General features: G+C 35.0%; 1 protein-coding gene and 2 long non-coding RNA genes across 4 annotated transcripts; 1 reads left to right on the top strand and 2 right to left on the bottom strand.

Annotated features, from left to right (window-relative positions):
- Positions 1-29,180: 29,180 nt before the first annotated feature.
- LOC128033749 (uncharacterized) lies at positions 29,181-31,385 on the bottom strand. Its single transcript, XR_008189778.1, has 3 exons — positions 31,102-31,385; positions 29,340-30,051; positions 29,181-29,264 (listed from the first exon to the last, which is right to left on the bottom strand). It is a non-coding gene; the product is annotated as an uncharacterized LOC128033749 (long non-coding RNA).
- Positions 31,386-50,269: 18,884 nt separating this feature from the next.
- LOC128033747 (uncharacterized) lies at positions 50,270-51,788 on the bottom strand. The gene is made up of 3 exons (XR_008189777.1): positions 51,629-51,788; positions 51,471-51,554; positions 50,270-51,372 (listed from the first exon to the last, which is right to left on the bottom strand). It is a non-coding gene; the product is annotated as an uncharacterized LOC128033747 (long non-coding RNA).
- Positions 51,789-66,657: 14,869 nt separating this feature from the next.
- Positions 66,658-71,921, top strand: LOC105776820 (protein IQ-DOMAIN 13). Of its 2 annotated transcripts, none has more exons than XM_012599731.2 (7): positions 66,658-66,770; positions 67,362-67,402; positions 68,578-68,752; positions 69,217-69,630; positions 70,112-70,351; positions 70,516-70,644; positions 71,008-71,921. In XM_012599731.2, exons 3-7 carry the CDS (start codon positions 68,678-68,680, stop codon positions 71,719-71,721), a joined length of 1,572 nt encoding a protein of 523 aa, XP_012455185.1. In that variant the 5' UTR covers positions 66,658-66,770; positions 67,362-67,402; positions 68,578-68,677; the 3' UTR covers positions 71,722-71,921. The 2 variants fall into 2 exon arrangements, with proteins under 2 accessions (XP_012455185.1, XP_052478551.1); XM_052622591.1 differs by having other exon boundaries at positions 66,665-66,770; positions 67,373-67,402.
- Positions 71,922-72,089: the final 168 nt, after the last annotated feature.

Below are 72,089 nucleotides of genomic sequence, written 5' to 3'. Positions count from 1 at the left end.
CTTTCTTAGCATGGAAGTAATCCAGACTCAACATGCCATTTTTATAAGCCAACAAGCATTTTCCTTGAAGATTTTGAGCATGTTCTGTATGGAAAATTGTAAACCAGCTAGCACCCAATGGCATAAGGTGAGAAGCTTTCTAGCAAAGGTAATTATGAGAAAGTGGATGAAAAGGGGTATAGAAGCCTTATTTGGTAGCATCGAGGCCTGAAATTATGTTCGTAGTCAACTTTCTATTAAGGTTTATGAATTTCTTTATTGTAGCTCACTTTAAAATAACTAAGAGGGTCCTAAGATATGTCAAAGGAACTCTTAGTTATGGGGTGAAATTGTGAAATCTGAAAAGCTCAAGCTAGTTGGGTATTTAAACAGTGACTAGGCTGGTTCAGTTGATGATATAAAGAGTACTTCAGGGTATTTTTTTCACTCTAGGCTCATGAGTTTTTTGTTGGAGGTCGAAGAAGCAACAAATAGTGGCACAATCAACAACTGAAGCATAGTACATTACAGTTGCTGTAGCTGTTAATCAAGCCAATTGGCTAAGAAAACTTTTGAATGATTTGAACTTGAGACAAATGGAAGCAATAGAAATCAAGGTTGATAATCGGTCTGTTGTTGCAATTGCAAAGAATTTGGTGTTTCATGGCAAAACAAAAAACATTTCAAATTAAATTTCACTTTGTAGGGGAAGATGAGCAATTAAAGGAAGTCAATTTGATTCATTGCAATTTAGAAGATTAGTTTGTTGATATTTAAGCTAAGCCCATTAGATCTGCTAGGTCCGAAAGTTTGAGAAAGAATATTGGTGTCTGTTGCATAAATACCAAGAAGAAGTGTTGAATGTTAGCCAGCATTGCAGCAACAAGGTCTTTTGGTGCACAACCATGAAACTGAAACTTTTGCTATAAGCAAACTAGTCTAGTTCAGTTGTAATTTGTTTTGTTGATGTATAAAGGCTAGTTAGATGATTTGTTTATGTTTAGGTATTGATTTGTCTAATAAGTTAGCATGTTTATGTGTACAGGTAATGTTTTGTAAGTTTTAATGTTGTTAGTGGAAATTGTTATGTATTTGGTAAAGTTTGAAACTTAAAAGTTACAATTCCTTTGGAATGGATGATAAGAATAATATTTTCAGCTTCTTCTTTTTTTAGTTTCTCATTTTTTCTTTGCTCTTTGTTGTTGATAACCTCAACAAATGTTCTTTTTAAATCGATTCATTATTGTTTGAACCTATTTTTTATTGTTTGAATCGATTCATTGTGGTTTAAATAGATTCTTTTTGGATTAACTCAATTTAAAAAACCTATAGAACCAATATATGGAATCAATTCCACAATATGAGGCTATACAAATTAAAGATTCTGATGACTTTAATATTCTACTCCTTCCAATCAACACACATACATAATATAATGCGTATGAGCAGATGCTTAAAAAGTAACATGAATAACTTGAAAAGTTGTTGATGAAGCTTTCAAGTATATAGCTTCCCGAAAGCTAGCATTTTCAATCTAAAGCCTTTAGAGAAGTATGGGTGCAGTTAGTGATAAGATTTATTGGGTTACCAAATATGGAGATTTGTTTCGCTAATGCAAGGTTGGAGCTTGAAGATGATCCCTAAAAAGCTAAGTCAAGTTGAATGGGTTCTTATAGTGCTTATAGTGCTTATGTTTACAGATGCTATAATTATTGTAAAGGATAATAGAGAGGAGTATATGGTTGAATTTGCGTTGTTTATTGAAAGTAAATTTATCAATAATCTACCAAACTTGGTTGATTTAGATATTACCATAACTACAAACCATGATGATATCTATGTGTTGGATTGGTTGAATGGAATTCCCTTTCTTGAACTTGAAGAAGTTATTGAATTTGATAATAGCTCAAGAGGACTACCATTGAAGGACCTTGCTAAGAAAGGCCCTTGAGAGGAAAAGTAATTTAAGAATTGTATGAACATTGTCGAAATATAAGGCGTAAGTTCAAGCATGGTGATAAGGTAGATTCCAATAGGGATATGAATATTTGATGGAGAAATTTGTCGGTAAGTGTTACAATAACTGAGGAAAATGAAAATGAAGATATATGTGCTTGTGAAGATGAAGGTAGAAATATCTTAGCAGTAGAACAAAGTGAGATTTTGAATAAAGAATAGAATAAAAAGGTGGGAGCAAATGCTAGTGTTAAAATAAGGAATTACTGAGGTGGAAGCAAATATGAACGTAATGACAATTGCAAATGAGAGCAAAAAGCATGAAAGCATAAATAAGATAGAAGAAGATGAAGAAGACATGGTAGAATTGGTATCCTAATCTCATTCGAGGAGAATGATACATTTTTTTTTGGATATTAATCGAAATTTGCAGGTTCTTGCTATTGCTAATGAGGATGAGAATACTTAAGTTGATTTGGATGTTGATGAATATGTAGGTTTGCCTAATGTTAATCATGCTCTTCTTAATTCCCTAAGTTTGTTTATGCATGTGTTAATTAATGTTGAGGGTAACCTTGTAAATGATGATACTAGCATGGGTAACTTAGAGGGTAGTGGTGTTAGAGGTTATGTTAATCTAATGGGTTTGTTTGTAAATAAGAGGGTAAAGATATGGTTAAATCTATCGTTGATGACACTATTGAACATGGATTCAGATAGGCTATCCTTGATTGGCCTCTTGATTAGTAATGATTGTTTTAAGCTAGAATGTTAAGAGTTAGCATTATATCAATGCTAATAGTTGACCTAAAGATTTAATGTTTATTGTTGTTTTCTCATGGAAAAAAAGATTAGAGTGGAGGAATGTAAAAGATTAGCTGCTAAGTGGGATTTTAATCATTTTGTCGGGTCAAATTATGTTAGGAAAAGTGTTGGTATTATCTTTTTATGAGAAAAATATATGTATTGTGAAGTTATTTATAATGATAAAAGATTCATTCTTGTATATTGTAACACCCTTTACCCGACTCATTAATAGATATAGAGAAAGAATGTGACATTAAAATTTTCAATTTCAATATCTAACCCTTGTTTACTTTTCTAACATTATATGGACTCCAAAAGATATTAAATCTCATTCTAAAATTTTATATTAGTTTTATATTATTAAAATTTTAATTAGAGAATCCTAAATCCCTTTTCCGAGTATTTTTAGGCAAATTTATGATTTTAATAACAAAGATATCGGTACCTCATTCATAGTATCCAAACCTATACAAGATTACTAATCATTTTAGCTTTGAAGTATTCATGTATCAAAACTTTAAAACACATGTATAGGAACTATATTTAAACCTTTTCATTAGCCTATGCGAACCATTGTAAGATTTCTTTGCATTATCTTGATAATTTATGGATTAAAATATTAAATTTATTACACATATTAATCTTTAAATATACGCCGCTAAATAGAACAAGTTCAAATATTTCTCTACAAAAGAATGTTTTGTTGATTTGAATTTCGAATACAACATAGATATTGTTGTTGTTTAAATTAAATGCAAATAATTATATTAGAACAATGGCCAAATACTAAATACTTTTAGATTCGTATAAATGAATTTGAATATTTAGAAAATTACAAATAACCAATATCGGTCATTGGCTTTTTTACAGTAATAATATAAAAATAATAATTATATACCAAATTGGTATGTCAACCAGATTATATACCAAAATGGTATATCCATGGCAATGGAGGGTGGTCTATAGGCGGCACCACCCTAAGTTCTGATAGCCAAATTTAAAAAAGTATATATATTTTAATAGGACATGACATGTAGATAGGTGGCACCAAGGAAATATGGGTTTCAGTTTTAGTATATACTTGTGTAGATATACCAGAATGCTATAAGGGGTGGTGTCATATCAATAGGCGGCACCAGTGACCCCTATCTGATAGGTGGCACCGGTGAAGCAGATGTAGGGGGTCCTTTTAATGGTTCTGGGTGAAGAAGAGAAGTAGTTTAACAAAAAAAAAAGATATCAGAAGAGAAGAAAGAAGAGAGGGAGAAGAAAGAAAGAATGGAGAAGAAAAAAGAAGGATTATGATGAGGATAAATTATTTTGTTAGTATTGTGTAGCTTGTTTATTGTTATTTTTATATTGTTTTTAAGTTATTTTAAAGTTATTTTGTTAGTAACTATTATAAATTGCTTGTTTAGTTTAATGTTGATGAAGATTTGTTAGGTTATGAATGTAAATTTTATAAATTTTAATTTATTTTAAAGTCATTTTGTTATTAATTTTGTGACTCGGTTAATTGTTTGTTTGGTTTAATGTTTATGGTGATCTCGTTAGGTTATGAATGTAATCTTTTATTATTTTTTAATTTATTTTAAAGTTATTTTGTTAGTAACTATTATAAATTAATTATTAGTTAGTGATGACATTAGAGAAAAATAGATAAAGACTGAAATTCAAAAAAAAATTATTTTTTGTCATAGATATTGATAGAAATGGCAATAAATCTGATACTTGATAAGATAAGAACTTCAGCACAAAGGGAGAAAGTTGATAAGATGATGAGAGAATTGCAAGATTATAGAATGAAACAAAAAAAGACATCGTTCAACACCTTATTACCGTAAATCAAAGGATGCAATAAGTGTTATGGAAGGGTTATGAACTGATTAGAAAGAATAAAGTGCAATACTTGACCCTTAGAGGGACATTAATAGAATGGGAGCATCAAATCATTTTAGACCAACTTTGGAAGACATTGGTACTACGAACCTATTGGAATATAGTTATATACTTCATGAAGTTTATAACCTCTTACGGAGCAAGGAAAATAGCGAGACAAAGTGTAGATTCGTGAAAGTTGACTGGGAAGAAAAATGTCTTTGACATGCCATGGATGGATAAATTAGTTGTTCAGAAATTACCAAGAGAATTTATAAATTCAATACCCGTTATAAAGAATGAAGAGGAAGACGATCCTGAGGAATTTCCAAATTGGATTGTAGAAGATGAATTTGAAGAAAATTCATAATTTAATATAGAGAATTTCCTGGAGGAAGATACAGAATCGGAGATGGAAGAAAACGTAGAAATGAGTTTAACTGGTTAAATGTAAAGATAAAGTAAACATTAGAGAGTAGAGAATTTTGTACATTTACGAAATGAGAACTGAAAAAGTCTGAGCTTATGAATAAAAAGTTTTGCATATTGATATAATGTTGGTTTTTTTTCATTAAATTTTTTATTTAAGTAATTTTTTTGCTGTTCGAAATTTTATTGAAAATTTTTATTTCTTTTTTAACATATTTAGTATTGAAGATGGATAATCAGGTTTTTTATGCGTTTATTTCGATGAAGTAATTTTGACAACAACAGTTGGATGTATATTTGAATGTCGCCAACAAATAGCAATGAGATTTAATAAAAATGTCTCGTTTGATGATATGAAGGAAATGATTAGTGCAAAAATTATTAAACATTGTGGGAGAAGAATCTCAAAACTTTTCTACAAATTTTCAGTTTCGACAGATCCCATCAAATTCACCATGATGGAACTTGTAGACGATGAAGACGTGGAGGCAATGGTCACTCTTTATGAATCTAAATGACCAAAATGCACCGATTTAGTTATTTGTTGAGTTAGCTGGTGTGGAGCCAATTAAAGATTCCACTCCATTAGGTGAAGAATATGGAGCTCAAGAACTGTGTATGGTGGTTTCAATATTGTACGTTGATAGTCAATCAACTATAGGCAAGACCGACATTGATCTTAATGCTGCACCCGAAAGTGAAGTGGTTGGTGATGATGGATATGATAGTAGTGATCCTTCTAATCACAAGGTTGATAGTGATAGTGATCCCGATGTGGATGAGGTCCCGGATGATATTGACGAAAAAGGCGTGAATGACGATGAAAATGTTAACACATCTTCAGTTGGGAACCAGATTCAACGAATTTAGATACACAATAATCATTGGGCACACATGTCGCTTATAGACCCTGATGTGGCGTATGCAGCTAAGTTCTTGGAGTACTTTGATATGCTACTTGCTCACCGTTTGGCCGTAGATTACGATCCTAAGGAGTTGTTCGTGGGCCAGATATTCGAAAGAAAGGAAGAGTGCATATTTGCCATTAAGTGATATAATATGAATGTTGTCGAAACCACCTTTTTTTTAGTTTGAAAATGGGGATCGACTTTTAAAAAAGGAAATGGGAACCGCCACCGATCCTTTATTGAGGTGTGATCGGCTCACCTTGAAAATGATTTTGGTCTGCGCAATTTTAAGAAAATAGGTTCGGGAGTCAGTTACGCACGAGGGAGGGTTAGCTCCCTCGTAATGCCCAAAATTGGTACCGAATTGATTGTTTAATGTCATAGTGTCAAAAACTTGAAAAGATTTTAGAATACGACCCTTTAAACCTGAATAAAATGGATTGTATGATGAGACTCACTTATTTCAAAGAAATAAATTGTCACACTCAGTAAGTTAGAGTGCAACATTTTAAATCCTTAAAATTAAGTTTATCTTTTGACTTTTAAAACCTATGCATTTGAGAAGGATATCTGATTATTTGGGTCAAATGAGGAAATCAAAACCCAGTAAGTTAGGGTTCGATTTCACAAAATTCCTAAATATCGAATATTACCTTTATTTTTATTCATTATTTAGAAAAATCCTCGTCTCGAGAGAACAACATGTTATGTCCAATGCGTTAGGACATAACGTATCGAATTCCCGAGAATGAGCTTTTTATTTATGTTTTAATTAAAAAGGGTATTCGGTTTCTTAGATCCTGAGGAAGATTGGAATCCAGTAAGTTAGGACACAATCTTTTCGACGATCCCAAATTCCGAGTATCGCGTTATTTTGAAAGTTTTTGAATGAAATAACTTTGTAATTTGTAATCTTTTGAATGAATAAAAAACGATTGTATAATAATGTACAACTCGCAATGATAATTCATAGACTAAAGCGTGCACTAAGGAACAATGAATAATCAATGAATACAACAAACAAACATAACAACAATGATCTCTATTGTACATCATGCCAATATCAATATCAACATTCAAAAACTAATAAAAACGAACCAATTAATGCAAATGCAAACCAAATGTATAAGTTTTGAAATAACTAAAACAAATGATATGAAAGAAATGGAAATTGTAAATCAATAAAGCATGTACAAGGATTTAAAATAAATAATATACTAGAAAGTGAAATAACCAAAATAGATAATACTATATATATGATGTAGTAGGTGTAAAAAGTTGAAATAAGTAAAATAAAAAATAGACAATTTGAAAGAAATAATATATATATAGAAAAATAAGTGAAATATAAAACTTGTAGTCTATAGAATATTGTATATGCATGTACGATAATGAAAATAATTTAATATAAACATTGAATATGTACAAAATAACGTTGTATAAGAATATTATTACTTAATGTTTACATGCGAATATATAAAAATGGATTTTAAAAGAATATTATAAAATAAAAGTTGCTAAAAATATATATACTATATTGGACTAATGTGAAGAAAATGAAACAATATTCATTGTAAAACTAAATAAGGATATGAGATAAAAAACAGTTTGAAATGATGATAAATAATAAGGTAATAATTATATATAGAATAAGTAAGTAGAAATATAATCAAATATAATAATATTAATAATACAAAGCGGTAATAATAATAGTAACAATAATAATATTAATAGAAAACAATCAGAAGGACCAATTCGCAATAAAGACTGAAATGTAAGAGCAAATTCGAAAATAAATACAAGGGGTGCGAACCACATTGAACACGCGAATAACTAAGGGGGTCAAAAGGGAAATTAATCCCTGCCCTTAAAAACACTGCGTTACATAAGGACCGAAATGAAATTTGCAGGAAATTATGCGGCCCAATTTAAAGAAACAAAAGAAACCAAATTAAAATGAAGTGCAAAGATGGAGGACTTAGGGTGCAAATATCCTACCAAAGTGAAAACACGCGGATCCTCCCCGGGTCGGGTCACCGCGCGGGTCTCCATCTTATACGAAGTTGTTCCGACTCTTATGATTCATTGTTAAAACGACGTCGTATCAATGTACCATTTAAACTAAGTTTCTGTTAAAAAAACATTTGCATCAACAAAAAAATAAAAAGGGCTTAAACTCTCTGCTAGGGTTTCTGACCCTAGCTTTCGCGCCGATCGGGGGCTCCTTCAGTCCTCGCCCCACCATTCTTGCTCGAGATCCGATCACGACGAAGCGAACGAGGACCACATCGGCATCGGTGTGAAGGTAAATCCCTCCATTCCTTTCTCTTTTATTTATTGTTATTAAAAATAATATAGGAAACAAAGATAAAAACTGAAAGAAGAAGAAGAAAAAAAAACAATCGCCTTTAGAAACTATTTTTTTCTATTACTTTTCAAAATTTTTTCTTTTATACAATATTCGTGTCTATAACCCCCCTCTTACAGATATTTAAATGGGCCTTTATAGCCAAAAATGAAAAAAAATAAGATAAAACAAAAAATCAAAAGAAATCTGTCCTTTGTCTTTTATTTGCTGTCGATTTCTGCTCTTTTTGCTTGCTTGTCCTTCTTGAAGGTACGACGTACGGAGGGTGGACGTGGCACAGCGCGTGGAGGCATGGTACGGTTGCTGCGGCGCTGGGAGCCGAATGTTGCTAGGGTTCTTTGCTCCTGTTTTGTGTTTTGGGCTCATTGGGCTAAAGGTTTTTTAGGCTAGTGGGTTTGATGTAATTTGGGTTATCAGGCTTAATGTATTTAGGTAATTTAGGTTAGATTAATTGGGCTATCAGTTTGTAAATGGACTATTTTATGGGACATTTATTCTATTTATTTGGTTTTTGTAATGTATGTGGGTCGGGCATAAATTGGGTATTACAGCTGCCCCTCTTTTCTCGTTATCATGTAACGGGAACAGAGCAAAGACTTTAAAAATGGCCAATTTCTGCCCGGTCGCGCTGGATCTTCGTGCTCTTCTTCTTCAAGTAGCCTCATTCCAACCTACTGCATCTTCAGAGGTATAGGAATTGGTACCGCAACGTCGGGGAGATAGGATTTGTGGCTTCAATCTACTCCACCGTAACCTCAGGGAGGTAAAATCTGCCGTCTTCAGTTTGCCCCACTGCAAATTCAGGGAGATAAGACCTGCTTAATCAGTCTGCTCCGCTGTAACCTCAGGGAGATAAGAACTGATGCGATCTACTCTACTGCAACTTCAGAGAGATAAGATCTATTATTTTAATCCACTCCACTGCAACTTCAGGGAGATAGGATTACTGTCTTCAATCTGTTTAACTGCAATGTCGGGGAAACAAGATTCGCCGTTGTAACTTTAATCTGTTTCCACTGCACTGCCAGGAAATAATATTTGTTGTTGTAGCTTTAATATTTTTAACTGCAATGTCGGGGAAGCAAGATTCACCGTTGTAGCTTTAATCTGTTCCATTGTACTTCCAGGAAATAATATTCGCTGTTGTAGCTTTAACTGCAATGTTGGGGAAGCAAGATTCACCGTTGTGGCTTTAATCTGTTCCATTGCACTGCCAGGAAATAAGATTCGCTGTTGTAGCTTTAATCTTTAACTGCAATGTCGGGGAAGCAAGATTCACCTTTGTGGCTTTAATCTGTTCCACTGCACTGCCAGGAAATAAGATTCGCTGTTGTAGCTTTAATCTTTAACTGCAATATCGAGGAAGCAAGATTCGCCGTTGTGGCTTTAATCTGTTCCACTACACTACCAGGAAATAAGATTCGCTGTTGTAGCTTTAATCTTTAACTGCAATGTCGGGAAAGCAAGATTCACCCTTGTGGCTTTAATCTGTTCCACTACACCACCTGAGAGGTAAGATTCGCTGTTGTAGCTTTAATCTTTTTAACTGCATTGTCAGGGAAGCAAAATTTGCCGTTGTAGCTTCAATCTGTTCAACTGCACTGCCAGGGAAGTAAGATTTGTCATCTTCGATCTATTCCACTACTGTTTAGGGAGACATGATCTACAATCTTCAACCTATTCCACTGCTGTCCAGGGAGATAGGACTTACAATCTTTAACCTATTCCGCTGCTGTCCAGAGAGATAGGGCTTACAATCTTCATCCTATTCCACTGTTGTCCAGGGAGATAGGGCTTATAATCTTCAACCTATTCCACTGCTGTCCAGGGAGATAGGACTTACAATCTTCAACCTATTCCACTGCTGTCCAGGGAGATAGGACTTACAATATTCAACCTATTCCACTACTGCCTAGGGAGATATAATTGGTATCTTTGATTTGTTTCACTGTCTATGTAGGAAGGCAAGATCTGCTATCTTCAACCTGCTCCACTGCAACCGAGGGAGGCAAGGCTGGTATCCTCGATCTGTTACGTTGTCAGTGCAGGAAGGCAAGATCGACTATCTTCATTGATCTGTTCTCTGGGGAACATGACCTATATAATGAACCTAATTATGCCTAATAATTAGGATGGCATGATCCAAATGAATCAAATGCTCCTAACTAGACATGTGTGAATGGTGTTTGCATGAATGCATAAATTTTTCCGAGAATGATCCTTCTTTATCCCTTAGGTTATCATTGCTCGAAGTTTATTAAGGCTTTATCACTGAAGTGCTATAACACCTTCCTTCTCGGCTGGCATTTTCTGAAGAAACATTTAGTCAGGTTGCCCCCACTCTAAACCTCAAAGTTCAATCCATTGGGGCGCAGAATTTGTACCATCATTCTCCCACTGTAAGCCAAGGGTAGAAATATGTGGCTTTTCCTCAATCCTTTCCTATCACAATTCAAGGATACCGGATTTAAATCTTTCTGGTCCCTTACACCATTCCCAGGGTGTCGCACCAAAGTCTCATGCTCAAATGAAGGCTTTCTTGTCCGAGGAAACCTCTTTCTATTGCCTGGTAATCATTGCTTGCTTGTTTATTTAAGCTTTGTCATCAACACAACATCTTGTCATTTTGTTCAATCAATGTTTTTGACAACAAAATCCAAAGATAAAGTCCAAATTTAGACTCTTCCTTCTCAAATTTCCAACCTTTAAATTTAGTGCGTTCTAAACAATAGTCCTGTTTCAAGTTTCTGTATTATTTAGAAACTTTTCAGAGTAATATGCAAAACTTCCTTTGTGAAAGTTTTATTAGTCCATTAATCATTATTCCAATGCAACATGCTTGCAAAAAGGGTCATATCAATGGATAAGAATAAAGTTGGCTCTGAGCATAGCTCGAAAGGAATAAATTATCAAAAATAGTAAAGAAGGATAACAAAGAAAGTGATTGGGAATGTGTATCTTGAAAATGAATGAAGTATTCCAAGAACAACAAATTTAATATAAATAGTAAGCAAATTGGGTGCCCCAGATATTGCAACTTGAACTTCTCTGTACAAACTTTCTAAAGATCATTCTGAGTTTGACATGTGTTTAGGAGATCTACAGTACTTTGTCGATGCCCCAAGATGTCGCCTACCCTTTCTTGTTGGTTCAAGTATAGCAAGATCATCATATGCCCCAATCTGATCAAAATTCAAGTTGCTTTGATCACCTCATGCCCCATTCCGATCAATATTTGAGCCGCCCTTTTCGGGTTTTCAACTCAAATCCACTTTGCTCTCAAAGCGCCTCTCCATTTTCTTTTCTTTTTTTGTTTTTGATTTATTTTTATTTTTTGGACTCAAAGTGCCCTTTGCGGGTTTTCACCTTGGCCTCTCCATTTTCTTTTCTTTTTTTGTTTTTGATTTATTTTTATTTTTTGGACTCAAAGTGCCCTTTGTAGGTTTTCACCTTGGTCTCTTTTTTTTTTTTAGGAATCAAAGTGCTCTTTGCGGGTTTTCACCTTGATCCCTTCTCCTTCTTTAGTTAAAGTAATTCTTGACTAAATCTGAGTTTACAGGATCTGGCAATTTTTACCATCCATCCTACTCAAGATCAGAGCTCCTCAGAAAAGGCTTTTGGCATCCATTTTCCTCTAAAATATTTTTTTGTAGGAAAGATCTTTCTCAACATTAGGTTCCCCTTATATAATTCTCTGAGAGGAACCTTTTTTGTTGTTGGCTCACATCATTCACCTTTGATACATCTGACTGTACTGAATAACTTTTAGCTTTTTCCTTCTGATCAGATTATATTCATTCATCCAACTCTTAGCTTAACTAATACCCAGAGAAAAGGGGTTTCTACTTCAATAGGTAGAACTACTTCCGTACTATAAACCAGAGAGAAAGGTGTTGCCCGGGTGAAAGTCTTGATAGATTTTGACAAGTAAGGAGGGCAAATGGTAATTTCTCATGCCAACCCTTGTAAGTCTTAATAATTTTTACGCAATTCATTTTTGGACAATACAATGATGAACTGTAGTGTCTAATTTTGAATTGATTACAAACCTCAGCTATCGCGCTATCATTCAAATTCAATGCATGTTCCAATGCCATCATCTCTGGAATTCAATATAAGCATATGATGACATTGACATATGAAGCAGCCTCTATCCGTTTGATGAAGTAATTAATAATCTCAAAAAATGAAGCCATGCCCATTAGAAGCCTTCGATGATGATGACGTCCAGGCCCCATTTTGCTCAAAATTTGAGTCGCCCTTTTCGGGTTTTCAACTCAAATCTGCCTTTGGTCACAAAGTGCCCTTTGCGGGTTTTCTCTTTGGCCTTTCCTTTTCTTTTCTTTTTCTTTTTTCATTTTGATTTTGATTTTTTTCTTTTTTTCTTTTTTATTTCTTTTTTTTATTTTCATTTTTTTATTTTATTTTTTTTATTGATTGATTTTTTTTTATATTTTGATTTTTTATTGAATCTGAACTCATAGGATTAGGCAAGTCCTTGTTATCCCTTTCGATCAGAACCAATGTTTTTATAGATAAAGTCTTCCACCTAAGATCTTCCACTTTCATCCTGTATGAGAAAAATCTTCTTTGGTATCAGATTTCTTTCATAGAGCCTTTTAGGACGCAACTACGATAGAAAACTTTGGATCTTCCTCTTTAATCAAGATAAAATCCAACAGAAACTTGAAGAGATAGAAACTCGACTTCAAACAGGCAAAGCTATGATGAGTCAACGAGAAAGGCATTGCCCCAGTAAAGAATTACATCGTTTATACTGGAAATTTCTGACATCTTGCTGTTGTGCAGATTTCATTATCAGCGTTTAACCCGGGTATATCCGGGTAGGATCAAATGAAGACATCTTTGAACTCTAGAGGTAACTCAACAAGATCTTGCGTTGTCTTTGCAGTCATGTCAATTCTAATCTTCACCAAGCTCACAATTTCTGATGATTCCTTGTGATGTAGAATCTGTCTATCCTCTTGTTCTACTATCCTCAATAGGTCCGAAGATAAGCTATGATCTATGTCATTTTCAAAGTCATGAGGTCCCTCTAAACATATGCCTCGCTCAAAAGGAAAATCTGCGTCTGTAGCAACGTCATTCATGTAATTGATATCTAGGGACCCATAATAAGTACCAAAAAATATACAAAAGAATGTATAAATTTATGAATAACTATTTGAAGAAAATCCAAAAGAATGAAAGAATAATTATTCAAAAAGAATAAAATAATATTGGCTCAAAAATGAATGCAAAGATGCATTTTATTAGAATAATGACGTTCAGACATGAGCCTATTTCACAAAGGAATTTCTATCAATTTTAGGCTAAAAACAAAAAAAATGTTCTGAACATTACTCTAAATAAGCTCTAAAAACTGCAGGGATTTCTTCTGCAGTCCAATTGCTCAGAACACTCCCAAATTTATAAGGGCGGATATTTAACAAGGTCCCCTTTCATTTGTGTCTTCACATATGTCATTGATGTGAACACTTCCCAACACCTCTTCATATATTGCATTCACCCCATTTGTCAATCATGATTGGGTAGAGGGTTTTTTGCACTAGAGTCATCAAACTTGACAACACCAATGTTAATGAGCCTTTCAACAAGCTTTTTAAAGACGGTGCAATTTTCTATCGAATGTCCCACAATTCCCGCATGATAATCACACTATGAATTTGCATCATACCATTTGGGGTACGGAGGTTGCAAGGGCTTTGAGTAGAAAGGGGAAACAATGTGCGCATTGAATAAGCGTTGATACAGCTCCTAATACAACATCGGAATTGGTGTGAACTGGAGCTTCAAGACTGGTTTCACCTGCATTCTTGTCTCAATGAACCTTGTTGACTAGCGACCCCTTTACCTGGATGACTTACTGACCTTGAGTAACCTATGTTATTCATCTCATCTTCCTTTCTCTTTGAGACTGACTTTTTGTTGCTCTCTCCACCGTCTATTCTTCCACTTCTGATGGCATTTTCAATCATTTCACCATTCATGATTATATCTGAGAAACTCTTTGAAGCACTTCCCAACATGTGTGTGATGAACGGGGCTTTCAGTGTGTTGATGAAGAGCATCGTCATTTTTTCTCTAAGAGTGGCGACTGAACTTGGACTGCAACCTCTCTCCACCTCTGTGCATACTGTCTAAAGCTTTCATTAGATTTCTTTTCCAAAATTTGCAAGGTGATTCTATCAGGAGTCATTTCTGATACATGACTGTACTGTCTCATAAAAGCCTACGCCAAATCTCTCCAAGTACCAATTTTGGTTCGGCTCAACTGATTGTACCATTTCGACGCTGCTCCAATGAGGCTATCCTGAAAACAATGTATTAATAGCTGATCATTGTTAATATACCCAGTCATTCTCCTATAGCACATGGTAATATGGGCTTCAGGGCAACTGGTCCCACTATATTTCTCAAATTCGGGCATCTTGAACTTATAAGGAAGCACCAAATCTGGGACCAAACTTAGATCTTTTGCATCTATTCCACGATAGCTTTCAATGCTCTCCATTGCCCTAAATTTCTCTTCAATCCATTTCCATTTCTCTTCAAACTATTTTGGCAATTCTTCATTTACTTTATCCTTCTCAGCTATTTCATCAAAATTCGGGACAACAAGATTAATCGGATTATCACCGGGGGTTAGAGCTTGATCTAGCCTGGAAGTTCATAGGTATTGAAACACCAGCTTGAAACTACTGAGGCCTAATTGAAACAGAGGATCTGCGCGGATGCACCTCGGTCTAAACTTGTGCATGCGAAGGCTTAAAGCCTGGAGGATATAGAGGTTCATCCTTGTCTTCTTCTTCATCATTAACCATAGGGCATTTCCCCTTATTTACTCCTTTAGTCAGTAATTACGTCAGCTCAGTCATCATGACCTTTTGAGACTCCAACATCCTTTCTGTCATGTCATGTTGAATTTTTTCCAACTGCTCCTTCATTTGCATCTGTAGCCGTTCCTGCATTTCTTTTTGCATTTGCTCCAGTTTCTCTAATCTTTGACCTATTTCTTTAGTTTTACGACGAGTACCGTAAGGGTGTTTGGTTGGTTGGTTTTCCAAATTAGCTGAAATAAATTTACCTAATTAGACTCTTTTAATGGATTTTATGATGTCATGTAATGCAAATGCATGAAATGAATGCCTAGAAAGACGTTGATTTTGATTCAATTACATTTAAAAACTTTACTAGAAAGAAAATTTCTTTACATAAAGCGAATATATATACGACCTCGCCCTCATATTCCAAGAGACAACATCGATCCCTTCCTTCATCCGTGTGCTAAGATAAACCTCGTGAATTCTTCAAAAGGGGTGCCTCATCTATCTCTTTTTGCTTGATCTTGGTCGCAATCTGTTGTCTGCCTATCCTCATAATGCTGATTAGCTCCTTTTTAGAATGTCGATGGCTCTTAGATAATCATCTTGAATCTTTGGGCCATGAGGTAAAGTCACGAACTTTTCAATCACCCTTCTTGTGTTTCTCAGAATATATTCAGGAAGCCGTATTATTTTCCAATTTATCAAGAAATCCGTATTTCATGACAAGCTTTCTAATTTAGTAATCGAACTCGAATCAACATCTCTTTCCTAAGATGCAAATGCAATGCAATCATAGTCAAATCAACACAAAACGGGTTAGTACAGACTACAAGCAAACAAAAGAATACCTAGTCAGGAAACTACTAGGGGTTTGGAGTAGTTCTACCTAAGGTGGGCTCCTAAGGTCTTTTACATGCGGTTTAGATCTAAAGTCAAGGTATCCGGACCAGCAGATTCCTCGATCTTCACCCATTATAGGCTCATACAGACTGAGTTCGGTTCAGGGGAATACATTTCCTATGGTTGCACGAAGATGAAAACCTCATGAAGACATAGGTACGAATGTATTCCAAAGTGATCCACTATCTCGCACGGAGGTGAAAACCTCACAAAGAAGTAACTTTTCACTCTCACTTAAAAGGGTAAGACTAAATGACCTTTATGCAATATGATGCCAAGATATAAAACTCAATCCATAATATACAAACAAATGCGACAAGAGGATCGTAATTTTTCAAATCAAATTTTCAATTTTCGACAATAAGATGAAAAACAATCAATTTTACTGACTTGACTCTCTAAGTATCCCTAATGAGTCGCCAAGTCATCGAAACCACCTTTTTATTGGTTTGAAAATGAGAATCGACTTTTAAAATGGAAATGAGAGTCGCCACCGATCCTTTATTGAGGTGTGATCGGCTCACATTGAAAACGAATTTGGTTTATGTAATTTTAAAATGGAAATGAGAGTCGCTCCTCGTAACGCTTAAAATTGGTACCAATTGACTGCTTAATGTCTTAGTGTCAAAAATTTGAAAAGATTTTAGAATACGATCCTTTAAACTTGAATAAAATGGATTGGATGATGAGACTCACTTATTTCAAATAAATAAATTGTCACACTCAAGAAGTTAGAGTGCAACATTTTAAATCCTTAAAATTAAGTTTATCTTTTGACTTTTAAAACCTATGCATTTGAGAAGGATATCTGATTATTTGGGTCAAATGAGGAAATCAAAACCCAGTAAGTTAGGGTTCGATTTCACAAAATTCCTAAATATCGAATATTACCTTTATTTTTATTCATTATTTAGAAAATCCTCGCCTCGAGAGAACAACATGTTATGTCCAATGCGTTAGGACATAACGATCGAATTCCGAGAATGAGCTTTTATTTATGTTTTAATTAAAAGGGTATTCGGTTTCTTAGATCCCGAGGAAGATTGGAATCCAAAGAAGTTAGGACACATTCTTTTCGAGGATCCCAAATTCGAGTATCGCGTTATTTTGAAAGTTTTTGAATGAAATAACTTTGTAATTTGTAATCTTTTGAATGAATAAAAACGATTGTATAATAATGTACAACTCGCAATGATAATTCATAGACTAAAGCGTGCACTAAGGAACAATGAATAATCAATGAATACAACAAACAAACATAACAACAATGATCTCTATTGTACATCATGCCAATATCAATATCAACATTCAAAAACTAATAAAAAAGAACCAATTAATGCAAATGCAAACCAAATGTATAAGTTTTGAAATAACTAAAACAAATGATATGAAAGAAATGGAAATTGTAAATCAATAAAGTATGTACAAGAATTTAAAATAAATAATATACTAGAAAGTGAAATAACCAAAATAGATAATACTATATATATGATGTAGTAGGTGTAAAAAGTTGAAATAAGTAAAATAAAAAAATAGACAATTTGAAAGAAATAATATATATATATAGAAAAATAAGTGAAATATAAAACTTGTAGTCCATCGAATATTGTATAGGCATGTATGTATAATGAAAATAATTTAATATAAAATTGAATATGTACAAAAATAACGTTGTATAAGAATATTATTACTTAATGTTTACATGCGTAATATAAAAAATGGATTTTAAAAAATATTATAAAATAAAAGTTGCTAAAGATATATATATTATATTGGACTAATGTGAAGAAAATGAAACAATAGTCATTATAAAACTAAATAAGGATATGAGATAAAAGAACAGTTTGAAATGATGATAAATAATAAGGTAATAATTATACACGAATAAGTAAGTAGAAATATAATCAAATATAATAATATTAATAATACAAAGTCAGTAATAATAATAGTAACAATAATAATAATAATAATAATAATAATAATAATAATAAACAATCAAGGACCAATTAGCAATCAAGACCGAAATGTAAGAGCAAATTCAAAATAAATATAAGGTGCGAACCACATTAACACGCGAATAACTAAGAGGGTCAAAAGGAAATTAATCCATGCCCTTAAAAACACAGTGTTACATAAGGACCGAAATGAAATTTGTAGGAAATTATGCGGCCCAATTTAAAGAAACAAAAGAAACCAAATTAAAATGAAGTGCAAAGATGGAGGACTTAGGGCGCAAATATCCCACCAAAGTGAAAACACGCGGATCCTCCCCGGGTCGGGTCACCGCACGGGTCTCCATCTTATACAGCGTTGTTCCGACGCTTATGATTCATTGTTAAAACGGCGTCGTATCAATGTACCATTTAAACTAAGTTTTTGTTTAAAAAAAACATTTGCATCAACAAAAAATAAAAGGGCTTAAACTCTGCTAGGGTTTCGACCCTAGCTTTCAGCGCCCTTCGGGGATCCGCTGGCCCTCGCCCCACCGTCCTCGCCGAGCTCCGATCACAATGAAGCTTAACGAGGACCACATCGGCATCGGCGTGAAGGTAAATCCTCCTTCATTTCTCTTTTATTTATTGTTATTAAAATAATATATGAAACAAATTTAAAACCGAAAGGAGAAAAACAAAAAAAATAATCACCTTTAGAAACTGTTTTTTCTATTACTTTTCAAAAATTTTCTTTTATACAATATTCGTGTTCAGAATCACCCCTCTTACAGATTTTTAAATCGCCTTTATAGCCAAAATGAAAAAAGAAGATAAAACAAAAATCGAAAGAAATCATCCTTTTTCTTTTATTTGTCAATTTCTGCAGTTTTTGTTTGCTTGTCCTTCTTGCAGGTACGACATACGGAGGGTGAACGTGGCGCAGCACGTGGAGGCGTGGTACGGTTGCTGCGACGCCGGAGTCGAATGTTGCTAGGGTTCTTTGCCCTGCTTTTGCGTTTTGGGCTCGTTGGGCTAAAGGTTTTTAGGCTAGTGGGTTTGATGTAATTTGGGTTATCGTGCTTAATGTATTTAGGTAATTTAGGTTAGATTAATTGGGCTATCAGTTTGTAAATGGACTATTTTATGGGACATTTATTCTATTTATTTTGTTTTTGCAATGTATATGGGCTGGGCATAAATTGGGTATTACAAATGTGTTACTGGACTACAAAGTCACCGTGTCTAAACCGACATTATATATTAGAGAGTGTTGGAGGTCGATAGAAGGCTACAATTGGTGGGTACGATTTGCATTGATCTAGAAGTCGAAGATGTGGGAGATACGAAAATTTGTTGGGCCTCACATATGATAGAAGATTAGCAAAAACTTGATTTCAAAAATATCTGTACGTGTATTATGCCAATGGTGAAAGACATGTCGACCATTAAAGTTTCGGTACTGATTGCCAAAATGCTGACATAATTCCAGTATCGAGTATCATACCAGAAGGCATAGATAGTTAAAAAGATGGCAATTGAGCAATTGTACGGAGATTTTGATGTGTCATACAATGAGCTACAAGGATTGATAGCCACTATGCGAGAGTACGTGCCAGGGACTGTAATTGAGTTATAGACAGGACCTTATTACGGTTTGAATAACCAACTACAAGTAAGAAAAAAGTTTCCAACGGATGTTTTGGACTTTTGATCCATGCGTACGCGTATTTTCTCACTGCAAGCCGTTTGTGCAAGTAGATGAGACCTAGTTATATGGTAAATATATGTAGATCCTATTTCTCACGGTTGCTGAAGACAGGAACAAGAACGTGCTTCCGATAGCATTTGCCATTATGGATAAGGAGAACATGAAATCTTGGAATTCTTCCTTACGAACCTGCGGAGGCATGTTAGTAGTAACGATAATATTTGCATCATCTCCGATAGAGGGAAAAGATTAATTGTCGCATTAAGCATTCGTTGTACCATGGAGATCCGCTTATCGCATCCGCACATCGCATTAACTTTCACTAAGATTATAAGAACGCAGATTGGCGGAGACAAGTTGTGAGAATGAGTAAAGGATGACCTTATATTTTCAATATACGCTTTTAATGTTTTAGGCTTAGATCAGAACTTATGTTTTATTACTATATACACAACAGACGAGTTAGAGCCACACATTTTCCGTAAAAGGATGACTCGACTTGAGCGTGACATGGAGGGTGAAATGAACACACCTTTTCGATAGTGGTTAGGTACCATGGAGTTATGGCAATAGGCTCAAAGTTTCAACGAGGGCTTTCACTATGGTCATATAACCACCGACTTGGCAGAGGGTGTTAACTCCGTATTGATGAAAACACGACATCTTTCGATTTCATCTGTGTTCTCGGCTACGTTCTACAGATTGGCTACCTTGATGCCAAGAATGGGGCAACAACAAGTCAACCAGATAGAGGCAGGACACGTGTTTGTCGAAGATGTTAGGGATGCAATGGTTGCAAACCGTCAAATGGCAAGGTCGATGAATGTAGAAGTATATTCATGACGCCTTGAAACATTTTAAGTTACGGAAACCATCGGTTGTCGACCAAGTATACCACCTAGGTCCTATGGAGTTGATCCTTGAAATAGATGGTGCGATCATAGGAGGTTCCACAAACTTCATTATCCCTGTGCGCATGTCCTGGAAACTTGTGCTAAAGTCTCACTCAATGTGGAACAATTTATTGATGAGGTGTACACCCTTGAGTGCACGTTGCATGTCTAGGAGAACGAATTCCTGCCTTGCCCGACATTGCCTACATGGGAGGTACCTCACGACTTTCGAGCTTGTCTTAGACAGAGGATTGCGTAGGAATCGAAAGTTCGTCAGAAATCATCCAGAATCCATAATGAAATGGAAATTAGGGAGAAATTTGACGGATAGCTTTGTGGCATATGCAGATTAGCTGGTCATAATCGGAGTAAATACCTGCAGTGAAACTACTATATTGGAAAATCATTGCAATCGGGTAGGAATTGAGTTAATGTACTCTAATGTATCTAATTTATATTACAAAGTTTGTTCCTCGTTTAATGTTGCAATTAATCTAATTTAAATTACAAAGTTTGTTCCAAGTTTTAATGTTGTAATAAATCTCAATTAAATAAATACAAAGATTGTTTTTTTTTTCATTTATATTTTTGCAGAATTAAATAAATACAAACTTGACTATTTAAATTGTAAAAACCCCTAAAATTGATGGTTTGATGGTGTACTCCTAGGGGTATATTTTTGTGGAGGTCAACGTTCACGTTGCGAGTGATCGCAGCGATCAACATTCTCTGTACCCACACATGAGGGTGTGCGAAACATAGAAGAAAAATCATATGTCCCAAATGCCATCGATGAACTTGAGTCGGGAGGAGTGGAGTACTACGGTAGATACGAGCCGAGAGGAGTGGAGTACCGCAATGGATACGAGCCAGGAGGAATGGAGTACTGCAGTAGATACGGGCCAAGAGAAGTAGAGTACTCCAGTGATGGTGGGTTGAAGATATCAAACTCTGACTGATTTCCATGTTCTGACGAACCTAGGATATAGTCATCGACCTGCAACTCTGGATGATAAAAACTATCCCCAGAATGTGTATGAGACCTCTTGGGCTCTAGCTCTGGCTTTAGCTCAGGCTCTGGCTCGTATGCCCCAAGTCAGTGCATGTGTAAGGGGGCTGCAATCCATTGCCCATAAAGTAAATACAATTTTTTCGTAATAGAGTACCATCAGTATGTACTCTAACGAGGGTTGCAAATCAAAAGAAATATCCATCCGAGGTCTCGCCCCATCCAATTGTCCTACATCGCAATATATTGTTGATGCACAACCCCCAACTATTTCCATGTTTTCCCTCTTGTTAATCCCATGGATCTTCCCCAATTGCATTGGCGGCGGGATATACTATATGCAACCAAACCGCCAGAGTACTCAATCCCTTTATACCACTCCACCGTTGGGAAATTGATAATGGTGTGTTAATGCACCATGTGTGAGTGAATGTAGGCGATGAGGGAACAACAAATGCAATTTCCGGTCTTTGATAGGGCATCCAGATGAACTGCACATTAATAACATGGTTAAATTCTAACACGGCTCAGTAAGATATACAAAGTAATTACGTGTCACGAATATTGGAATAGCTTACCCCTTCCCCGACATGTTATTCAATCATCAGACGGTTTATCGAAATAATGTATAACCTCTCGATACCTGGATTGATACTCCATCTACGAAAACAAATAACTTTTCAGAATAATATCATTAGAAAAAAATGCCAATTGATTGCTATAACGGGTACAATTTTGTCACCTATTCACTAGTGGAAATACATATGCTTGGTGACTAACCGATGCCAAGAATGGCATCTGGTAAAGAGCCCAAAACTGTAGTAATATGAGGCATCCACCTATGTACACGATAGAAGGCTTTGTTGTCTGGCAAAGCTCACAATACAACATAGCCATTACTGCGGAACCCCAACTATACGAGTGGACATTATGAAAATCGCTTAATAGGGTAAGTACATCAAATGAACCTTATTGTTGTTTGCATCCGATGAGTACACCCTTATGATGTGCATAATGTACACTCTAGTAGTGCACATCACCTCCGCTTAGTGACATTAATTGATAAATGCTCAAAATTAGATTTCAACCATGAAAATTTCAAACCTGTAAATTTTGACTCAGCATCACCGGACGAGACTCCTAGTAGGTTATATCAAAGGGGAGTCGACTCAGAGATCATACTTACGCCCGTTACCGCATTCCCGTTGATTGGGAGCCCAAGTTGCAATGCAACATACTCTAGAGTGACAGTGCACTCCCTACACGGTAAATGAAAAGTGTGAGTCTCCGGGCGCCAATGCTCAACCAAAGCAGATATTAAGTCGTACCACAAATCAAACGTCCAGGTCAATGCTACTAACTAGAATCTGGCTAACTCCAAGTATGGCACTAGTCGTTCAACCTGGGGTATCCTAAACCATTCACACAACCCTCAATGCGCAAAGACAAGCCCCGGCATTATTAAATTACGTAAAATAGTTTTATAACATAATTTAATTTCAGTAAATAACATGGAGCTTTTTATAAGGGAACCCATGAATAAGAAAACAATATTTTACCATCTTATTAAGCGTGTTTGATAAGTGACCATCGTATCAAAGAACCCATTTCGATATCTACAATTTTAAAACAAATTTTGATAATTAATTTCTAAGTTTGATCCATTTTAAATATTTATCAAAAACCTAAATGTGATATAATAAATTTTACAATAAATACAAGACAAAATTTCATTACAAAAATACTAAATAGCTTTGTCCACATCATATTTTTGTTATGATATTGTAGTATATAATTAACAAAAATAAATATATCTCATAAATTCTAACTCAATGGTCTCATCTTTTACCTACATAAAAAACAAAAACTTATGTTAAAATAATAAAATAACATGCCAATAAAAAATAATGTAAACATAACATAAACTATCTCAACATAATAAACCTAATAAATACGAATGTTGTTATTATTATTTTTTGAAAAAACATAATAAATTTAAAACACACATAACAAATAAATTACATAAAAACAAAACATAGAGGATTATACATAAATACGAATATTGTTATTTAAATATAATAAAAAACATAAAAAATTTACGAATGAAAATATAAAATAGAAACATATCTTACCAAAATAATATCTCTTTTAACGAAATAATACCTTACAAAAATAAAAATAAAATCATAAATAAATCAAAAACAACTAAAAAATTAATTTTTACAACAAAAAACCACTAAATTAAAAAATACCTTTTATAATTTTTTAAACACCAAACCCTTATAACCCCAAATACAACTTCTTAATTTTTTCACACTCTAAAGACAACCCTAAATTAAATCCTTTTTCTTTCCCATTCTCTTTTCCTTCCTTTCTCATTTCCTTTCCTTTTCTTCTATTTTTTTCCTTCTCATTCTCCTCTCTTTACCTATTTTACTTCTATTTTTTTCTTTCTTTTCCTTGCTTCCTTCCATTCTCTTCTTCTCTTCTTCTCTTCTTCTTCTTCTAAACTATTTTTTCTTTTCAGATCATAATGGGATTGGGGACCATTATAAGGTCCCTAAAACACAAGTCATGAGACCATGATGGTCCTGTTCCATCATGTAGGGCAATGCAAAGGTCCCATCATCGCAGAAGAGCTTGGTGCCGCCTACCGCTTGGGCTTCACCACCAAGGTCGCCACCAATTAGGCATCACAAACTCTCAAGTCTGCCTATGAGGTGGCCTTCACTGCGGTTGTCAAGGTCACGGGTTGGGTTGGGTTTTGGTGGTATATGGGTCATATTTGACTTGTATTTCTTTGGTGTCGCCTATCAACATGCCATATCTTATTAATATATATTTTTAAATTTGGCTATCGAATTTAGGTGGTGCCGCCTATGCACTACCCTCCATACCATGGATATACCATTTTGATATATAATCAATCGACATACCAATTTGGTATATAATTATTATTTTTATATTATTGCTGTAAAAAGCCTCTATCATCTTTATATAAATTTATTACGAAAAAGTTTAAAATTTGAATATTTATTTGTTAAAAATTAAATGTAGATTTTAAATTATAAAATTTGTGGTATAGTACTTAAAATCAAATATAGAATATAATTAAATTGTTTAATAAATATAAAATTTTAAATTATGAAAGTTTTCATTTTACATCTTTATCTTTAAAGGTGGTAACAGTAAGCTCGATTGAGTCGTGTTTGGATTCGCATTATTTTGGGCTCGAATATCTCGGTTGGGATCAGTTGAGCTTTCTTGGAATCAAATTTTCTCAAATCCATATTTTTCAAGTTTGGGTTTTCAAACTCGGACCCTCTCAATTCAAATATTTTCAGCTCAAATTTTTTAGGGTTAGGTCGAGTGAGCATAAAGAGATTCAAATAATTTGATGTTTTATAATTTATATTCGTGATAATAACATATTTGCCTCCTATACATTAGAAAAATTTTAATGTGGTATCTAAAGTTTTTAATGTCTAATGTGCCTCCTATACTTTGCTTTTGTTGTCTAAAAAGTACCGGGTCTAACGATGCTAAAGTATGATGTGGCGATTACGAGACTGCTAAAATAATACCATGTGGTACTTTACTATAAAGAAAGTTAATCAAGTCAAATAGGGCATAGTAACAATTTTACCATTTTATTTCTAAAGCCAAAGAAATATTTATTTTTCTTTCTTTTCTTTTATTTTATTTTTCTTTTTTTTCCTTGACCAATTGACCAAAAAGCCTTTTTTTCAAAAATTACGAAATGGGCGATTTTTTAAATGATGGGAATGGTCCGTTTTACAAAAACGCGTTAAGTTGGCATCATTTTCGGGAAACGCAGAAAACGATCTAGCTCAAATACTTCTTTCCTCGATGTCGTAAAACACGCTAACGTGGAAACATTTTTCTAAAAAGCGCCCACGGGTGTGCTTTTACCGTGTTTTCCCGATTAGGGTTTTTTAATTTTTAATTATTTAGGGTTATGGTTATAATTTAGGGTTTATGAAATTAGAGTTTAAGAGTTTTTATTTTTTAACTGCTCTAGGTTTAGGATTTCCTTTATTTTTAAGGTTTAGGGGGTCTGAAAAAATAATTTGTATATGATGAGTTTTAAAAAAATATTTTTGAGGGGTTGAGTTCTGAAGATATAATTTTGACGAGAGGTTGAGTTCTGTAGAGAAAAAATGCTTTAAGTAGGATGCAAAGTCAGCAAAAGAACTAAAAACGCTTCCAACTGGACACCCTTTCCAGAACTACTGCTTCTCAGAAAATAAATTTGATTAGATGGTTCTAAAAAATATCCTAGGATTCCCGGGATGAGGTTTGTGAAAAATGCCCTGAAGAGTGGGGGTTGAGGTTTATAAAAGAAAAATGCTCCAAGCAGGATGCACTGTCAGCAAAAAGCACTGAAAGCACTTCTAATTGGACGTCCTTTTCAGTACTGCTGCTTTTGAGAAAATAAATTTTATGATATGATTATGAAAAAATATCTCGGGATTCCTAGGGCATTTTACAGAAAGGAGTGAGATGCATTTTGTTAGTCTATAAATGACCCATATTTCAAAGATCGATGGCATAAGTTGGATCAATAGAAATTGAAAAAGTTCAAAAGAATAGAAGTTGGAGTTGAAGGTATAAGTTGATTTTCCGTGTTAATTTTATACGAAGCATTATATTTATTGCATAATTTTTTGATTTTTCGTGTTAATTTTGCTTGTTTTGAATTTCTCTCGATAGATAAATTGGTTAACAATGAGTGGACGAATTAATTTTATTATTTATTACGATGGTGAGGTCCGTGACACTGAGAACTACATGCTTTTTTATCGAAGAACACAACGCAACTAGCTTTTAACCGAACATAAAATTGACTAACTTCAAAAAGAATTAGGCAAAAATCTTCTGGATCTATAACAATGAGAGTTTCGTCTATTAAGTATTGGTTTTGTGTTTCAAGAGATCCCATGAGATATGACTCATTTGATGTTAAAGGTGCTCGGGCTTAAAGCCGATGGTGTAGACTCACCTTGAAAGTGGAACACCATTTCTTGAATTATATGTGGAATTTTCAAAATCGGATGAGGGACTTGCAACTTCAATGTCTCTTCCTGTCCGACACGTGAGAACAATTGAAAATGTCTATAGTACAACCAGTTTATTAAAATGTTCCCATTATGATATCTCGGATCATCAATGGGAAGACACTCATCTCTCTTGGCCTTAGATTTCAATCGTGGGAGGCAGAACACTGAACCATCGGGTTTTAATGGTAAAAAAAAATACACAACCTCTACACGACACTCAATTAGTGGATGGAACATGCACCTCGGTGGGTTGATGTTTGACACTGGGAATACTTACTAGGGAATGACATCATCTTCCAGTGGTTGGTAATTGACATGTGATTTTAGATGTTCCGGAACGTACACGAGAAGGGATGATTTACTTCCTACGATGTCTACCGGTGAGGGGACCTCCAACATGGCAGATGTTAGTGGGTCTGAGAATGAAGATGACAATGTATCCGATATAAATCCTTCTTGAGAGTTTGGTTTCGATGGTTCAGAAGTTGGATTATTTTCTGAACTGGAGCCTATCCCAACTGAACCTGAAAACGGTAAAGGGGGTGATGAAGATGAAGATGAAGAAGTAGATCTACGATTCACATCGTACTTGTTACCAACCCACATGCATAATGTCGATCTTTTGGTAGAGGATGCTTTGGAGTTTGCAAAGAGGCCTGGCCATAGAAGTGCATCGTTGGATTCGGGTGATTTGGAAATGGGTAAGGAGTATTCCAGTAAAGATGGTTTTCTCGCAGCATTGAAGTAATATAGCATTAATAATAGGGTTAACTTTCACGAGGTTAAATCCAAATATGAGAAGTTTGAGGGGAAGTGTGTAGTCTAATATGGCAACTACTCATGGAAAATCATGGCTTCTGTTAGGAAGAAGACGAAGTTATAGAGGATTAAAAAGTTTACCGGTTCACATACATGTGTTGCCTCGGGTACATTATCACTGGGTTATTAGAGCTTGCTCCTTTTAAATTGTTACTTGATAAAGATCTACATTGCAAACCAAAAGGTCAACTGTGCTCGACCCTAATACGCGACAACATAAATAGCCGGGAGCTCTCAAACTAACAGAGGTTATGCGGGTTGTGTAGGAACCCGGTCATACAATGTCGCCCGTCCACATTGAAGTTAAACATTATAATATGTCTTCATGGGAATTGTTAGCCATTTTTAATCCAAAATAAATTTAATATTTGTTCATGTGAATTTTCAACAAAAACATTTGATATTTCTGTTCAAATCAAACCTTATTGCAATGCTATGTGAAAATATTCAAGGTACATTCAATTTTGATTAGGGTTTAATAGATAGCTAAATTAGACAAAGGTACAAAAAATATTCAAAAGAAATTATATTAATTTAAATGATACAATTTACAATTCATTAGTGCATATGCCACCGAAATCTCTCGCACATTGGGGTGGTTGGCGGTTACGCTAGATTTCTTCTAGGTTCCGCTTTCACCGAGGTTGTGGTTGTTAGGGTTCACCTTCAGTTGGTGTAGATCCTTGCATTTGTGCAACCCCTACCTATTACTAGATGGTTGAGAAGATGACCAACCTTGATAGAACAAAGATGCCAGAGGTGTTTATGCTACCCATAGTGAATAAGCGCCACTATGTTGAGCCCCATAAGTTGATGGGATAATGAGTGGACTCCCGTTGGTGCCTCATGCATAGATGCCTATACATTGTCGTATACATCGTCGCCATCGAAAATGAGATGGCCCAGACGTGTACCACATCGGTGATGGATGACCAACAATCTAACTTGACATAGGATTAGAAATGAAGAATGAGGTGTAATATTTTATGCTTGTGTGTGAAAACAAAAGAGTTATGATAATGACCGAATAAGATGATGCACAATGAAGGGGATGTGGTGAGGGTGGTCGTGTTGATGCCGTCGGGTTGGTTCTTGCGTGGGCGTTGATGATGGGGTGTCTCGCCACACCTTGGATTTAAAAGGGTCCGTCAGTAGCCTACTCATATGAAGACACTAATGCCTATCCTATTTGGTCAACAATATGGCTTGCCATGGATCCTAAACCATGTCATGTAATCTGGATCGCATGTTAACTCCAAAATGAGAATTGCGTCACGAGAAGGTAAAAATCATACCGGTTGTTCCACATCTCGATGGATTGTGAGTGGAATACCGACCAATTAGTATCCGATCACTATAAGTCGAAACGGTGAAGATCATCAAGCTCTTGAGGTGCCATAGGAATCGATTGCGAATTTGAACTGTCGCAACATTTTATCCGCCTCGTGCATCTCAAGGTAGCGATACTACCAATTGGACCTTAACGTGCGAGCGTTGGGATGCACAAAGAATGCCTCAAGAATTACCGCCTCAATTGTCGGGTCCTCATATGGTGTTCATTCAAACTATATGAATGTGATAAAACATTAGCTATATATATACTTCTAAATACTGAAATCGACTACCTTATTTGTATATTGTTCAAAATTAAATAAATACATACATCTACTTCGATCATTTGGTCCAATAGAAGCCGTTTATCTTCAAACTCAATAGGTAATCCCAATGACTTAGGTCATGGTTCCACCTAATTAAATAATTTATTAGCATAATAATTTTATTTTAAATCAATTTGATAATGGTAATATATACTGAATTTTACCTTGTTACGAGTGGAAATGTATACGGGTAGTCCACTCGAGGACGTAAAAGTGGAAGGCAGTACTGAGCCTATGATTGTAGTAGTAAAAGGAAACCACCAATTTTGATTTTTTCTGATTTCGTCGCCTAACACATCTCCTACTACAATGTCGGCAACACTGTGGACCCCCAACTAAGTTTCGCTAGCCTGTTTAAAACTGATGAGTTTCAGCAATCACCTTAAATGTACAAGGTTTCGTGACTTATCAGGTATCAGAATACCCCCGATAATATGAAGGATGTACACCTGAGCGTATCGTACTCTTTTCTCTTCAGTAGAATCCTCCGCCAGTTCCATGAAATTATTTCGTAATAAGGCCATTTCAATTTGACCTCCGATAATCATCTTCGGTACTACACCCAAAAGCTCGTAACAGACGATCCCTCAATTAGTAGATTGAACAAACTCGATAACTACCGATCCGTCCACGGGTAACCCCAACTGTAATTGCACATCCTCTAGAGTGATAGTACACTCGCAGCATGAAAATAGAATGTGTGCGTCTCTAGTCTCCACCTCTCCACCAACGCAATTATGAGTTTCGAGTCTAACTTACACCCCCCGCCTAAGTAGGCCACGTGGAAAAGTCAATTTTCCTCAAGTAAGTTTTGCATAATGGTGATGAAAGACTAGGTAGATTACGAATATGGCATTGCAAAATTCGATCATCCACCTATTTACATAAGAAGTTATAAAAAATATTAAGTTCAATTATAATTATGAAATAAAAAAATAAAAAAATTATTTTTACCATTTGCAATTGATTGACGGAGATGTGCTTGTCATCAAGATGGATTAAAGACCCGACCATTGCTAAAATGAACACAAACAATTTTTTAATAAAAATACTATTTCTTGGAATTAATAATAAAAATAATATTAACTTAGATAAAAATAGAATTTAGGATAGTAATTTGAGAGCTTTTGAGAATTGTGAGAAATTTGAGAAATTAGAAGAGAATTTGTGAGAATTGTGTGTGAAAATTTATTGTGAGGGTTTATACTCTTTTTTGGACCGTTAGGGTCTAACGGCTAGTTCAAATAGCCGTTGGAGTATGGGCAAAGAGTGCCCATGTGGACGCTTTTAGAAAAGCGCTTCCACATTAGAGCGTTTACGACATCGTGGAAAAAGCGCTAAGCTAAACACATTTTTCTACGTTTCCCTTGAAAATGACACCAGCTCAAAATATTTTTGTAAAAACGGATCATTCCCATTTTTTTTTGAAAAAATCGACCCATTTTTTGTATTTTTTTTTGGAAATGGGGCTTTTCTGGTCAATTGTTATTTTTTCTTTGCAAACTAGAATGCAAAATTGAAAGAATAACAAAAACAAGAACAAAAATACAAGATTGAAAGAATACAAAACAAAATGCAAAATTGATTATTATGAACCATGTAACATTTCCAACATTTTTTTAATCACATCTCCATTGATTTAATCACAAACCTAAAAATTTAATCATAAAGAACAAGCATTACAAACATAGTCAGTAGCTTGTTCGGATCTACACACTCCAAAGTCCCAAAATCAGTAGGTTTTTTGCCTAAAAATCTAATCTATTTGCCATTCAACTGCAGTAATGTTCTTCAAATAAACATATCTTTCTTTTCCATCATCCAGAAAACTTCTAAAACCCATTAAAATCAGATTATAATACTCTTTGTTCTACCTTTGACAACCATGAAAACAACGAAAATTGACATCCAAGAACCATCACTTACCATCAACAACACCCAAAGAACATCATCACCACAAGCCCTCAGTTCAACTGAGATCCAAGCCCCGTCCTCGTAAATTCAAATCAAACCTTAGCATACTTTCACTGAACTCATAACGAGACCACCGAACACCAAAAATAGAGGTTAACGTGGTGGCTCGATGTTGGTTCTGGGTATGGGCTGCTGATTTAAAATTTGAACAAAGAAAAATAAGCAGTAGACCTAAGTGACTACCATAGAAGAAGATAATCAATGGTGATAGTTTTCATCGTCGATGATGGTTTTGGACATGGAATTGTCTGTTTGGCTGCTTAGAAAATCGGGGAAAGCAGAAGAAGACCAAAAGATGATCAGTAGAAAAAAAGAAGAGAGAAAATGAGAAGAAAAATGCTTTTGAGTATGGATGTCGTCTAATTTGTGCTGTGGAGGAGAAAAACTACAATGGCTAGGACCTTCGTTGGAAAAGGTGAGAAGAAAAGTGCCATGTGGCAGTATAGCGGTTCAAGTGCAATTAAAGTCAAGTATCTTTTTGGAAAATGGAAGTAGAGTTGGCCATGGTCGGACTGGATCGGGTTCGGATTGAGTTCTAATAAAATTTTAGGTCTGATTGATAGGTTTGGGCTTGGTCCGATCCGAAAAATAAGTTTAAATTTTTTCTCAAACTTGGCCCAAATAAAAATGCTAAAATCTAGGTTCGGCCGGCCCCTATTAATTTTTTAATTTTATTTTTTATATAATTTTTTCTTAAAAATATAATACACTAAAAATTATTAAAATAAATTTTCCTCAACAATTTGAAAATAAATTTAAAAAAAAAGTCTTTATACTTAAATAACTAAGATAAGTGCAACTTAACAAGCAAATGTCTCTAAAATAGTTACAAAATTAACAATAAAACAAATGTTGTACAATATCCAAACATTAACAACAAAATAGTAGCAATATAATAGTGAAATAGTAGCAAAATAATGGCAAAAAGTGGAAAAATAACAACAAAATGACACATTATTGCAAATTGAGCCTGCCTAGGCCAAAAATCCTTACCGAGGTCCGACCTATTTTCTAAATAGGCCTTATTTTTGCCAAAACCCATTTATTGGGTTTATATTTTGCCCAAACCTCCCATTTTTCTGGACGGACTTTTGGGCTAACTCTAGATGGAAGCAAAGTATATGGGACATATTAAATATTTAAAACTTTAGATATTACATTAAAAATTTTACTAAAATATAATGGACAAATATGTCATTATCCCTTTTATTTCGAACACAATAATTAATTTCACTTTGATATGATGATAACACAAAATTGTCACACTTGATTTTCATCAAGGATCGAAAATTAAAGAAGGTTTAGGAGTAAATTGAAAGAGATAGTAGGTCCGATAGACTCTTCGAAAATCTGGAAATTTTAGTAGTGAATGGTAAATATTTGAGTCTCAATCTTGGTTTAATTAAGTTGGAACTGGCTGGTTCTTTAATGGGAAACAAAATGATTAGAGATGAATCGCTTATTTGGGACTTTGGTGACTGTGCGTGAAATGTCATATATATGTATGAGGAGGATTATTTTGTAGGCAGAATTCTTCTCATTATTGTTTTATTTTCTTCTCTTCTGCATCATCTTCTTTAATTGCTCCAAAAAAAACAAAAGTTGAGGAAAGCTTTGCATGGGACAATGATCATGAGGTTTGAGTTTGGAAAGTAGAGAATCCAAAGGAACTAGTAAGTTTTTAATCTTTTGTATTTGTGGATTTGAGAAAAAGAAGTAAGGATTTTGGAATCTTTGAAAAGCTTCTACATGATACTGGATTCTAGGTTTTAAAGTTTGAATACGTTTAGTTTTATTGGTATATGGGTTGTCGTGTTTAGCTTCCAATATGAATGAGACTCTAGCATTCAAAAAGCTAAGCTAGCGAGGATGAGGATAGTAGGTGAGTTTCTAAACTCCACTATTTAGGTGTTGTTTTGGTTGTTGTGCTACTTGTATCTTCCGGTCTAAGTTCACTTGAGTTATATGGTTGTATATGATTTTGGTAAATGAGAAAGTTGTGCATGCATAAAGTTGTGCAATTACATGAATGTTTGTTAGCATGTTCTTGAATTGCATAATAGAATTGGTTTGTGTCGTACTCCATGATATAGTATGATTTCTAAAATGTAGAGTACGGAGGAAATTATTTGATTGTTTAGTTGAAGATAGGAAAATTGGTGATACGAACCTGGTCGCATCATGTCACGATACAACTCGACGGCATCAAGATTGGTCCAAACATGAGGGTCCCAAGTGCAAAATAAAGTGTTAATTCCATTTGCTAGTTTGGTTGCTAGAAAATAAGGATGTTTAACACTTTCGCCTTCTTAGCTATAGTTTAATTGTTGGAATAAAAGTTAATTCGGTTTTAGTTATATTAGTTAAATTATGTTTCGATTTGGACATTAATAATTTAGGTTTTAAATGTGTCAAAATCTTGACATTTTAAATGTGTTTTAAACTTATTAATTCTTTCCGAATTCATACAGACTTTAATATATGATTTAAATTGGTCTTAGTTTAGACGAATTAAATTGAAATTAGTTTTGACAAATTAAATTGGTCTTAGTTCGGACACCTTAATTGTGTCTAGCGTCTAGACAAATTAATTGTCTCAAATTTATTTTTTATGTTGCATTAAACCGACCTTTAAAAGTGTTTTGTACGTTGGCTGAATGTGCTGCTCACAATGGATTCAATGGACGACATTAAAAACTCGGTCGCACCTAGACGCATGAACCTTGCAGCTTCTTACTCTCTCCCAAGCATCTTTTCGTGACAACCAACACCAAGAGTTCCTCACCTAATTCAAAGGCTTGAACAACATCAATTCACATCTCCGGTCGATTATATGCCTACTTAATTCAAATTCACCTACAAGTTCATTAACCGATTGCTCGTGGAATGCAAAGGTTATGTCCATTAGCGCTTCCATGCTAGATACATTCATTTTGCTGTTTTGTGCATTCGTTGCACCAAGGATACAAATTACTCCAGCTTTCAAAGCAAAGATCAAATAAGTTAACTGAACTGCTCAACTCAGCTGATAAGTGCATTCAGCTGACCATTCGGGTAGTGCAAAGGCTAAAGTTGTTGACTTGACCAATGATTAGATGCATCCATTTATTGACTCCATTATTTCAGCTCAAGAATCGAACTTGTCAAGGTGAATTGCTCAGCCATTAAGTCAGCCCTATGGCTGTTCGGTATAGCAATAGTCAGTTGAACATTGTTAACTCTTGGTTAATTTCAAATTGAAATCTAAGTCAACATTAGAGTGTAATTATTTGCAATTAAATTGAGACTATTCGGTTAGAGCTAAGTGAACTTATAAATAGCTCATTGTAAATTGATTTGAAGGTTACTTAACTTTGAAATTTTATGAATATTAAGCTTAGTGAGTTATTCAACTCCCTTCGCTCTTTTGAGACTCGATTGACTTATCTAACCTAGTCTAGTGGCATCAACCCATTTCTTTCCAAACTTATCACTTCCAGCAAGTGTATGCTCACCCCTATACCATAGGTTCCTATCTCCCTAGATAGCGGGTCTCGCTTTGTTATCTTTTAGCCATTTTCGCTAACAAGTGTTGATATAAGAGTAGGGTCGATATTCGCATATAATATCGGTTTATTCTTTCAAACTTGTTCTACAATCACATTCAAATTGAAAACACTCACCTATCACTCCTTTACAAAGCCAACCAACCTAGAAACCCTATTGTTCACCTTCATTAACGACACTTCTCAATTTACGATCCGGTATTTATGCAACTCATAATCAACTTCGAGCATGAGTTCAGATTATTTGGTATCGAGCTAGCCAAATTGAGTAAGCAAATTCGTTCTTGAAGCTCCAGAGATTGTTAAAAAGAAAAAATTTGAAAAAGAAAATCAAAATTAAAAAGAAGAGGAAGAAGAAAGTGGTTACAAATTTTGAAAATACAAAAAGGGAGACGTGACTTGTGTTAAAAAAAGAAGAAGAAAAAAAGTTAGCTCAAAAGTTTCAATTTTTTTAAAGTAAATTTTCTTACTTAAAACCCTGTTCAGCCACACTTATAAACTTTTTTTCTTTCTAGCCCACCTTCTTACCTATATATTTCCAACCTTCACATTAAATTTTGAAGCCGACACCACCAAGATCGTGCTATTTAGACAAAGTAGTCTCTTACAAACTTTGGGAGGCAAATTTGAGTGGTAAAAGGCAAAAGTGTGTGTGAGTGCAGTAGAGTGAAGAAAAATCCTATATTCAAGTGCAAACACGAGTGTTGAGCGTTAATTTTTTTTATTTTTTATTTCTTTATGAATGAACTTGTAAGGTTTGTGGTGAGGTTTCTTTTCATTACATAATGTCGAGAAGTCTTAAATGACATACGGCGGGTGGCGGTGCATCCAGGGGTGGTGGCATGCAGCCAAGAAGGAACGTAGCCAAAGGAGGAGTTCCTGACCTTCAAGTTCAAGCCATCATATGAAAAATATCTCGCTTGTTCCAATCGCAATTCGATTCCATCCAAGAACAAATGGATCAAATGGATGAGCGAAGTCAGAGAGAAAACACCCCTCCAAACCCGAGAAGAGAATGAGGTCAACGGTGGCAACACGATAATGACCTTTATAAGGCCAACGACGTGGAAAGCAATCAATCATCCAACTAAAGTAGAAGACAGCGAGATCGTAGAAATTGAGGTCCTAGGGATCGTGAGCGAATCAATGACGATCTCAAGAATATTAAGATGGACATCCCTCCCTTTTAAGGCAAAACTAATCAAAACGATCTTGAATGGGAAAAGAAAATAGAGCTCGTCTTCGAGTGCCACAGCATTACTCGGAGAGCAAGAAAGTTAAGCTTGCACCATTGAGTTCTCCGATTATGTTGTTATATGGTGAGACCAATTAATAACAAGTGGAGACAAAGCGGTGAACGACCCATTTCTACATGGGACGAGATGAAAGCTTTTATGCGAAGAGGTTCATTCCGCAGACTACCACCGTGAGCTCTACCAAAGCTACAACACCTTACACAAGGTAATCGTAGCATCGAGGATTATTTCAAAGAAATAGAGATTGCCATGATCCGAGCCGACATCGAGGAGGACCGGAAGCCACCATGGCAAGATTCTTAGTGGATTGAATTCAGATATTGCCAACATAGTCGAACTACAACACTACGTTAAAATTAAAGATATGTCGATATGACTATTAAAGTGGAGAAGTAACTCAAAAGGAAAAGTGTCGTTCAATCATATTCAAATTCCACTCCTATAATGAAATGAAGCCAAGGAACTAGCAAGCAAGAAAATTTTAATCGAACGAAGAAACCCACAGTAGCCACAAAAGCTAATAAGTCGAGTGGAGAAACGAATAAAGACACAAATGAATTCGTGAACAACTTTACCTAAGACGTTAAGTGCTTCAAGTGTCTTGGAAGAGGCCATATTCCAAATCAAGACCCAAATCAAGAATAATGGTTATGAGACCCGATGGTGAGATCAAGTTGGAAGAAAAAAAGAAAAGAATTAGAATCACCTATCAAGAAGAAGAAGAACTCGAGTTTGTCGTTGAAGGCAAAATACTCATTGTTAAGCGAGCTTGAGCATTTAAAATGTTGAAGATGAGCAAGAATGAAAGAAATTTTTCACACACGATGCCACGTTCAAGGCAAAGTGTGTAGCATGATTATCGATCGAGGAAGCTACACAAATGTTGCTAGCAAGATGCTAGTAGAAGCTCGGGTTGCCAATGACGAAACATCCTCAACCATACAAGTTACAATGGCTCAACGACAGGGTGAGTTGAAAGTCACCAAACAAATCGTTATCGCTTTTTCATCGAAAACTATAACGATGAGGTCTTATACGACGTGGTGCGGATGCATGCGGCCATTTGCTTTTGGGAGGCCTTGGCGCTTTGATTGAAAGGTTATTCACGATGGATTCAACAACCGATATTCATTTAAACATCACGTAATGAATGTCACATTAGTGCCCTTACAATCAAACAAGTCCACGATGACCAAATTCGGATGAAAATTCTTTTGAAAATTCGAGAGAAAAGAGAAAATAGAAAAGAAAGAGTCAATAAAAGAATTGAGTGAAGAGAGCTTTCAAATAAAAGGGAGGATAATTTTGCTAACCGCATTTAAATCTTCCTCTTGAATCTTCTTCATTTCAGTTTGTAAAGCTCTAGCAAAAGACAAGTTCCAACTCCATTATCTACCCGAGGAACGCACGATTTCAATTGATTAAAAGGGTAACTTGGAAAATACACATGTTCTTGACATTCCCAATGGTAATAAAGGTAAGGAACTTATTGATATTCAATCATATTGGAACTTTGTGACTTCCGATGGCATGATTCAAATAAGTCCTTTATAATGATTTGTTTAGTTGTTATATGTTGAAAAGAAATGCTAAATTTGATTCAATAATGATTTGAAATATTTTCTTAATCATTTATTTTGTGTTGAATTACAAGATGATTTGATCTTTTAATGGATTTTATGATGTCATGTAATGCAAATGCATGAAATGAATGCCTAGAAAGACGTTGATTTTGATTCAATTACATTTAAAAACTTTACTAGAAAGAAAATTTCTTTACATAAAGCGAATATATATACGACCTCGCCCTCATATTCCAAGAGACAACATCGATCCCTTCCTTCATCCGTGTGCTAAGATAAACCTCGTGAATTCTTCAAAAGGGGTGCCTCATCTATCTCTTTTTGCTTGATCTTGGTCGCAATCTGTTGTCTGCCTATCCTCATAATGCTGATTAGCTCCTTTTTAGAATGTCGATGGCTCTTAGATAATCATCTTGAATCTTTGGGCCATGAGGTAAAGTCACGAACTTTTCAATCACCCTTCTTGTGTTTCTCAGAATATATTCAGGAAGCCGTATTATTTTCCAATTTATCAAGAAATCCGTATTTCATGACAAGCTTTCTAATTTAGTAATCGAACTCGAATCAACATCTCTTTCCTAAGATGCAAATGCAATGCAATCATAGTCAAATCAACACAAAACGGGTTAGTATGGGACTACAAGCAAACAAAAGAATACCTAGTCAGGAAACTACTAGGGGTTTGGAGTAGTTCTACCTAAGGTGGGCTCCTAAGGTCTTTTACATGCGGTTTAGATCTAAAGTCAAGGTATCCGGACCAGCAGATTCCTCGATCTTCACCCATTATAGGCTCATACAGACTGAGTTCGGTTCAGGGGAATACATTTCCCTATGGTTGCACGAAGATGAAAACCTCATGAAGACATAGGTACGAATGTATTCCGAAAGTGATCCACTATCCTGCACGGAGGTGAAAACCTCACAAAGAAGTAACTTTTCACTCTCACTTAAAAGGGTAAGACTAAACAGCCTTTATGCAATATGATGCCAAGATATAAAACTCAATCCATAATATACAAACAAATGCGACAAGAGGATCGTAATTTTTCAAATCAAATTTTCAATTTTCGACAATAAGACAGAAAACAATCAATTTTACAGCTTGACTCTCTAAGTATCCCTAGCGGAGTCGCCAAGCTGTCGAAACCACCTTTTTTATTGGTTTGAAAATGAGAATCGACTTTTAAAAATGGAAATGAGAGTCGCCACCGATCCTTTATTGAGGTGTGATCGGCTCACATTGAAAACGAATTTGGTTTGCGTAATTTTAAAAATGGAAATGAGAGTCGCTCCCTCGTAACGCTTAAAATTGGTACCGAATTGACTGTTTAATGTCTTAGTGTCAAAAATTTGAAAAGATTTTAGAATACGATCCTTTAAACTTGAATAAAATGGATTGGATGATGAGACTCACTTATTTCAAATAAATAAATTGTCACACTCAGTAAGTTAGAGTGCAACATTTTAAATCCTTAAAATTAAGTTTATCTTTTGACTTTTAAAACCTATGCATTTGAGAAGGATATCTGATTATTTGGGTCAAATGAGGAAATCAAAACCCAGTAAGTTAGGGTTCGATTTCACAAAATTCCTAAATATCGAATATTACCTTTATTTTTATTCATTATTTAGAAAAATCCTCGTCTCGAGAGAACAACATGTTATGTCCAATGCGTTAGGACATAACGTATCGAATTCCCGAGAATGAGCTTTTTATTTATGTTTTAATTAAAAAGGGTATTCGGTTTCTTAGATCCTGAGGAAGATTGGAATCCAGTAAGTTAGGACACATTCTTTTCGAGGATCCCAAATTCCGAGTATCGCGTTATTTTGAAAGTTTTTGAATGAAATAACTTTGTAATTTGTAATCTTTTGAATGAATAAAAAACGATTGTATAATAATGTACAACTCGCAATGATAATTCATAGACTAAAGCGTGCACTAAGGAACAATGAATAATCAATGAATACAACAAACAAACATAACAACAATGATCTCTATTGTACATCATGCCAATATCAATATCAACATTCAAAACTAATAAAAAAGAACCAATTAATGCAAATGCAAACCAAATGTATAAGTTTTGAAATAACTAAAACAAATGATATGAAAGAAATGGAAATTGTAAATCAATAAAGTATGTACAAGAATTTAAAATAAATAATATACTAGAAAGTGAAATAACCAAAATAGATAATACTATATATATGATGTAGTAGGTGTAAAAAGTTGAAATAAGTAAAATAAAAAAATAGACAATTTGAAAGAAATAATATATATATATAGAAAATAAGTGAAATATAAAACTTGTAGTCCATCGAATATTGTATAGGCATGTATGTATAATGAAAATAATTTAATATAAAAATTGAATATGTACAAAAATAACGTTGTATAAGAATATTATTACTTAATGTTTACATGCGAATATAAAAAAATGGATTTTAAAAAATATTATAAAATAAAAGTTGCTAAAGATATATATATTATATTGGACTAATGTGAAGAAAATGAAACAATAGTCATTATAAAACTAAATAAGGATATGAGATAAAAGAACAGTTTGAAATGATGATAAATAATAAGGTAATAATTATACACGAATAAGTAAGTAGAAATATAATCAAATATAATAATATTAATAATACAAAGCTGTAATAATAATAGTAACAATAATAATAATAATAATAATAATAATAATAATAATAATAAACAATCAGAAGGACCAATTAGCAATCAAGACTGAAATGTAAGAGCAAATTCGAAAATAAATATAAGGGGTGCGAACCACATTAACACGCGAATAACTAAGAGGGTCAAAAGGGAAATTAATCCATGCCCTTAAAAACACTGTGTTACATAAGGACCGAAATGAAATTTGTAGGAAATTATGCGGCCCAATTTAAAGAAACAAAAGAAACCAAATTAAAATGAAGTGCAAAGATGGAGGACTTAGGGCGCAAATATCCCACCAAAGTGAAAACACGCGGATCCTCCCCGGGTCGGGTCACCGCGCGGGTCTCCATCTTATACAGCGTTGTTCCGACGCTTATGATTCATTGTTAAAACGGCGTCGTATCAATGTACCATTTAAACTAAGTTTTTGTTTAAAAAAAACATTTGCATCAACAAAAAAATAAAAAGGGCTTAAACTCTCTGCTAGGGTTTCTGACCCTAGCTTTCGCGCCGCTCGGGGGATCCGTCAGTCCTCGCCCCACCGTCCTCGCTCGAGCTCCGATCACAATGAAGCGAACGAGGACCACATCGGCATCGGCGTGAAGGTAAATCCCTCCCTTCATTTCTCTTTTATTTATTGTTATTAAAAATAATATATGAAACAAATTTAAAAACTGAAAGGAGAAAAACAAAAAAAAAATAATCACCTTTAGAAACTGTTTTTTTCTATTACTTTTCAAAAAATTTTCTTTTATACAATATTCGTGTCTGTAACCACCCCTCTTACAGATTTTTAAATCTGCCTTTATAGCCGAAAATGAAAAAAAGAAGATAAAACAAAAAATCGAAAGAAATCTGTCCTTTTTCTTTTATTTGCTGTCAATTTCTGCAGTTTTTGTTTGCTTGTCCTTCTTGCAGGTACGACATACGGAGGGTGAACGTGGCGCAGCGCGTGGAGGCGTGGTACGGTTGCTGCGACGCTGGGAGTCGAATGTTGCTAGGGTTCTTTGCCCCTGTTTTGCGTTTTGGGCTCGTTGGGCTAAAGGTTTTTTAGGCTAGTGGGTTTGATGTAATTTGGGTTATCAGGCTTAATGTATTTAGGTAATTTAGGTTAGATTAATTGGGCTATCAGTTTGTAAATGGACTATTTTATGGGACATTTATTCTATTTATTTTGTTTTTGCAATGTATATGGGCTGGGCATAAATTGGGTATTACAAATGTGTTACTGGACTACAAAGTCACCGTGTCTAAACCGACATTATATATTAGAGAGTGTTGGAGGTCGACAGAAGGCTACAATTGGTGGGTACGATTTGCATTGATCTAGAAGTCGAAGATGTGGGAGATACGAAAATTTGTTGGGCCTCACATATGATAGAAGATTAGCAAAAACTTGATTTCAAAAATATCTGTACGTGTATTATGCCAATGGTGAAAGACATGTCGACCATTAAAGTTTCGGTACTGATTGCCAAAATGCTGACATAATTCCAGTATCGAGTATCATACCAGAAGGCATAGATAGTTAAAAAGATGGCAATTGAGCAATTGTACGGAGATTTTGATGTGTCATACAATGAGCTACAAGGATTGATAGCCACTATGCGAGAGTACGTGCGTGGACCGTAATTGAGTTATAGACAGGACCTTATTACGGTTTGAATAACCAACTACAAGTAAGAAAAAAGTTTCCAACGGATGTTTTGGACTTTTGATCCATGCGTACGCGTATTTTCTCACTGCAAGCCGTTTGTGCAAGTAGATGAGACCTAGTTATATGGTAAATATATGTAGATCCTATTTCTCACGGTTGCTGAAGACAGGAACAAGAACGTGCTTCCGATAGCATTTGCCATTATGGATAAGGAGAACATGAAATCTTGGAATTCTTCCTTACGAACCTGCGGAGGCATGTTAGTAGTAACGATAATATTTGCATCATCTCCGATAGAGGGAAAAGATTAATTGCTGCATTAAGCATTCGGTGTACCATGGAGATCCGTTTACTGCATCCGGCACATCGCAGCTAACTTTCACTAAGATTATAAGAACGCAGATTGGCGGAGACAAGTTGTGAGAATGAGTAAAGGATGACCTTATATTTTCAATATACGTTTTAATGTTTTAGGGCGAGACTGTAACTTATGTTTTATTACTATATACACAGCGTACGAGTTAGAGCCACACATTTTCCAGAAAAGGATGACTCGACTTGAGCGTGACATGGAGGGTGAAATGAACACACCTTTTCGATAGTGGTTAGGTACCATGGAGTTATGGCAATAGGCTCAAAGTTTCAACGAGGGCTTTCACTATGGTCATATAACCACCGACTTGGCAGAGGGTGTTAACTCCGTATTGATGAAAACACGACATCTTTCGATTTCATCTGTGTTCTCGGCTACGTTCTACAGATTGGCTACCTTGATGCCAAGAATGGGGCAACAACAAGTCAACCAGATAGAGGCAGGACACGTGTTTGTCGAAGATGTTAGGGATGCAATGGTTGCAAACCGTCAAATGGCAAGGTCGATGAATGTAGAAGTATATTCATGACGTCTTGAAACATTTTAAGTTACGGAAACCATCGGTTGTCGACCCAGTATACCACCTAGGTCCTATGGAGTTGATCCTTGAAATAGATGGTGCGATCATAGGAGGTTCCACAAACTTCATTATCCCTGTGCGCATGTCCTGGAAACTTGTGCTAAAGTCTCACTCAATGTGGAACAATTTATTGATGAGGTGTACACCCTTGAGTGCACGTTGCATGTCTAGGAGAACGAATTCCCTGTCTTGCCTGACCTGTCTACATGGGAGGTACCTCCGACGACTTTCGAGCTTGTCTTAGACAGAGGATTGCGTAGGAATCTGAAAGTTCGTCAGAAATCATCCAGAATCCATAATGAAATGGAAATTAGGGAGAAATTTGACGGATAGCTTTGTGGCATATGCAGATTAGCTGGTCATAATCGGAGTAAATACCTGCAGTGAAACTACTATATTGGAAAATCATTGCAATCGGGTAGGAATTGAGTTAATGTACTCTAATGTATCTAATTTATATTACAAAGTTTGTTCCTCGTTTTAATGTTGCAATTAATCTAATTTAAATTACAAAGTTTGTTCCAAGTTTTAATGTTGTAATAAATCTCAATTAAATAAATACAAAGATTGTTTTTTTTCATTTATATTTTGCGAATTAAATAAATACAAACTTGACTATTTAAATTGTAAAAACCCCTAAAATTGATGGTTTGATGGTGTACTCCTAGGGGTATATTTTTGTGGAGGTCAACGTTCACGTTGCGAGTGATCGCAGCGATCAACATTCTCTGTACCCACACATGAGGGTGTGCGAAACATAGAAGAAAAATCATATGTCCCAAATGCCATCGATGAACTTGAGTCGGGAGGAGTGGAGTACTACGGTAGATACGAGCCGAGAGGAGTGGAGTACCGCAATGGATACGAGCCAGGAGGAATGGAGTACTGCAGTAGATACGGGCCAAGAGAAGTAGAGTACTCAGGATGGTGGGTTGAAGATATCAAACTCGATCGATTTCCATGTTCGCGAACCTAGGATATAGTCATCGACCTGCAACTCTGGATGATAAAAACTATCCCCAGAATGTGTATGAGACCTCTTGGGCTCTAGCTCTGGCTTTAGCTCAGGCTCTGGCTCGTATGCCCCAAGTCAGTGCATGTGTAAGGGGGCTGCAATCCATTGCCCATAAAGTAAATACAATTTTTTCGTAATAGAGTACCACTGTATGTACTCTAACGAGGGTTGCAAATCAAAAGAAATATCCATCTGAGGTCTCTGCCCCATCCAATTGTCCTACACTGCAATATATTGTTGATGCACAACCCCCCAACTATTTCCATGTTTTCCCCTCTTGTTAATCCCATGGATCTTCCCCAATTGCATTGGCGAAACTGGGATATACTATATGCAACCAAACTGCCAGAGTACTCAATCCCCTTTATACCACTCCACTGTTGGGAAATTGATAATGGGTGTGTTAATGCACCACAGGTGTGAGTGAATGTAGGCAGATGAGGGAACAACAGCTGCAATTTCCAGTCTTTGATAGGGCATCCAGATGAACTGCACATTAATAACATGGTTAAATTCTAACACGGCTCAGTAAGATATACAAAGTAATTACGTGTCACGAATATTGGAATAGCTTACCCCTTCCCCGACATGTTATTCAATCATCAGACGGTTTATCGAAATAATGTATAACCTCTCGATACCTGGATTGATACTCCATCTACGAAAACAAATAACTTTTCAGAATAATATCATTAGAAAAAAATGCCAATTGATTGCTATAACGGGTACAATTTTGTCACCTATTCACTAGTGGAAATACATATGCTTGGTGACTAACCGATGCCAAGAATGGCATCTGGTAAAGAGCCCAAAACTGTAGTAATATGAGGCATCCACCTATGTACACGATAGAAGGCTTTGTTGTCTGGCAAAGCTCACAATACAACATAGCCAGTACTGCGGAACCCCAACTATACGAGTGGACATTATGAAAATCAGTTAATAGGGGTAAGTACATCAAATGAACCTTATTGTTGTTTGCATCCGGTATGAGTACACCCCTTATGATGTGCATAATGTACACTCTAGTAGTGCACATCACCTCCTGCTTAGTGACATTAATTGATAAATGCTCAAAATTAGATTTCAACCATGAAAATTTCAAACCTGTAAATTTTGACTCAGCATCACCGGACGAGACTCCTAGTAGGTTATATCAAAGGGGAGTCGACTCAGAGATCATACTTACGCCCGTTACCGCATTCCCGTTGATTGGGAGCCCAAGTTGCAATGCAACATACTCTAGAGTGACAGTGCACTCCCTACACGGTAAATGAAAAGTGTGAGTCTCCGGGCGCCAATGCTCAACCAAAGCAGATATTAAGTCGTACCACAAATCAAACGTCCAGGTCAATGCTACTAACTAGAATCTGGCTAACTCCAAGTATGGCACTAGTCGTTCAACTGGGGGGTATCCTAAACCATTCACACAACCCCTCAATGCGCAGTACAAGCCCTGGCATTATTAAATTACAGAAAATAGTTTTATAACATAATTTAATTTCGTAAATAACATGGAGCTTTTTATAAGGGAACCCATGAATAAGAAAACAATATTTTACCATCTTATTAACTGTGTTTGATAAGTGACCATCGTATCAAAGAACCCATTTCGATATCTACAATTTTAAAACAAATTTTGATAATTAATTTCTAAGTTTGATCCATTTTAAATATTTATCAAAAACCTAAATGTGATATAATAAATTTTACAATAAATACAAGACAAAATTTCATTACAAAATACTAAATAGTTTTGTCCACATCATATTTTTTGTTATGATATTGTAGTATATAATTAACAAAAATAAATATATCTCATAAATTCTAACTCAATGGTCTCATCTTTTACCTACATAAAAAACAAAAACTTATGTTAAAATAATAAAAATAACATGCCAATAAAAAATAATGAAACATAACATAAACTATCTCAACATAATAAACCTAATAAATACGAATGTTGTTATTATTATTTTTTGAAAAAACATAATAAATTTAAAACACACATAACAAATAAATTACATAAAAACAAAACATAGAGGATTATACATAAATACGAATATTGTTATTTAAATATAATAAAAACATAAAAAATTTACGAATGAAAATATAAAATAGAAACATATCTTACCAAAATAATATCTCTTTTAACGAAATAATACCTTACAAAAATAAAAATAAAATCATAAATAAATCAAAAACAACTAAAAAATTAATTTTACAACAAAAAACCACTAAATTAAAAAATACCTTTTATAATTTTTTAAACACCAAACCCTTATAACCCCAAATACAACTTCTTAATTTTTTTCACACTCTAAAGACAACCCTAAATTAAATCCCTTTTTCTTTCCCATTCTCTTTTCCTTCCCTTTCTCATTTCCTTTCCTTTTCTTCTATTTTTTTTCCTTCTCATTCTCCTCTCTTTACCTATTTTACTTCTATTTTTTTTCTTTCTTTTTCCCTTGCTTCCCTTCCATTCTCTTCTTCTCTTCTTCTCTTCTTCTCTTCTTCTAAACTATTTTTTTCTTTTCAGATCATAATGGGATTGGGGACCATTATAAGGTCCCTAAAACACAAGTCATGAGACCAGTGATGGTCCCGTTCCATCGCTGTAGGGCAATGCAGTGTCCCATCATCGCAGAAGAGCTTGGTGCCGCCTACCAGTTGGGCTTCACCAGCTCAGTGCTGCCTACCAATTAGGCATCACAAACTCTCAGTGCCGTCTATGAGGTGGCCTTCACCTGCGGTTGTCAAGGTCACGGGGTTGGGTTGGGTTTTGGTGGTATATGGGTCATATTTGACTTGTATTTCTTTGGTGTCGCCTATCAACATGCCATATCTTATTAATATATATTTTTTAAATTTGGCTATCAGAATTTAGGGTGGTGCCGCCTATGCACTACCCTCCATACCATGGATATACCATTTTGATATATAATCTGACTGACATACCAATTTGGTATATAATTATTATTTTTTATATTATTGCTGTAAAAAAGCCTCTATCATCTTTATATAAATTTATTACGAAAAAGTTTAAAATTTGAATATTTATTTGTTAAAAATTAAATGTAGATTTTAAATTATAAAATTTGTGGTATAGTACTTAAAATCAAATATAGAATATAATTAAATTGTTTAATAAATATAAAATTTTAAATTATGAAAGTTTTCATTTTACATCTTTATCTTTAAAGGTGGTAACGGGTAAGCTCTGATTGAGCTGTGTTTGGATTCGCATTATTTTGGGCTCGAATATCTCTGGTTGGGATCAGTTGAGCTTTCTTGGAATCAAATTTTTCTCAAATCCATATTTTTCAAGTTTGGGTTTTCTCAAACTCGGACCCTCTCGAATTCAAATATTTTCAGGCTCAAATTTTTTTAGGGTTAGGTCGAGTGAGCATAAAGAGATTCAAATAATTTGATGTTTTATAATTTATATTCGTGATAATAACATATTTGCCTCCTATACATTAGAAAAAATTTTAATGTGGTATCTAAAGTTTTTTAATGTCTAATGTGCCTCCTATACTTTGCTTTTGTTGTCTAAAAAAGTACCTGGGTCTAACGATGCTAAAGTATGATGTGGCAGTACACGTAGACTGCTAAAATAATACCATGTGGTACTTTACTATAAAGAAAGTTAATCAAGTCAAATAGGGGCATAGTAACAATTTTACCATTTTATTTCTAAAGCCAAAGAAATATTTATTTTTTCTTTCTTTTCTTTTATTTTATTTTTCTTTTTTTTTTCCTTGACCAATTGACCAAAAAAGCCTTTTTTTTCAAAAAATTACAGAAATGGGCCGATTTTTTTAAATGATGGGAATGGTCCGTTTTTACAAAAACGCGTTAAGTTGGCATCATTTTCAGGGGAAACGCAGAAAAACGCATCTAGCTCAGCGCTTCTTTCCCTGATGTCAGGTAAAACACGCTAACGTGGAAACATTTTTCTAAAAAGCGTCCACGTGGGTGTGCTTTTACCTGTGTTTTCCCAGTTAGGGTTTTTTAATTTTTAATTATTTAGGGTTATGGTTATAATTTAGGGTTTATGAAATTAGAGTTTAAGAGTTTTTATTTTTTTAACTGTCTAGGTTTAGGATTTCCTTTATTTTTAAGGTTTAGGGGGTCTGAAAAAATAATTTGTATATGATGAGTTTTAAAAAATATTTTTGAGGGTTGAGTTCAAGATATAATTTTGACGAGAGGTTGAGTTCGTAGAGAAAAATGCTTTAAGTAGGATGCAAAGTCAAAAAAGAACTAAAACGCTTCCAACTGGACACCCTTTCCAGAACTACTGCTTCTCAGAAAATAAATTTGATTAGATGGTTCTAAAAAATATCCTAGGATTCCCGGGATGAGGTTTGTGAAAAATGCCCTGAAGAGTGGGGGTTGAGGTTTATAAAAGAAAAATGCTCCAAGCAGGATGCACTGTCAGCAAAAAGCACTGAAAGCACTTCTAATTGGACGTCCTTTTCAAGATCTTCGCTTTTGAGAAAATAAATTTTATGATATGATTATGAAAAAATATCTCGGGATTCCTAGGGCATTTTACAGAAAGGAGTGAGATGCATTTTGTTAGTCTATAAATGACCCATATTTCAGCATCTGATGGCATAAGTTGGATCAATAGAAATTGAAAAAGTTCAAAAGAATAGAAGTTGGAGTTGAAGGTATAAGTTGATTTTCCGTGTTAATTTTATACGAAGCATTATATTTATTGCATAATTTTTTGATTTTTCGTGTTAATTTTGCTTGTTTTGAATTTCTCTCGATAGATAAATTGGTTAACAATGAGTGGACGAATTAATTTTATTATTTATTACGATGGTGAGGTCCGTGACACTGAGAACTACATGCTTTTTTTATCGAAGAACACAACGCAACTAGCTTTTAACCAGAACATAAAATTGACGGAACTTCGAAAAAGAATTAGGCAAAAAATCTTCGGATCTATAACAATGAGAGTTTCGTCTATTAAGTATTGGTTTTGTGTTTCAGTAGATCCCATGAGATATGACTCATTTGATGTTAAAGGTGCTCAGGGCTTAAAGCCGATGGTGTAGACTCACCTTGAAAGTGGAACACCATTTCTTGAATTATATGTGGAATTTTCAAAATCGGATGAGGGACTTGCAACTTCAATGTCTCTTCCTGTCCGACACGTGAGAACAATTGAAAATGTCTATAGTACAACCAGTTTATTAAAATGTTCCCATTATGATATCTCGGATCATCAATGGGAAGACACTCATCTCTCTTGGCCTTAGATTTCAATCGTGGGAGGCAGAACACTGAACCATCGGGTTTTAATGGTAAAAAAAAATACACAACCTCTACACGACACTCAATTAGTGGATGGAACATGCACCTCGGTGGGTTGATGTTTGACACTGGGAATACTTACTAGGGAATGACATCATCTTCCAGTGGTTGGTAATTGACATGTGATTTTAGATGTTCCGGAACGTACACGAGAAGGGATGATTTACTTCCTACGATGTCTACCGGTGAGGGGACCTCCAACATGGCAGATGTTAGTGGGTCTGAGAATGAAGATGACAATGTATCCGATATAAATCCTTCTTGAGAGTTTGGTTTCGATGGTTCGAAGTTGGATTATTTTACGAATGGAGCCTATCCCAACCGAACTGAAAGCGGTAAAGGGGTGATGAAGATGAAGATGAAGAAGTAGATCTACGATTCACATCGTACTTGTTACCAACCCACATGCATAATGTCGATCTTTTGGTAGAGGATGCTTTGGAGTTTGCAAAGAGGCCTGGCCATAGAAGTGCATCGTTGGATTCGGGTGATTTGGAAATGGGTAAGGAGTATTCCAGTAAAGATGGTTTTCTCGCAGCATTGAAGTAATATAGCATTAATAATAGGGTTAACTTTCACGAGGTTAAATCCAAATATGAGAAGTTTGAGGGGAAGTGTGTAGTCTAATATGGCAACTACTCATGGAAAATCATGGCTTCTGTTAGGAAGAAGACGAAGTTATAGAGGATTAAAAAGTTTACCGGTTCACATACATGTGTTGCCTCGGGTACATTATCACTGGGTTATTAGAGCTTGCTCCTTTTAAATTGTTACTTGATAAAGATCTACATTGCAAACCAAAAGGTCAACTGTGCTCGACCCTAATACGCGACAACATAAATAGCCGGGAGCTCTCAAACTAACAGAGGTTATGCGGGTTGTGTAGGAACCCGGGTCATACAATGTCGTCCTGTCCACATTGAAGTTAAACATTATAATATGTCTTCATGGGAATTGTTAGCCATTTTTAATCCAAAATAAATTTAATATTTGTTCATGTGAATTTTCAACAAAAACATTTGATATTTCTGTTCAAATCAAACCTTATTGCAATGCTATGTGAAAATATTCAAGGTACATTCGAATTTTGATTAGGGTTTAATAGATAGCTAAATTAGACAGTGTACAAAAAATATTCAAAAGAAATTATATTAATTTAAATGATACAATTTACAATTCATTAGTGCATATGCCAGTCGAAATCTCTGCACATTGGGGTGGTTGGCGGTTACGCGCTAGATTTCTTCTAGGTTCCGCTTTCGACCGAGGTTGTGGTTGTTAGGGTTCACCTTCAGTTGGTGTAGATCCTTGCATTTGTGCAACCCCCGGCCTATTACTAGATGGTTGAGAAGATGACCAACCTTGATAGAACAAAGATGCCAGAGGTGTTTGCGTTACCCATAGTGAATAAGCGTCACTATGTTGAGCCCCATAAGTTGATGGGATAATGAGTGGACTCCCCGTTGGTGCCTCATGCATAGATGCCTATACATTGTCGTATACATCGTCGCCATCAGAAAATGAGATGGCCCAGACGTGTACCACATCGGTGATGGATGACCAACAATCTAACTTGACATAGGATTAGAAACAGAAGAATGAGGTGTAATATTTTATGCTTGTGTGTGAAAACAAAAGAGTTATGATAATGACCAGAATAAGATGATGCACAATGAAGGGGATGTGGTGAGGGTGGCTGTGTTGATGCCGTCGGGGTTGGTTCTTGCGTGGGCGTTGATGATGGGGCTGTCTCGCCACACCTTGGATTTAAAAGGGTCTGTCGTAGCCTACTCATATGAAGACACTAATGCCTATCCTATTTGGTCAACAAATATGGCTTGCCATGGATCCTAAACCATGTCATGTAATCTGGATCGCATGTTAACTCCAAAATGAGAATTGCGTCACGAGAAGGTAAAAAATCATACCGGTTGTTCCACATCTCGATGGATTGTGAGTGGAATACCGACCAATTAGTATCCGATCACTATAAGTCGAAACGGTGAAGATCATCAAGCTCTTGAGGTGCCATAGGAATCGATTGCCAGAATTTGAACTGTCGCAACATTTTATCCGCCTCGTGCATCTCGAAGGTAGCGTATACTACCAATTGGACCTTAACGTGCCAGGCGTTGGGATGCACAAAGAATGCCTCAAGAATTACTGCCCGAATTGTCGGGTCCTCATATGGTGTTCATTCAAACTATATGAATGTGATAAAAACATTAGCTATATATATACTTCTAAATACGAAATCGACTACCTTATTTGTATATTGTTCAAAATTAAATAAATACATACATCTACTTCCGATCGCTGGTCCAATAGAAGCCGTTTATCTTCAAACTCAATAGGTAATCCCAATGACTTAGGTCATGGTTCCACCTAATTAAATAATTTATTAGCATAATAATTTTATTTTAAATCAATTTGATAATGGTAATATATATGAATTTTACCTTGTTACGAGTGGAAATGTATACGGGTAGTCCACTCGAGGACGTAAAAGTGGAAGGCGATCTTGAGCCTATGATTGTAGTAGTAAAAGGAAACCACCAATTTTGATTTTTTCTGATTTCGTCGCCTAACACATCTCCTACTACAATGTCGGCAACACTGTGGACCCCAACTAAGTTTCGCTAGCTTTGTTTAAAAGCGATGAGTTTCAAAGAATCACCTTAAATGTACAAGGTTTCGTGACTTATCGTGTCGAATACCCCGATAATATGAAGGATGTACACCTGAGCGTATCGTACTCTTTTCTCTTCAGTAGAATCCTCCGCCAGTTCCATGAAATTATTTCGTAATAAGGCCATTTCAATTTGACCTCCGATAATCATCTTGGGTACTACACCCAAAAGCTCGTAATGGCGATCCCTCAATTAGTAGATTGAACAAACTCGATAACTACCGATCCGTCCACGGGTAACCCCAACTGTAATTGCACATCCTCTAGAGTGATAGTACACTCGCAGCATGAAAATAGAATGTGTGCGTCTCTAGTCTCCACCTCTCCACCAACGCAATTATGAGTTTCGAGTCTAACTTACACCCCCCGCCTAAGTAGGCCACGTGGAAAAGTCAATTTTCCTCAAGTAAGTTTTGCATAATGGTGATGAAAGACTAGGTAGATTACGAATATGGCATTGCAAAATTCGATCATCCACCTATTTACATAAGAAGTTATAAAAAATATTAAGTTCAATTATAATTATGAAATAAAAAAATAAAAAAATTATTTTTACCATTTGCAATTGATTGACGGAGATGTGCTTGTCATCAAGATGGATTAAAGACCCGACCATTGCTAAAATGAACACAAACAATTTTTTAATAAAAATACTATTTCTTGGAATTAATAATAAAAAATAATATTAACTTAGATAAAAATAGAATTTAGGATAGTAATTTGAGAGCTTTTTGAGAATTGTGAGAAATTTGAGAAATTAGAAGAGAATTTGTGAGAATTGTGTGTGAAAAATTTATTGTGAGGGGTTTATACTCTTTTTTTTGGACCGTTGGGGGTCTAACGGCTAGTTCAAATAGCCGTTGGAGTATGGGCAAAAGAGTGCCCATGTGGACGCTTTTTAGAAAAGCGCTTCCACATTAGAGCGTTTTACCTGACATCAGGGAAAAAAGCGCTAAGCTAAACACATTTTTCTACGTTTCCCTTGAAAATGACACCAGCTCAAAATATTTTTGTAAAAACGGATCATTCCCATTTTTTTGAAAAATCGACCCATTTTTGTATTTTTTTGGAAATGGGGCTTTTCTGGTCAATTGTTATTTTTCTTTGCAAACTAGAATGCAAAATTGAAAGAATAACAAAAACAAGAACAAAAATACAAGATTGAAAGAATACAAAACAAAATGCAAAATTGATTATTATGAACCATGTAACATTTCCAACATTTTTTAATCACATCTCCATTGATTTAATCACAAACCTAAAATTTAATCATAAAGAACAAGCATTACAAACATAGTCAGTAGCTTGTTCGGATCTACACACCAAAGTCCCAAAATCAGTAGGTTTTTGCCTAAAAATCTAATCTATTTGCCATTCAACTGCAGTAATGTTCTTCAAATAAACATATCTTTCTTTTCCATCATCCAGAAAACTTCTAAAACCCATTAAAATCAGATTATAATACTCTTTGTTCTACCTTTGACAACCATGAAAACAACGAAAATTGACATCCAAGAACCATCACTTACCATCAACAACACCCAAAGAACATCATCACCACAAGCCCTCAGTTCAACTGAGATCCAAGCCCCGTCCTCGTAAATTCAAATCAAACCTTAGCATACTTTCACTGAACTCATAACGAGACCACCGAACACCAAAAATAGAGGTTAACGTGGTGGCTCGATGTTGGTTCTGGGTATGGGCTGCTGATTTAAAATTTGAACAAAGAAAAATAAGCAGTAGACCTAAGTGACTACCATAGAAGAAGATAATCAATGGTGATAGTTTTCATCGTCGATGATGGTTTTGGACATGGGAATTGTCTGTTTGGCTGCTTAGAAAATCGGGGGAAAGCAGAAGAAGACCAAAAGATGATCAGTAGAAAAAAAGAAGAGAGAAAATGAGAAGAAAAATGCTTTTGAGTATGGATGTCGTCTAATTTGTGCTGTGGAGGAGAAAAACTACAATGGCTAGGACCTTCGTTGGAAAAGGTGAGAAGAAAAGTGCCATGTGGCAGTATAGCGGTTCAAGTGCAATTAAAGTCAAGTATCTTTTGGAAAATGGAAGTAGAGTTGGCCATGGTCGGACTGGATCGGGTTCGGATTGAGTTCTAATAAAATTTTAGGTCGATTGATAGGTTTGGGCTTGGTCCGATCCGAAAAATAAGTTTAAATTTTTCTCAAACTTGGCCCAAATAAAATGCTAAAATCTAGGTTCGGTAGGCCCTATTAATTTTTAATTTTATTTTTATATAATTTTTCTTAAAATATAATACACTAAAAATTATTAAAATAAATTTTCCTCAACAATTTGAAAATAAATTTAAAAAAAGTCTTTATACTTAAATAACTAAGATAAGTGCAACTTAACAAGCAAATGTCTCTAAAATAGTTACAAAATTAACAATAAAACAAATGTTGTACAATATCCAAACATTAACAACAAAATAGTAGCAATATAATAGTGAAATAGTAGCAAAATAATGGCAAAAAGTGGAAAAATAACAACAAAATGACACATTATTGCAAATTCGAGCCGGGCCTAGGCCAAAAAATCCTTACCTGAGGCCCGACCTATTTTCTAAATAGGCCTTATTTTTTGCCAAAACCCATTTATTGGGCCTATATTTTTGCCCAAACCCTCCCATTTTTCGGACGGACTTTTGGGCTAACTCTAGATGGAAGCAAAGTATATGGGACATATTAAATATTTAAAACTTTAGATATTACATTAAAAATTTTACTAAAATATAATGGACAAATATGTCATTATCCCTTTTTATTTCGAACACAATAATTAATTTCACTTTGATATGATGATAACACAAAATTGTCACACTTGATTTTCATCAAGGATCGAAAATTAAAGAAGGTTTAGGAGTAAATTGAAAGAGATAGTAGGTCCGATAGACTCTTCTGAAAATCTGGAAATTTTAGTAGCTGAATGGTAAATATTTGAGTCTCAATCTTGGTTTAATTAAGTTGGAACTGGCTGGTTCTTTAATGGGAAACAAAATGATTAGAGATGAATCGCTTATTTGGGACTTTGGTGACTGTGCGTGAAATGTCATATATATGTATGAGGAGGATTATTTTGTAGGCAGAATTCTTCTCATTATTGTTTTATTTTCTTCTCTTCTGCATCATCTTCTTTAATTGCTCCAAAAAAAAACAAAAAGTTGAGGAAAGCTTTGCATGGGACAATGATCATGAGGTTTGAGTTTGGAAAGTAGAGAATCCAGTGAACTAGTAAGTTTTTTAATCTTTTTGTATTTGTGGATTTGAGAAAAAAAGAAGTAAGGATTTTTGGAATCTTTGAAAAGCTTCTACATGATACTGGATTCTAGGTTTTAAAGTTTGAATACGTTTAGTTTTATTGGTATATGGGTTGTCGTGTTTAGCTTCCAATATGAATGAGACTCTAGCATTCGAAAAAGCTAAGCTAGCGAGGATGAGGGATAGTAGGTGAGTTTCTAAACTCCACTATTTAGGGTGTTGTTTTGGTTGTTGTGCTACTTGTATCTTCTGGTCTAAGTTCAGCTTGAGTTATATGGTTGTATATGATTTTGGTAAATGAGAAAGTTGTGCATGCATAAAGTTGTGCAATTACATGAATGTTTGTTAGCATGTTCTTGAATTGCATAATAGAATTGGTTTGTGTCGTACTCCATGATATAGTATGATTTCTAAAATGTAGAGTACGGAGGAAATTATTTGATTGTTTAGTTGAAGATAGGAAAATTGGTGATACGAACCTGGTCGCATCATGTCACGATACAACTCGACGGCATCAGCATTGGTCCAAACATGAGGGTCCCAAGTGCAAAATAAAGTGTTAATTCCAGTTTGCTAGTTTGGTTGCTAGAAAAATAAGGATGTTTAACACTTTCAGTTCTCTTAGCTATAGTTTAATTGTTGGAATAAAAGTTAATTCGGTTTTAGTTATATTAGTTAAATTATGTTTCGATTTGGACATTAATAATTTAGGTTTTAAATGTGTCAAAATCTTGACATTTTAAATGTGTTTTAAACTTATTAATTCTTTCCGAATTCATACAGCTTTAATATATGATTTAAATTGGTCTTAGTTTAGACGAATTAAATTGAAATTAGTTTTGACAAATTAAATTGGTCTTAGTTCAGACACCTTAATTGTGTCTAGCGTCTAGACAAATTAATTGTCTCAAATTTATTTTTTATGTTGCATTAAACCGACCTTTAAAAGTGTTTTGTACGTTGGCTGAATGTGCTGCTCACAATGGATTCAATGGACGACATTAAAAACTCTGGCTGCACCTAGACGTGCATGAACCTTGCAGCTTCTGTTTACTCTCTCCCAAGCATCTTTTCGTGACAACCAACAGCCAAGAGTTCCCTCACCTAATTCAGCAGTTGAACAACATCAATTCACATCTCCTGGTCGATTATATGCCTACTTAATTCAGCTCACCTACAAGTTCATTAACCGACTGTTCGTGGAATGCAAAGGTTATGTCCATTAGCGTTTTCCATGCTAGATACATTCATTTTGCTGTTTTGTGCATTCGTTGCACCAAGGATACAAATTACTCCAGCTTTCAAAGCAAAGATCAAATAAGTTAACTGAACTGCTCAACTCAGCTGATAAGTGCATTCAGCTGACCATTCGGGTAGTGCAAAGGCTAAAGTTGTTGACTTGACCAATGATTAGATGCATCCATTTATTGACTCCATTATTTCAGCTCAAGAATCGAACTTGTCAAGGTGAATTGCTCAGCCATTAAGTCAGCCCTATGGCTGTTCGGGTATAGCAATAGTCAGTTGAACATTAAGTTAACTCTTGGTTAATTTCAGCTGAAATCTAAGTCAACATTAGAGTGTAATTATTTGCAATTAAATTGAGACTATTCGGTTAGAGCTAAGTGAACTTATAAATAGCTCATTGTAAATTGATTTGAAGGTTACTTAACTTTGAAATTTTATGAATATTAAGCTTAGTGAGTTATTCAACTCCCTTCGTTCTTTTGAGACTCGATTGACTTATCTAACCTAGTCTAGTGGCATCAACCCATTTCTTTCCAAACTTATCACTTCCAGCAAGTGTGGCGTTCACCCCTATACCATAGGTTCCTATCTCCCTAGATAGCGGGTCTCAGTTTGTTATCTTTTAGCCATTTTCGTTAACAAGTGTTGATATAAGAGTAGGGTCGATATTCGCATATAATATCGGTTTATTCTTTCAAACTTGTTCTACAATCACATTCAGCTGAAAACACTCACCTATCACTCCTTTACAAAGCCAACCAACCTAGAAACCCTATTGTTCAGCCTTCATTAACGACACTTCTCAATTTACGATCCGGTATTTATGCAACTCATAATCAACTTCGAGCATGAGTTCGTATTATTTGGTATCAGAGCTAGCCAAATTGAGTAAGCAAATTCGTTCTTGAAGCTCCCGAGATTGTTAAAAAAGAAAAAAATTTGAAAAAGAAAATCAAAATTAAAAAGAAGAGGAAGAAGAAAGTGGTTACAAATTTTGAAAATACAAAAAGGGAGACGTGACTTGTGTTAAAAAAAGAAGAAGAAAAAAAGTTAGCTCAAAAGTTTCAATTTTTTTAAAGTAAATTTTCTTACTTAAAACCCTGTTCACCACACTTATAAACTTTTTTCTTTCTAGCCCACCTTCTTACCTATATATTTCCAACCTTCACATTAAATTTTGAAGCCGACACCACCAAGATCGTGCTATTTAGACAAAGTAGTCTCTTACAAACTTTGGGAGGCAAATTTGAGTGGTAAAAGGCAAAAGTGTGTGTGAGTGCAGTAGAGTGAAGAAAAATCCTATATTCAAGTGCAAACACGAGTGTTGAGCGTTAATTTTTTATTTTTATTTCTTTATGAATGAACTTGTAAGGTTTGTGGTGAGGTTTCTTTTCATTACATAATGTCGAGAAGTCTTAAATGACATACTGGCGGTGGCGGTGCATCCAGGGTGGTGGCATGCACCAAGAAGGAACGTAGCCAAAGGAGGAGTTCGACCTTCAAGTTCAAGCCATCATATGAAAATATCTCGCTTGTTCCAATCGCAATTCGATTCCATCCAAGAACAAATGGATCAAATGGATGAGCGAAGTCAGAGAGAAAACACCCCTCCAAACCCGAGAAGAGAATGAGGTCAACGGTGGCAACACGATAATGACCTTTATAAGGCCAACGACGTGGAAAGCAATCAATCATCCAACTAAAGTAGAAGACAGCGAGATCGTAGAAATTGAGGTCCTAGGGATCGTGAGCGAATCAATGACGATCTCAAGAATATTAAGATGGACATCCCTCCCTTTTAAGGCAAAACTAATCTGAAAACGTATCTTGAATGGGAAAAGAAAATAGAGCTCGTCTTCGAGTGCCACAGTTACTCGGAGAGCAAGAAAGTTAAGCTTGCAGCCATTGAGTTCTCCGATTATGTTGTTATATGGTGAGACCAATTAATAACAAGCTGGAGACAAAACGGTGAACGACCCATTTCTACATGGGACGAGATGAAAGCTTTTATGCGGAAGAGGTTCATTCCGGCGTACTACCACCGTGAGCTCTACCAAAAGCTACAACACCTTACACAAGGTAATCGTAGCATCGAGGATTATTTCAAAGAAATAGAGATTGCCATGATCCGAGCCGACATCGAGGAGGACCGGGAAGCCACCATGGCAAGATTCTTAGCTGGATTGAATTCAGATATTGCCAACATAGTCGAACTACAACACTACGTTAAAATTAAAGATATGCTGCATATGACTATTAAAGTGGAGAAGTAACTCAAAAGGAAAAGTGTCGTTCAATCATATTCAAATTCCACTCCTATAATGAAATGAAGCCAAGGAACTAGCAAGCAAGAAAATTTTAATCGAACGAAGAAACCCACTGTAGCCACAAAAGCTAATAAGTCGAGTGGAGAAACGAATAAAGACACAAATGAATTCGTGAACAACTTTACCTAAGACGTTAAGTGCTTCAAGTGTCTTGGAAGAGGCCATATTCCAAATCAGTACCCAAATCGAAGAATAATGGTTATGAGACCCGATGGTGAGATCAAGTTGGAAGAAAAAAAAGAAAAAGAATTAGAATCACCTACCGAAGAAGAAGAAGAACTCGAGTTTGCTGTTGAAGGCAAAATACTCATTGTTAAACGGAGCTTGAGCATTTAAAATGCTGAAGATGAGCAGCAATGAAAGAAATTTTTTCACACACGATGCCACGTTCAAGGCAAAGTGTGTAGCATGATTATCGACTGAGGAAGCTACACAAATGTTGCTAGCAGCATGCTAGTAGAGAAGCTCGGGTTGCCAATGACGAAACATCCTCAACCATACAAGTTACAATGGCTCAACGACAGAGGTGAGTTGAAAGTCACCAAACAAATCGTTATCGCTTTTTTCATCGAAAACTATAACGATGAGGTCTTATACGACGTGGTGCAGATGCATGCGGGCCATTTGCTTTTGGGGAGGCCTTGGCAGTTTGATTGAAAGGTTATTCACGATGGATTCAACAACCGATATTCATTTAAACATCACAGAATGAATGTCACATTAGTGCCCCTTACACCGAAACAAGTCCACGATGACCAAATTCAGATGAAAAATTCTTTTGAAAATTCGAGAGAAAAGAGAAAAATAGAAAAAGAAAGAGTCAATAAAAGAATTGAGTGAAGAGAGCTTTCAAATAAAAGGGAGGATAATTTTTGCTAACCGGCATTTAAATCTTCCTCTTGAATCTTCTTCATTTCAGGTTTGTAAAGCTCTAGCAAAAGACAAGTTCCAACTCCATTATCTACCCGAGGAACGACGATTTCAATTGATTAAAAAGGGTAACTTGGAAAATACACATGTTCTTGACATTCCCAATGGTAATAAAGGTAAGGAACTTATTGATATTCAATCATATTGGAACTTTGTGACTTCCGATGGCATGATTCAAATAAGTCCTTTATAATGATTTGTTTAGTTGTTATATGTTGAAAAGAAATGCTAAATTTGATTCGAATAATGATTTGAAATATTTTCTTAATCATTTATTTTGTGTTGAATTACAAGATGATTTGATCTTTACTGCTGAATCTAATTTGGATTGTGTTTTGAATTTGTTTGTCATATATAATACACCATCGACACAAACAAGTTTCAATCTATTCAATTTAGAGTGTCATGCGAATTATTTAGTTTCATGCAAGCCAATTTTGAGGTTACTTTTGCCTATTCAATGGGATTTTGAAAATTTTGATCGATCGCACATACCTATGACTAAATTCTATTTCACTAACATATTTGCATTGTTGATAAATGAAAAGCTTACATTTTATTTGAGAATGAGCCAACACAACCGTGTGTTCAAACCTGAAGCAAGTTTCCTTAAGATATTGCTAAAAGAAGATGATGGTTTGTTCCCATTGATTAAGCCAAATGTTGACGATTCGTATTGTTTGGACCTACTTGGTGTGTATCATTTCCATAAGAATGTTAACGTATCTAATTTGTCTCTTCTTAATGCAGGCGCTGATTTGAGGACAAATCATTTTCAAAAGGGAGGGATGATACGAACTCAGTCGCATCATGTCATGATACAACTCAACGGCATCGACATTAGTCCACACACGAGGGTCCCAAGTGCAAAATGAAGTGTTAATTCTAATTTGCAAGTTTGGTTACTGGAAAAATAAGAATGTTTAACACTTCCAGTTCTCTTAGCTATAGTTTAATTGCTGGAATAAAAGTTAATTCGGTTTTAGTTAAATTAGATAAATTATGTTTCGATTTGGACATTAATAATTTGGGTTTTAATTGTGTCAAAATCTGGAGATTTTGAATCTATTTTAAACTTATTAATTCTGTCCAAATTCATACAGCTTTAATATATTATTTAAATTGGTCTTAGTTTAGACGAATTAAATTGGACTTAGTTTTGACAAATTAAATTGGTCTTAGTTCAGACACATTAATTGTGTCTAACGTCTAAACAAATTAATTGTGTCTCAAATTTATTTTTTATGTTGAATTAAACTAACCTTTAAATGTGTTTTGTAGGTTGGCTAAATGTGCTACTCACAATGGATTCAATGGACGGTATTAAAAAGACTGTCTGCACTTGGACGTGTATGAACCTTGCAGCTGTTGTTTACTCTCTCCCAAGCATCTTTTCGTGACAACCAACAGCCAAGAGTTCCCTCACTTAATTCAGCAGCTGAACAACATCAATTCACACCTCCTGGTCGATTATATGCCTGCTTGATTTATCTCACCTACAAGTTCATTAACCGACTGTTCGTGGAATGCAAAGGTTATGTCCATTGGCATTTTCCATGCTGTATACATTTCTTTTGTTGTTTTCACATTCGTTTCACCAAAGATACAAATTACTCCAGCTTTCAATGTAATGATCAAATAAGTTAAATGAACTGCTCAACTAAGCTGATAAGTGCATTCAGCTGACCATTCGGGTAGTGCAAAGGCTAAAGCTGTTGACTTCACCAATGATTAGATGCATCCATTTATTGACTCCATTATTTCAGCTCAAGAACTGAACTTGTCAAGGTGAATTGCTCAGCCATTAACTCAACCCCATGGCTATTTGGGTATAGCAATAGTCAGTTGAACATTAAGTTAATTCTTGGTTAATTTCAGCTGAAATCTAAGTCAACATTAGAGTGTAATTATTTGCAATTAAATTGAGACTATTCGACTAGAGCTAAGTGAGCTTATAAATAGCTCATTGTAAACTGATTTGAATTTTACTTAACTTTGAAATTTTATGAATATTAAGCTTAGTGAGTTATTCAACTCCCTTCGTTCTTTTGAGACTCGATTGACTTATCTAGCCTAGTCTAGTGGCGTCAACCCGTTTCTTTTCGAACTTATCACTTTCAGCAAGTGCCGCGTTCACCCCTATACCATAGGTTCCTATCTCCCCAAATAGCGGGTCTTGGTTTGTTATCTTTTAGCCAATTTCGTTAACAAGTGTTGATATAAAAGTAGGGTTGATATTAAATATAATATCTGTTCATTCTTTCAAACTTATTCTACAATCACATTCAGCTGAAAACATTCACCTATCACTCATTTACAAAACCAACCAACCTAGAAACCCTATTGTTCAGCCTTCATTAACGACACTTCTTAATTTACGATCGAGCATCTATGCAACTCGTAATCAACTCTGAGCACTGGTTCGTATCAATTGGCGTAATGGAGGAATGAACATATTGAAAGGAGATTTAAGGAGGCTTGGTTAGATAAATGGTCTACTAGCTTTATGGAGTGGCATCATGGCAATGGTCTACTGGCTTTATAGAGTAGCATTATGGTAATGGTCTACTGGCTCTATGGAGTGGCATCACAGAGATGATCTACTGGCTCTATGGAACGACACCATGAAAATGGTTTACTGGCTCTTTGGAATTGAAAGTCCACGACTAGCCTTGACATGATGTAATAAAAGACAGGTTCGCCTTATGAAAAAATGAAGTTTGCTAGGACAGTAAACAGGGAAGTCTGCTAGGGCATATAAGTGGAAACTGCTTTATGACTCGCATAGTAAAAAGGTCTGTCATAATAGTTATGGCGTGTATGGGAACGTTAGCAAGTGTATTGATAAGGGGTCTAGCCAAGACGCTAAAGCAAGAGGAATATATGAGAACGTCTAGAATGGGGATATACGTGGAAAAATGGGGTTATCCTTAAGAATATTTGCAAATATATATTTGTTATTAAGAGTCCGCTAGAGGTAACAAACAAGCTAACATTGGTTATGAGAAAGTGATACGATTCTCCAAATCCTATTTCTAAGTGTTTCTTGACAAGGGGGTCACCAGAAAAAGAGATGTCCACCAAGGACTATCTTATGCAGGAAGTCCGCTAAGAACTTTTTTATGTGAAATGTTCGCCAATGACTATCTTGAAGACGGAAATGTTCGCAACAATCAACGGATGAAAAGGGATGTCTGTTAGGACTATCTAGCGTTGAGAAGCCCACTAAAGACTATCTTATAAATTGGAAGTCCACCTTACATGATCTAGCATGAAGATAGTCTGTTAGGGACTATTGGTGGCTTTGAAGTCCATTAGGACTATTTAATTAAATAAATATCTATGTATACTATCTTGAAGAGGGAAAGTCCAATAAGACTATCTTATAGGTACAGCTTCGCAAGGAAAGAGTAGTGCTTAAATATCCACCAAATCTTATATTCGAAGGCTACATACGAGAATGGAAGTAAATAGGTTCCCTCTAAAAATGGTATACACACAAGTTAAATTACAAGGAAGTGGATGACTGGATAATACAGTAAGTAGATTTTGAATTTGACGTAGAATGAAGGAATTAGGGTAAGAATCTGTCATTACAATAAAGTATGTACTAGTCAGCCAAAGTTAACCAATGATACGAGATGAGATATCTAACAAGTTTATTAGAAAAGAAAGGCTATAAATCTGAGATGAAGTTTAAGTCTCTTGTAAGAGTCGTCGAGGCACATACAACTTAGAGAAATTCTGCCACAGATGTACCCATCAACAGTTTGTTCAAGAAGAGCGTATAGGTGTCGACCACGCCAACCAAATTGCGAGAGCTTATATGAAACTTAAGGAGTTATTTACATGCATTAATCCTTGTTGCTTGTAACATCAATACGCTATTATTTAATAATTTATATATGGAATCTCACTAAGTTCATTCGAACTTATGAGTGGTTTGCCTTAAATGCAAGATCGAAGGCTGTTATGAAAGCTATGAGAAGGGACCAAGCTAGACCTTGCGAAATCTATGTAGGTTTCTTTGAAGCTGTATCATGCATATAGAGTGGCGCCCTTAGAGGCTATGCCTCTGGGATTGAATATGTAATGAAGCAAAATTCAACTTGTTAAAATTACATATATAGGTATATTCAGTAGATGGGTATGTTGTAAAGAACATTTTTCTACTTAGTTAATCGTATAATAAGAGATTTCATACGATGTTCATTTATGAAAATGCTTTGCTTAGTTAATTGATTAAGTCAAATTTGTATGTGGACGTAGCATTGAGTCTAGCATAGAATTAAATAAATTGGAAATATGTTGTTATGTAACGAATACATTGTGACATTTAGTACCCGAATTTAACGATCGGTTTGGGTATAGTGTTACAAAACAAATTTGCTTCATATAAAACATAAATTTTATATAGATGTTTTATTTAAATAGAAATATTGTATATAACATAACTAAAAATGTTTATTACAAGCTATGTTTATGATTATATAATATATAAGAATTTATAAACATAATTAATATTATTCTATAATATGCATATGAACTTTTATGATTTTTTTGTTTATTTGTATGTAATATTAATAGTTATATGGTATGTACATAAATTTTAATTATTTGAATTATTATCTAATATATATATATATATATATATATATATATATAAAAAGGTACAAGTTTGGAAAAACTTTTAAATTGGTAAGAATAATTTTTATTATTTATTATATTACTAAATTGGTATTTGAATAATTTTATTTTATTATTAAAATTTTAATATTAAAAATATTTATTATATTTAGGCTTAAGGGTAAAAAAATGTCTTTAGTAAAGAAATAAAAGAAAATCAATTAAGCCCTTAAAAGAATGTACTCAATTGAGCCCTCAATTCAACTAGGCTTTGTCGATAATGAAAACCATTATTGACCGGCTTGATTATTAACAGATGCTCACGCGATTGACAAAATCAATGAGAAGTCAACACATGACATGCCACTTGGACAAGTATGCTGATGTGACATCTTTTAACCTAATTATTAATGTCACATTAATAAATTTAACAAAAAAAATAGTATTAACAATATGACTTGATTTTTAAAATTTAAAAAGTAAAGAGACTAAATTTTTGGAAATAAAAGTATAAGAACTAAATTCTAAATTTGTGAAGAGTACAAGGACTTATGGTATATTTTAACCTAATTATTAATGATTGTTTCGTTATAAATTTGGACCTTTTCAGATTTTAGATTAGATCTATCTCGGGTTTTAGCTCGAATTGGTTTCGAGTTTGAGCTCAAGCTCGAGTCGGCCTTAGGCTTAGGATTTTTCAGGCTCGGATTCTTCAAGCTTGAGCTTTATTAGGCTCAAATTTTGATCGGACACAAATTTTTTGGGGTTTGGATTTCTTGGGCTTGGATAATTATGGGGTTAAATTTTCTCAAATTTAGATCTTTACGAGCTTAGATTGACACAAGCAAATTTTCGGGCTCGAGTCTATTTTGTCAACTCTATTTATCGTTACTCTTAAACACTTCATTTTATCTTAAATGACATTAAATTTTAAATGATTTTGAATACACCTATAAAATGCTTGGAATAAATTACATGAATGTTTCAATTTGAATGTTAGATGTTAGAAAAATAGAATTACCAGACAAAGAGGAGGAAGATTCAGAAAAAAACTCAAAAAAAAAAGAAAGAGAATGTAGAGTAAATAAAGAATAAAGGTAAGATTTTAAAGGATGATATAGTCATAAAAGAAAAATAAATAAAGGGTTAAATCATTATTTGGGGCCTAAACTTGGTAATTATTCTCAATTGGAACTTTAACTTTTTTTGTGTGTGTCAAAGTTAAGTCTTGAATTTGATAATTGTTCAAACATTGGGGTATGAACTAGGCAACTATTCCCATATTGGGGTTTGAATTGTTTTTTTTTGTCTAAGTTAGTTCTTAAACTAGACAATTGTTCTCATATTAGGATCTGAACTTGATAATTATTTTCACATTGAAACCTAGACTTTAGAATTTTCAAAGAACTATTAAAGACTAACTTGGATTAAAAAAAATTTTAAGTGCCAACGTGGGAATAAATATCAAGTTCAGGATCAAACTTGAAAAAAAAAGAAGTTGAGGTCCAATGTAAAAAAATCATCAAATTTAAAGCTTAACTTGAATAAATAAATTTTAAATCCCATTATGAGAATAGTTGCCAAAAATTAAAAGAATGATTTATCCCATAAATAAATGAAGTATTCAACACATTGTTATTAAAAAATAAAATTTGGAGTGGTAAATCAAACAAGTAACAAAATCCGTACAATCAAGTTGCTTACACGGCACTCTAAAGTGTAAACAAAAAACCATATGCTGAGCTTATAAATAAAGGATAGTAGTTATTTCATCTATATCACACTTACCATTCTTTGTGAGCTATGCACCACAATGCTTTCCTGCAACAACCACTTTCCCTTCTCTAATTTTATAAATCAAGGACGAATAATTGTATTTTCATCCTCTCCTATGAGGATCACCCCCACATTATCAGTTTCTTCATTTTATTACGAGACAAAAGTTAATGCTTGAGTAGGTTTACTATTTGTAGCTCCACTGCAATAAATAGCAAGTGTTGAACACGCTCCTCCTCTATTGCACGTTGGCAATGCCATTGATAATCTTATTAATTTCACTTTACCAAAGACTAAGGTAACTTGAGATAGTTGTGGGCTGCCAAGTTTCCTTTACAGTAGTGCATGGATCATTATTATTACCAAAATAAATTTGGTTTTTCATAAAATCTAGAAAACTAAATAATATCCAAAAATAAGATTCATTAATCAGAAGAAAACATTCTTTCTTACTGTCTGTTTGAGCTTAAAAGAAAATCAAAGTAGCGATAAAATAGAAACCAGGTCAATAAATGAGGTAGGTATGAGTAAAAAAGGGACTTAAAAGAATATTGGTAAGATAAAATGGCATTTATCATTTGACCATTTTCTCCAAGGCTTGAGACTCGGGCAAGCGGAGGTATCCATGGTTGCGAATCTCAGACAGAAACTCGAAAAATCTTCGTGTTTCTCCTTGCAGGTCAAACCTATCAGACCAGACAGATAGTTCACACTTGAAGCATGTCTGGTATGTGAAATACATTTTAATATAAAATTTATATTTACAACATTAATGGTTAAGGAAAAAAAGAATTGAAAGAGTACCAAACCTAACCGTTTAAATCAGTGAGTGGGCATGGTTGCTGTCCAAATAGTCTTCCTATTCAAGTAAAGGTGGTTGAAGTTTGGCACATTGAGTGAAAAAGTGGGCAACCCTTTTTCTCTCAACCCTTCCCTTTCTTATACTCGTTTTCTGATATGAATGTGATCATCATCATCAACTGCAGCAACCCCTTTGATGATTTCTTTCTTTTAAAAACATGTACACAGCCACCAAAAGTTAAAAAAAGGTGGCAAAAGAAAAAAAAATGAAAAAGTTGGACATTTCCATACCCACCCAAGGGAAACAAAAAAGGTTAAAGAATTTGTGTTTGGAAAGGTAAGAAACATTACAATAGTGAGTAGAAAGAAACAAAATAGAAACTCTCCCCCATGTGTTAGATAAAAAGGCTAGGACCAAGAAAAAGATTATTTGAAACAACAATGTTGTATGGGATAGATGGAGGCTGTTTGCTGCTGTTCTTCTTTTTGTAGCTTCTCATAACTTAGCTTTTTGAAGGGTTCTTGCAGAATTTGGAAGTTTGAAGCTCTCTCTTAAAGGTACATTACGCGTATGTTTTAGTTTTTTTAGCATTTTTGTTTATATAAAGTTTTGGGCTTTTGTCAATTATGTTGTTCATGATCAAAGGTAATCTTTTTTCTTTTGGCTCTGTGTTAATTATGTTCTTGGGGAAGGAGTAGAAAACTATAATTTTCAAAAAGTGAGCTTTTCTTTAAGGTAGTAAACTTTTAGTATTAAAATTTTCCTGTCTTTGGATCTTTTCTGTACGAGTGTCAGATGTTTTGTTGGAGAATTAATTGTTGTCTTTTAAGCTTTAAACAACACAGATCCCCCCCCCCCTCTCCATGGCAAGTATTATATGTTCTCAAAACCAGGAGTTTCTGAAAATAAAAAATCTCTAGCATTTGAGTATTTATGGTGAACTTTTTTTGTGGGGTTTCTACTAGGAGAACTCAAGCTTCCCAGAAGGAAAAATTTCTGCGGAGAGGAAGTTTATGCTGATTGTCAAGGATTTCTGTACTATTATTTTAATTATATAAAAAGTGACAAAATTATCTTTCATGGGTGATTAACAAAACAAATGGACTTTCATGCCTGCTTGTATATGTCTGCAAGGGTTTCTATACTTGGACTGAAATGTTTTGAGCTTAACTTGGAACCATAAGAAACAAACTGGTGGGTTAAACCCAATTTACTTATATCCTGTGAGAATATGGAGGCTGTTTTTCGTTCAACTTACACCGAATTCTGAATCACCATACCAAAATTCCCCTGTTTCTTCTCGTGTCATCTGTTCTTTTCATTTTGCTTTTTGTTCGATTCATTCATGGTGGTGGATGACCTTAGTTTCAGGCCTATAGCCTCCTTTGTGAGAAGTTTTAATTCTCTTTTAATGAGTAGTTTTGGGACCTTATCCTTATGAATAATCAAGCTAATTTACTTGTTATTGTGTTTACAAAAGTTTCCATGTCGTAACATTTGTTCTTTATTTAAGAACTTTTGCATCATGAAAAGCCTGAAAAGTTTCCAAGTCATAACGCTTATCAAGCATTTTAATCAGATTTCATGGTTGAAAACTTGAATTTTAGAATCTGCATGAAACATTAAATGTTTTGATTAATGCATTGTTTTTCATCCTTATCTTTCATGATGGACACTATGCTGTATAGCACTGTAATTACATTAGATCTTATGCATCTCTTTACGACTCCAGATAGGACCGTCGTTTTGGCCCTTGCACGAGTGGATTTGCTGGCTTTTTTTGGTTATTCTGTTTCTTCACATGCTTAGACCAACAAAGTAATGCTGGCAGTATGGGAAAGAAAGGAAGTTGGTTTTCTGCAATTAAAAGGGTTTTCATACCACACTCCAAGGAAAAGCTAAGTAATGTAAGTTCGTATTTTTAACTAGGTGCATATGGACTTCGCTACTTTGTCTATGGTTTTGATTAACTATATGAAAAGAACGTACTAATTGTAGATGTTTTTTATTGTTTAATTTCATCATCTATCTCATATTTTTGTTAGAGAAAAACTTACATTTTGTGTATAAGGTTCAAACATCCAGCAGATAGTTGTGATTGCTGATTAGGTAAACAAAAGAACCCGGCATTTGGAAAGATGTCAAAATAGAAATGGGTAGAATTAGTTGCCTTTGGAGAGTGAAATTTCTGATTGAAGACATTTTTGTTGCATAGTCAGCTCTTGAAGTCAATGTGTTTGTTTCATAGATCAAATGTATCTCATGCATCGTAAGAAGCACTCTGGATTTAGTTCTTGTAAAGAATGAACCTTTTTCTACCTAAATGTTATTGAGAAGACGCCTTCTGTTTTTCTATGGTTAAATCCTTCAGGAATCGGATAAACGAAGTGGTAAAGAAAAGAAGAAGAAAGGCCTAGGAAAATTAAGGCATGGAGAAACCAATTCCTTTATTCCCCTCTTTAGAGAACCCAGCAGTATTGAGAAAATTCTTGGGGAGGCTGAAAGAGAGCATAAACTAGTATTCAGGCCTCCAACACCTCCAGAGCAGCCAACGACACCACCTTTTGTGCCTCATAAAGATGCTTCTCCAAGAGTTCCTTCACAGAGGATTGCCTCTCCTAGGATTGCTTCCCCGAGGGCTGCTTCTCCAAGAACCGTTTCCCCTCCACGAGCTGCTTCTCCAAGAGCTGCTCCACCTAAGGTCGTCCGTCCTCGACCAGAACCAACTTTAAGGAATCATCATGCTTCTGCTACGAAAATTCAAGCAGCCTATAGAGGTTATATGGTAAATCTTCACTTTTCTTATTAACAAAAGATTTCAAAGTGCAAATTTCATGGAGGCAACAGGTTTTGAATAGACAAACAATGACAAATTATATGGCCATAAACTGAATAATAGTTCAGCAGAATTAATCTGTTAAAGATTTCATATTTTAAGGACTTATGACAAGTACTGATGTGGGATATTATTGTTTGTGCAAGTCTGGTCTATATTTAGTCACTTTCCCCTCCACTCACATATTATAAATGAACATAATTCCCCTTAAAACCTTTATAGGTAGAAAGGTTAAAAGCCATTTGCTATGAACAACTTTCTAATGGGCTCAGTAATGGCTGAAGTTTCCTTGGGAAAACAGTTAATCGCATTGCTCTTAGTTGTTGGTGATATCATGTTGTATGATGATACACAGTAGAGTCCTTTGCATTGATTTGTCTTGCATCAATAGTTGATTCCCAGATTGATTATCTTGGAACTCATAATACAGGCGAGGAGAAGTTTTCGAGCTTGGAAAGGCCTTGTGAGGCTTCAAGGAGTTGTTAGAGGTCAAAACGTGAAACGTCAAACTTCAACTGCAATGAAACGTATGCAGCTTTTGGTGCGAATACAGTCTCAGATTCAGTCACGCCGGATCCAGATGTTAGAAAACCAAGCACGACAAGAGGTTCATTTTAAGAATGATAAAGAAGTGGAGAGTACCTTGGGTAAATTGGCCTTCAGTCAGGCAGTAAGTTTTCATTTGTTTCATTTCTGGTTGCATATACTCTTCTTTCTAGTCTCATAAGACCTCAGGAAACTTGGTGAAACTTGGAGATAATTCATGCCTGTTTCGTACATATTTACTCTTTATATTCCTGTTAAAATGAGTAACTTAGTTGAGCATTGGATCAGTCCGAGGCAGGCAATGAAGACTGGGATGATAGTGTGCTACCAAAAGAAGAAATCGAGGCAAGAATGCAGAGGAAGGTAGAGGCAGTCATCAAGAGAGAGAGAGCCATGGCCTATGCATATTCCCACCAGGTATTTTTACTACCCCAAATCCAGTTTCAGTTGGATCATGCAGGATGGTTAGTGTATAAACTCATATTTTCAGCATATCTTTTTGCTGAAAGCTGCTAGTTGAAACAATACTTTGTCCTTCAATGGACCCCTCTGTTGGTTAAGCATTCTAGTTTTTCTGTCGTATTGGTGTATAATTTCCTATGGGAATTAAACTGATGAAGCGATCTCGAATGATCATCTGAAGTGTGACTTGGCTTCTGAATATTTTACGTCCAACATTGATAGGGTTGAATGTCAAATCTAATCAAACCTTAGCATTCATCTCCATTTAGTTTGACTTGTATAAGCCTAACTACCGTTGATTTACCTTTCTCCATACAGCTATGGAAAACTACTCCAAAACCAGTTCACGCAGACATTCGCACTCGTGGATTTCCATGGTGGTGGAACTGGTTAGAACGTCAGCTATCTTCTAGCAACACTCCTGAAAGCCAAGGCATTAAGAATTTCCCGCTTACACCACCAAGGCCAAATTCCGAATTGAAGCCTAGTCCAAAACCGCCATTGAGCAGCAAGCAACATCAATTTATGTTTGACAATATGGACACTCCAACACCGAAATCTACAAGATCAACTACACGACCTATGCAAACTCCACCTAGTAGAATCCTACAAGGAAGCAGTTCAGGATTGTCAAAATATTCAAGACCGAGAGCTAGTGGAGCGGATTCGCCATTCGACTTGCCCTTGAAGGATGATGACAGCCTTACTAGCTGCCCACCATTTTCAGTTCCAAATTACATGACACCAACAGTTTCAGCGAAGGCCAAAGCAAGAGCCAACAGCAATCTGAAGGAGATGTTCATGGGGACTCCAGGAAGCGAGTCATCGAAGAGGCGGGTTTCATTCCCTTTGACACAAGGGATAGGATCATTCAAGTGGAGCAAAGGGTCTTTGTTTTCAGGCAAGGATTCAAGCTCTCAAAAGGGTTTAGATAAGAACCAATCGCTTCAATCTATAGGTAATTTGAGTGTGGATTCAACCGTTTCAATGCCTGCTACGGTTGGAAGAAAGCCATTTAACCGATTTGTGTGATCTTCTATTGTTCCTTATTTTTTAACCTTTGATTTCTTCATTTTGGTGTTTATCTGAGTGTATGGTGCTATGTTGAGTTGCACAATTTACTGGTTGTAAGATAAAAATAAAAAATAAAAAAAAAAAAACCCTATAGGAAATGATGGTTTCAATGTAACACGATTTGGGGTTTGGTAAGCTATTATAGTAATTTTTTTTAATTCTTTATTATTTTTCTAGGTTGGGGATGAGATTTATGGTTATTTGGGATGACAAAATTTGAAGCTGTGAGATCAATTTTAAATTGATTCCCTTCGAATAAAGTAGATTTAAAAAAAAATTGTGGATGGAGTGGACTAGGATGAATTTTTTATTTTGGACCTTGCGTA

Source organism: Gossypium raimondii, chromosome 10 (genome assembly GCF_025698545.1).
Source record: "Gossypium raimondii isolate GPD5lz chromosome 10, ASM2569854v1, whole genome shotgun sequence".
Classification (NCBI taxonomy): Eukaryota; Viridiplantae; Streptophyta; class Magnoliopsida; order Malvales; family Malvaceae; genus Gossypium; species Gossypium raimondii.
This window is presented reverse-complemented; position numbering and strand designations above follow the sequence as displayed.

Bases quoted from the DNA above. Each gene is read 5' to 3' on its own strand.
- LOC105776820 (XM_012599731.2), top strand. From the start codon at position 68,678: ATGGGAAAGAAAGGAAGTTGGTTTTCTGCAATTAAAAGGGTTTTCATA. The intron at 68,753-69,216 runs GTAAGTTCGTAT...TAAATCCTTCAG, and splicing joins CCAAGGAAAAGCTAAGTAAT to GAATCGGATAAACGAAGTGG. The intron at 69,631-70,111 runs GTAAATCTTCAC...CTCATAATACAG, and splicing joins CAGCCTATAGAGGTTATATG to GCGAGGAGAAGTTTTCGAGC.